This window comes from Schistocerca piceifrons, chromosome 5, assembly GCF_021461385.2.
Source record: "Schistocerca piceifrons isolate TAMUIC-IGC-003096 chromosome 5, iqSchPice1.1, whole genome shotgun sequence".
Classification (NCBI taxonomy): Eukaryota; Metazoa; Arthropoda; class Insecta; order Orthoptera; family Acrididae; genus Schistocerca; species Schistocerca piceifrons.
The window spans coordinates 538,070,983-538,143,071 of NC_060142.1; positions in this window are offsets into that span (position 1 = coordinate 538,070,983).

Here is a 72,089-nt window from a genome sequence, read left to right on the forward strand (position 1 = left end):
TACACCTATGACGTAATAAGATTGAAGCGCCCGTTGAAATAAGCACTAGATCGTTGATGATTAGCACCCTTGACGTGGCGTTATCACCCAAGCACAGTAATGCGTTATCTTGTTGGAAATATAGTTAGTAAGAGACTTCCACTCTAATGAAAAAAAAATTATTGTAGAATGTCGCAGTAGTTCGCGCCCACCTTTTTTCGTAGCTCACCCTGTTACTTCATGGATTTTGGGACTTTTGTAGTAGTTAGCCCCCATAAGACGAAATCGCCTCTATGGAGGCAGAGCACAGTTCCTCCCTCGCCCATGCATTGCACTGGGTTACTACCATTGCTCTGAGTTGCTCGTCTATTCGTTCCAACCTCAGCCATTACTTTGTACCTCCCTCCTCCAGGGCCATGTGCCTTCTATGGTGCTGTTAGTGCCCGCAGAGTGCCCAGCGATCGAGTTATTCTTTCAGTTTTTGCTTTCATAAATTGATCGCCTCTTTCAGCTATGCATCACTGACACAACTCGATGAGGCTCGCCTTCGTCTGCACCCTGATAGGTAGGCAATGCTACTCAGACATATTGCTGCCCGCAGAGGGAGGAGGAAGGAAAAGCCTCGCATATGGATACCTTTTATATATTTTTTTTCGTTTGTACTCTCTTGTAGTAGATTTATTTGGTGATGAGATAAATGCAGCCACTATCGTGTGTTACGAGTACCTTCGAGCAACCCAGCCCTACCGTGTGCTACTAAACGGTAGCGGTTTATTATTTAATAGCTCTCACTGCGATATCACTACCCCCAGCGAGAAAGTTCTTACGTGCCGGGCTGAATCCTTCTATTAGTGCGAATTAAAGTTCACGTCACAACCGGATGTAATGAAACATTTCCTCACCCAGTAGATAGTGCGCAGTGTTCCTGACCTACCTTGCTTTGCTTATTCAATATTGTCTTCTCGGTAGCTGCGTCCGTCTCATCTAAATCACACTGCAGTTAAGAAGCCAGGATCCTAGATTATGTTCTCCAAAATCGAAAGTCAAGACCGTATTCATTGTTGAACACTTATGACAACCATAGTGCGATTTGTTATCACTCACACACACAATATTCATGTGACCAGGCATCTTACACTTAATAATCGTCACATTAGGTAGGTCAAAAACTTCCAGTCTTTAACAATGTTCACAATACGCGTTAAATGTTCAAAGCCGAATACAATTACATTTTTTTGGTACCGACCGGAAAAGTTAAGCTTCTGTTTCAAGTATTATCACATCACATTCCGGCACCGACTTGCCGCACTTTTGCTCCATGAGAATCTGTCCGAGAACTAACTGAGAACTGCACCAGCTCGGACCTTATACAGACGAGTGCTTCAATATTTGACTATTTCTGTTAATAAATTATAGTTTATAATTTCCCAGGGTTAAAATGATCTTTCTGATCGGTTCTGAAGTTAACTATTGGGTTTTATTACTTAAATAACATGAGTGAGCTATATCAATTTAAATACGCAGAACTAACTTATGCATCTGCAGTGGGAATTCCGGACTTATAACCACGGCAGCCGTCTTGAACAATAATTTTTACTTATTCAAATTTCCTTAATTCTTAATTAATGCACTTACAAAGTTGAGACTGGAGTCATTTTACGTAGAAAAATATAGGTAGCAAAAGTATCAAAATAGATCTCGGAATTATTCAGAAGTTTGGTCACAATTGGCACTGAAAGTCATACAGGCTACCGACTTCCAGTCTTAATAACTATTTAACTAATAGACTTTAGATTAATTTAAACACTTTGCTGGAATCATTAAAATTTATACTTTCTTTTTGATGTAGTCTTATAACTGAGTTTGATCTATTAGTTCACTCAAATTTTACGTAATATGTATTGCACAATATATGTCATTGTTCATAACTTTTAATAGGATGCATTTCCAATAAAACTAATTAGCTCATTACTTTCAGAATAGAATTACAATGTACTGAAATAATAGATTTTACTAGAGGACTTTTATTTAAACTATTTCTGAATTCTGTGCTATGAGGCTGAAGGCCACAGAATCTGTAGTCAGAATCTGAGTATCGAAAATGGAAAAAAAAGTTCATTGCTTAACTAAGTTACTGAAGGAGTGTAAAACCAAAACAGGATAGCAGCTGGCAACAGTGCTTTGTTACATCACCCCCCCCCCCCATGGAATTATACTCATGAATATTTTTAAATATGAATCTGGATGACTCCATACAGGTGTTACATATATAACATCATTTCGCTTTAAATTCACACATGTAGTATTTCATACACTAAAACATGTCAATAGCAAACCCTGGAGGTACTGGTCATCAACTAACACATATTATTCAAAAAGACAGAGTAAGAATTAACACATTTAAATTTGAATTTTCAATGACATATTGAAATCTTCTTATCTCAATACAAGAATAGTTACAAAACAAAAGAAAATATGTACAAAAACTAACATAATAATATTTACATTACACGAAACCATTCTTATTTCACACATATGACAGTTATCTGAGAGCTTGTCAGTTATATCGACCATAAAACAATTCGTAGCTTACTGGTGAGTGATTCCTCACACTTGAGCATCTCATTTCAATTGAGAGCACTGCTGTAGTGTCCATTATTTAACTATTACCCAGAAGTCTTGTCCTTTCACCACTAGGGTGCTTTGTCACTTCTTTGAACCCCACATTACAGATTATATATATATATATATATATATATATATATATATATATATATATATATATATATATATATATACACTCCTGGAAATGGAAAAAAGAACACATTGACACCGGTGTGTCAGACCCACCATACTTGCTCCGGACACTGCGAGAGGGATGTACAAGCAATGATCACACGTACGGCACAGCGGACACACCAGGAACCGCGGTGTTGGCCGTCGAATGGCGCTAGCTGCGCAGCATTTGTGCACCGCCGCCGTCAGTGGCAGCCAGTTTGCCGTGGCATACGGAGCTCCATCGCAGTCTTTAACACTGGTAGCATGCCGTGACAGCATGGACGTGAACCGTATGTGCAGTTGACGGACTTTGAGCGAGGGCGTATAGTGGGCATGCGGGAGGCCGGGTGGACGTACCGCCGAATTGCTCAACACGTGGGGCGTGAGGTCTACGCAGTACATCGATGTTGTCGCCAGTGGTCGGCGGAAGGTGCACGTGCCCGTCGACCTGGGACCGGACCGCAGCGACGCACGGATGCACGCCAAGACCGTAGGACCCTACGCAGTGCCGTAGGGGACCGCACCGCCACTTCCCAGCAAGTTAGGGACACTGTTGCTCCTGGGGTATCGGCGAGGACCATTCGCAACCGTCTCCATGAAGCTGGGCTACGGTCCCGCACACCGTTAGGCCGTCTTCCGCTCACGCCCCAACATCGTACAGCCCGCCTCCAGTGGTGTCGCGACAGGCGTGAATGGAGGGACGAATGGAGACGTGTCGTCTTCAGCGATGAGAGTCGCTTCTGCCTTGGTGCCAATGATGGTCGTATGCGTGTTTGGCGCCGTGCAGGTGAGCGCCACAATCAGGACTGCATACGACCGAGGCACACAGGGCCAACACCCGGCATCATGGTGTGGGGAGCGATCTCCTACACTGGCCGTACACCACTGGTGATCGTCGAGGGGACACTGAATAGTGCACGGTACATCCAAACCGTCATCGAACCCATCGTTGTACCATTCCTAGACCGGCAAGGGAACTTGCTGTTCCAACAGGACAATGCACGTCCGCATGTATCCCGTGCCACCCAACGTGCTCTAGAAGGTGTAAGTCAACTACCCTGGCCAGCAAGATCTCCGGATCTGTCCCCCATTGAGCATGTTTGGGACTGGATGAAGCGTCGTCTCACGCGGTCTGCACGTCCAGCACGAACGCTGGTCCAACTGCGGCGCCAGGTGGAAATGGCATGGCAAGCCGTTCCACAGGACTACATCCAGCATCTCTACGATCGTCTCCATGGGAGAATAGCAGCCTGCATTGCTGCGAAAGGTGGATATACACTGTACTAGTGCCGACATTGTGCATGCTCTGTTGCCTGTGTCTATGTGCCTGTGGTTCTGTCAGTGTGATCATGTGATGTATCTGACCCCAGGAATGTGTCAATAAAGTTTCCCCTTCCTGGGACAATGAATTCACGGTGTTCTTATTTCAGTTTCCAGGAGTGTATATATACAGGGTGTCCCAGCTATCTTGTCCACCCAAAATATCTCTGGAACAATAACAGCTATTGGAAAACGACTTTCACCGGTATCAATGTAGGGCTGGGGCCCATGAATGTACATATTTGGAAACATTCTAAAACGAAAGCATATGTGTTTTTTTAACATAAACTTATGTTTTTTTAAATGGACCTCCTATATTTTTTCTGCAGCAATCCATATCATGACAAAGCACATACACAATGGCGTTGATTGCATCGCAATATTCCCATTACATCCCGAGATATTAAGACGCGAAGTTGACGCTTGAAACACCCGACATGCGCTGCTAGCGCACGTCCTGAGTCTCAGGCGTGAACCCCATGCTACCCGTAATCGCGATGTGATTGACGTGCGTAGTTACACTTCCATACTTATCAAGAGGTCCTAAACGAATAATACGGTCTGCTGACATCCTGCATTAACGTCGTACATTCCAGCAGGTATTTATCCCATAGGCTATGGGTGATGCGGTTCTGTAACATATCTGTGTACCGCAACGTTAGTCACAAAGTTTACTTCGCTTATCGTTAATCCGTTACTAAAAAGGTAATTCCGTTCAACGTCAAAACTTTACTTTGCTGTAGATCTAGCGCAAGTGACAGCTGATCATTCACTCGTGATAGTAAAATTCATGTTGATGGTTTTAGTGAAACGAGCAAGTGGACTAAAAGTGTTACCGTTGTTTAGGTAAAAATGTTTTAATTTGGGAAGTTCACGTAGGACGTAGAAGATGAATGTAAACATGTTTAACCAATTAGTTTTATTATCACATGATTATCAATGTTATGTTTATCTAATGCGTTAAATGACAAATTGTTGCAAACAAATGTTTCTTAACATCACTGGGTTAAATGGCCCTTTGTACTCGTAGAAACTTCCACTGTGATACCAGCACTACATACTAAACATAGCGTTCACATCTCATGCTCAAAGTGATGCCCATTGGCTTGCGTACATAGGGTCACTCTGCGGATGAAGGATGCCCTACTTCGTGCTACTGTTTCCTCTTTGATGGCTGTACAAGCATCAATAATGCGTTGCTTCGTGTCCTCTGGTGTTGTTGGTTCATGTTGGCAAACAGCATCCTTCACTGCTCCCCAAAGAAAATAATCCAGCGATGTAAGGTCCGCAGATCGGGCAAGCTACCTACCTGGGTCACCTCGTCCAATCCACCTACCAGGGAACTTACGGTTCAGAAGTCGTCGTGCTCGTAAGGAGTTATGTGCAGGGCATCCGTCATGCAGATACCACATGACCATTCTCCGGTTCAGAGGTACGGTGTCCAAGAGATTAGGAAGATTGTGTCGTATAAATCTGGAGTACTGTCTGCCATTTTGGATGCCATTTACAAAGAAATGTCCGACAATGGTATCTGAAATAATCCCACACCAAACATTAACTTTCCTCGGACGTTGATTCTCTACCTGACGGAGCCATTTTGGATTGTCTGCGGACCAATAATGCATATTCCTCATATTGACAATTCCTTTGTTGGAGAATGATGCCTCGTCGGTAAAGACAACATCTGCAAAAAAATTTGGATTAGTCAGAAGTTTTTGCTGAGCCCACCGACAAAATGTTACCCTATTGCGGAAGTCATTTCCATGAAGATCCTGGTGTAAATGAACATGGTAAGGATGAAATTTATGACGTTTAAGAATACGCTGTGCACTTGATTTCGACACACCAGCTTCACGTTCAATTTGACGTGCGCTGATTTGAGGATTCACAGCTATGGTAGCGAGCACAGCAACTTCAGCACGTTCATCTGTGCGTGTTCTAGGACGATGTCGAGGTCTTGGATTTAAGCTTCCCGTTTCACGTAGACGAGATGTGAGACGACCAAACATCCGACGCGAAGGCGCTGGCTTGTCAGGGAATCGTCTTCTGCACAGTCGTTCTGCCTGGACAGCATTTCGTCCACCTACAGGGTACAGTACAGGTATGTAGAGTAGGGTAGAAAACAGACATATTAACTTAATAATCATAATGTTCGCTAACAGTACTATCAACAAACAAGCAATCTCATAACGTATTTCCCGTCAACGTACATTCTCCATAGATCAGCAGCATTTCTACCATATCTTCATGTGTGTACATTGTACTGTACAGTATAAGTTCCACAACACAACGTTTATTCACAATGTGTACTACCTCCGTGCCGTCACTAGATTACTCTGATGCACGACTACACTGGCAAGCGGTGTACTGCACGCCAAAGCAACAACAAATGAGATGCTCGGAGGGTGGTTGATTACAGGAGTCTGCATAGGTCGCAAATCATAAACAAGGCGAAGTGGTAACTGTGGCAGTAGTGGGAACTACGTTGAACTCTTGACTAGGTAGAGCCAGGCCCTGCGCGACAGGCACAATGGGTCATATAAAGCATTAGATAAACCTTATTTTGGGCGTGCAGGATAAATAAGATAACCTGACGGGTGTACACCGATCGGTACTGGTTCATATTGTGTACGTAGATACGTAAAACGTGCAAGAGGGAAACCATTATGTGCTTATGAGACTTGATGGCAGCAGACCGTATTATTCGTTTCGGACCTCTTGATGAGTATGGAGGTGTGATTACAAATGTCAATCACATCGCGATTACGGGCAGCATGGGGTTCACGCCTGAGACTCAGGACGTGCGCTAGCAGCGCATGTCAGGTGTTTCAAGCGTCAACTTCGCGTCTCAGTATCTCGGGATGAAATGGGAATATTGCGATGCAATCAACGCCATTGTGTATGTGCTTTTTCATGCTATGGATTGCTGAAGAAAAAATATAGGAGGTCCATTTAAAAAAAGTTTGTGTTAAAAACACATATGCTTTCGTTTTAGAATGTTTCCAAATACGTACATTCATGGGCCCCAGCCCTACATTGATACCGGTGAAAGTCGTTTTCCAATAGCTGTTATTGTTCCAGAGATATTTTGGGTGGACAAGATAGTTGGGACACCCTATATATATATAAAATAACTTTCTGTCATTCATTTTAAAATTATAATATCATGTCTTATCTAAGGTAACATACAGATACATATTTAACACTATTTAGTACCACAGATCAACAAGGATTTTCTTAAAGCTTTCAATAGGGTTATAGTATTATATAAACATTGCTTATGAAAAAACATTTCTCTTTATGGAAACTATTTCTACGATAGGTTCTCACTCATTGTTTCCTAATTAATTTTTGCAAAGGAGGTAAGATATGATGGAGTCTAACCAGCAGTACACATACTTCGTCAAATGCTAAATATTTTTGTAACATTGAGTGAATGGGTGCCATTTTAATAATTAATTCCTTAGGAGTGCCATGTTGATTATAGCAGAGAACCAATTTGTTGCCTTTCTTTACCCAGGCGTCATAATACCTATTTGTATTCTAGTTCTTAACTCCTCATTATAATGATTATCTATATTTCAGTTGTGCCATACTCTCATTTTTCCTCTCTTAACTGTAAACATGTGAAGTGTATCCCTACTGAAACATTAATTACAGCAGACACAGGGTCCCTAACTATTCCCTAACCATTACTTCATTTTACTATTTCATACTTGTTGACTTCATATTCCTTATTCGTCATTATTCTCATTATCATCATTAAATAATTAATTAACTAACCCCCTGCTCTGCCTTCACTCAACCTATAATAACAAGAAAGACACGTCACAGTGACACTTGTTCATTCTTATCTTTGATTTACTTGATATACAGAACTTCATTATTGCACACTTGATATACTTCAATATTCATCATATTACTGATTATTCATGCCTGAAGGGTCAAACTATGATCACTTCTGTAGACGTTTACTTCATTCTATTTATACTCAAAATACGCAACTCTGTTTCATCACTTGACAGTACAACCAATGTTCCTTCTAATTATATTTCCAAAAAAGTGGCATTATATTTCTCATATTATTTTATAGCCTCACAATATTATTGCTGCTGTTCACTGATAAGCTATTACTCTACGATCAGGCAAGTGTTTTCTTACTTTAATTTGCATTTCCCCTTTTTACTTTTTATCTCCTAGGTTCCAAATTAAACGTAATTGCTGTCCAAGTAATCCATAACATTTCTATTCAAACTCCAGTACATGTTACATTTTTAAAACTTATTTCAAATCACTTTTCCACCCTTTGTAGCTTCCTATTCCACCAGTTACCAAATATGATTACTAATACATACATAAATAGTAAACTGAAAATTAAATTTGCATGGCCTAACTTATACAATAAGAATACCGACCATCTAACATATTCTCAATGGGCACTTGCCAAGTAGAACAATGGGTAATATCAATAAAGTTTATCATTAGTCATGTTTCCTCCTCTGCAGCTTTCTATCTAATTATATCTCCAAATACCATTACAAATACTATGACAGCACATTCAAATAATAATTATTCATATACCACAACAACATTGATCCATCTTAGAGACAAAGGGATAGTTAAAGATAATTGGTTTCACTAATACACTTAACACAGGATAGCAGAAAAAGAAAAAAACTTGCCTGGAAAAGAAGAATGGCAAACACAGCTGGGGAGGCACCAAACGCCAACTTGGTGTGTCCATTAAAATAAATATAGACCCCCTACCTTAGAAGGTGGCGTACTTTTGTGTCCTATTTACCATGCCCTCAAATCTATTTGCAAATTGTGCCTCTCCCAGTTTTTTAAACAGCTCCACTTGCTGTGGATCAATCTTTAAATGTCTGACTGGCAGAATATACGGTTTTATATGGATAATGTTTTTAAGGCCATAAATTTTACCTGATTTAACATAAGCCAATTCATATGTGTTATCATGTGCTATCCTTACTATTTTAAAAGGTCCATGGAAAATGTTTAAGAATTTCTTAGTTTCTTCATTTACTTTACTTGACTTTTCCTTGATTTTTACTAACACCAAATCATTTACTTTAAAAGTAACAGGGTTTAGGTTCTTGTCATGCCTTTTTTTCCTACCTATTGCTTTCTTTCTCATGATCTCTTTAGCAAGTCTAATTTTTCGTCAAGAGCTATATCACTAATCACTGGTAAATCTACCTCCTCACTTATATTATTTGATGGTCTCTCTCAAAACATTAACTCCACTGGAGCAAATCCTGTTGATTCATTCGACATATGATTAATGATATCTTCAAAGGATTTAATATGACTTTCCCATGCAGTGTGCTTTTTGCTACAGAAAGTTCGACACAGTCTATTTATTTCTTTCATTACTCTTTCACTCATATTTCTTTGGGGAAGGTAGTTTGATATCTTAATATGTTTTATTTTGTACATGCCCACGCATTGCATAAATCTTTCTGATAGAAATTGGGGCTCATTGTCAGACAGTAAAGAATTTGGTACTCCTACATTAGGAAAATAATCAGTCCATAGTTTTTCAACTATTGCTTTAGTATTGGCCCTCTTAATGGGATACAGCTTAACGAATGTGGTGAAGGTGTGCAAAACTACAAATATATATTTACAACCTCCTGTAGAAGCAGGAAGGGGTCCTAGTAAGTCAATCGCAAAAAGTTCTTTAGGACCCCTTGAAGTATTATTAGCTGTTTTTACTGTCTGACACAAGTCACACTTTCCTAATCTCTGTTTTACCTTTCTCCATAGATTATTGAAACTTACGGTTTCTTGAATCTTAGCAACAATTTTTCTATCCCCATAGTGCCCATAGCTTTCATGCAAACAATCTATAAGTTTGTCTATATGTTGTTCAGGAAAACACAGTTTTCAGTCCTGATCATTTAAGGATTTTCTTCTGAATAGAACCTCTTTATACATAGTATAATATTGTTTTACCTTGTGATAATCATTGGATTTATAGTACTGTATAACCAATTTTAAATTAGTGTCAGCATTCTGTCCTTTCTTAATTTGTTTACAAATTTTCCTGACAGCTTACTCATCCTTCACCCCCTGCGTATAGAACAGTTTAATATGGTCTTCCTGCCCATGTTCATTTTCCAGGTCATTTCTACCAGATGGCATTCTAGATCAAGCATCGACCACTACATTACATTTCCCAGTCACACATCTCACTTCCAAATCAAATTGCTGCAAATACATAGCCCATCTAGTTAAGCTGCTATGTTTCAATTTACATTTTTGTAGGTAGTTCAAAGTTTTATGATCTGTATATACTATTACTTTATGACCCAACAAATAGTACCCAAACTTTTGTGCACCCAAAAATGATAGCTAATACTTCTAATTCTGAAATATAATAATTTTTCTCATGATCATGTAATGTACAGCTGCCAAAGGCTTTAGTTCTGTGTTCAACACCAGTTGCAGTCATAATCAACTGAAAGATTTCAACTCCCAGCGCACAAATACTGGCATTAGTACTCATACAAAAAGGTTGTGAGAAGTCAGGTTGGTACAGTAGCTTACTGTTTACTTATTCCGTTTTTAATTTCTGAAAAGCTTCTTCGCATTCCTCTGTCCAAACCCAGGGTACATTTTTCTTCAGTAATTTACCCAAACGTGGATGATTGAATGCTTGATCAGACACATATTTTCTGTAGAACCCAATTCTTTCTTATTTCTGGGAGGCGGAAATTCAACAATTGCAGCCAATTTACTTTTGCTTGATAGTATACCTTGTTCATTAATCCTGTGTCCCAAAAATGACAGTTCTTTCTTAACAAATTCTGATTTATTTAATTTCAGTTTCATCCCTCGTTGGTATATAGCTCTCAACAGAGTTTCCTAAGCCTTGCAGTGCTGAAATCACTCGGAATTTGCCACCAATATATCATCTACATACACTGTTATTTCCTTGGATAATACGTCTCCTAATACTTTATCTATAGCTCTGATAAAAACACATACAGATATATTTAGACCAAAAGGAACCACACAGTATTGGTAGCACTTACCTTCATGTAAAAATGCTGTACAGGGCCTAGATCTCTTTGCCAGACTAATATTCCAATACCCACAAGTCACATCAAAAGAAGTCAGAAATTTACACCCATAAAACTTTTGCAAAATCTCTTCAATCTTAGCTGGTCTGTCACTCTCTTTTACTACTATTTCATTCAATTTCCTAGCATCAAGGACTAGCATAACACCTCCATCCATTTGAGTACCTGCTGTTTGATTTTTCAATCATATTCCAGGACAACATCCTTTGTATTTCTTTCCTTAGAGCTTCCTTTCTAGAAAATGTATAGCATATGGTTTTTTAAAGAATGGTTCATGCTCTTTTAACCTCAGTTCACATTCAAAGTTCCTTACTAAACCAAGTTTATCAGAAAAAAATTACTATTTTGTAACAAGATCCCCTTCAGTTCCTCCTTTTCTTTCACTGTGATACCCTCAATAGCTTCTACCTTTTTTACTATTTCATTCTTAAACTTTTCTTCCTCACCATACTCAAAGTTTGTTTCCACAGACATATATCTTAAAGGTAAATCTAAACCACTTTCATTAGCACTGTTGACCTTTTCTGAAAATTCCATTTCATACATATTCTCTTTGGTCTTAAATCTAATTTTACCATTTGCAAAATCAATATTTACATGCCACTTACTCAAAAATTCGGTACCAAAAATAACTCCAACACTGAGACAGGGAACCACTAGGAAGTTGCATTCTAATAGTTGGTCTGCCAATTCCACATTTAAGAGTACTTTATGTTTTATGCTTTTAGATAGTTTACCAGTAGCACCAAAAATTTTTATACCAGATACATGCACAACAACTATTCCTTCAGTATCTTTAATAGATTCAAAGAAATCTTGTGAAATACAGTTTAAATCACTACCACTGTCCAGTAAACATTTCACAGATACACCCTCTATCTTAGTAGTAATTACAGGATACCATATCTCACTAACTCTAGCCTCTGTGTTCTCCTCATATAAAAGATCTTCAATGATTTTCTCCCTGCTTAAATGGTCATCTGGTTCCCCAAAACGTTCATTAACCATAGATAAGTTACAGATAGCTTGGTCCTCTTCACTTACCATTTCTCTATCATGTTCTACCATTTTTTCATTATCTGATCAGACTTACATTTAATATTCCTTTTACTTATTAAATTATTCTCATCATCCAACACAAATTCAAGCACTTCTTCATCATCATCATCATCAGTACTAGAATCATCACTATCCTCACCACTACTTAAGCTATTCTCAGACTCTAAACTACTGTCTCACTTTGTATCAATAAATGATCTATTAATTGTTTCTTACCCTCTTTAGATGACCATAAAGCTAAACACCTGAATTCTCTCTGATAACTTGTACTCGGAACACTATTAGCATCAGTAAGGCACACTCCGCTATCTCTGCCTACTTTACTGAACAGAAGTACTTCTACTCAATTCATCAGCATTATCTGATGCAACAACCATTTCAGCAATTACTCTGTGGGTCCTGCCGGCAAGATTTCCATTTGAACTACTATGTATATTACACTTTTCACTTATTCTATCGTTTATGGAGGCCTCTGCTCCTCAATAGTTAGTGTATAATCATTTGTCTGTGGCTCTACATAGTACCTTGCCCAAGTGCGAGCCTTCACAGGAGACTGTCTTAGTTTAAATATCCTGACTGAAAATTTCCATTCCTCCCTCCGTTCCTATCTTTCTGTCTCCATTCTGGTTTTTTCCCTCCAATTACTCCTATTGGCATTATTATAATTTCTAGAGTTAGATCCACTCATATTATTAACATGGAAATCTCTCCCTTGATTAATACTGGCATCAAAATTTCTCCTACTCGTATCAAAGATAGGTTTTATTCTCTCCACTTTGTCCACATAACTTAAAAATTCATTAATGCTACTCCTTGGAACAGGTACCAGCAATTCTCTAACCTATTGTGGTAGCTTTGTTTGCAATTTACGTAGAAAAATATAGGTAGCAAAAGTAACAATTGGCACTGAATGTCATACAGGCTACAGATTTCAAGTCTTAATAGCTATTTAACTAATAGACTTTAGGTTAATTTAAACACTTTGCTGGAATCAGTAAAATTTAGGCTTTCTTTTGGATGCAGTCAGTCTTATAGCTGAATTCGATCTATTAGCTCACTCGAATTTTACTTAATGTGTATTGCCAATATCCGTCATTGTTCATAACTTTAAATAGGATGCATTTCCAATAAAACTAATTAGCTCATTACTTTCAGAATAGACATTAGAATGTACTGAAATAATAAATTTTACTAGAGGACTTTTATTTAAACTATTTCTGAATTCTGTGCTATGACGCCGAAGGCCACAGAATCTGTAGTCGGAATGTGAGTAGTGAAAATGAAAAAAACTAATAAAAGTTCATTGCTTAACTAAGTTACTGAAGGAGTGTAAAACCAAAACAGGATAGCAGTCGACATCCCCGCTTCGTTGCAGTGTTTGCACACTTATGTTATGCCTATAACGTGCGATTCTCCCCTCCCATGTGCTATTTACCAGAGCAACCGATGGTGTTACCGTCGCCTGACAACTGGCCATCTCTCCCCAATCACTCACATTCCCAGCTGATCCAATCGTTAACCGACCTGGTAAACAAAGAGTAAGGGCACATCACACTGGACTGTGCCACTGAGCGTATCATGGATTGGCACAACCACCAGATTCTCGGTCGTATAGACACTCTTAGTTCTGTATGTACACCTCTAATAATTATCATTATTGGTTTATTGCTATGGGTAGCTTTTAGAAAAGGACTTTATGCGCTACTTCGGTAGCCCCTTCCTGCTGTCCCAGAACAGCGCCTCCTAGGGAATATCACGCCTATGTTTTTGTGAAGGGAACAGAAATGTTTCTCGTTGCCCCATACCGTAGGAGTCTAGTAGAAAATTGTCATGGTCTCAGTACCATGTGAGTAGAAAAGGAATAATAAATAAATAAAATACCTCCAAAAGGAAAAGACGTGGCCCTCCTTTGGGTATAAGCAACAAAGTGAATCACTGTATCCATGTGAAGTAATGCAAAAGTGCTAATCACCTTCCCCCCCCCCCCCCCCCCCTTGAGATCGATGCTTCGCCCCTTCCTAAACCCCCCACTTATATGCTCTGGCGGAAGTAGCAGAGTGCCATAGCCCGCCGCTGTCAACTGCAGCCATCGACCTTTACAACTGCCAGCGCCAACAGCTGATCACCACACCTTGTGCTGCCACTCACAGCGCCTCGCAACACACCGCACCATCCGCTGTCGTCCAAATTTTGTCATGCAAGATATTAATACAAAAAATATTGTCATTATTTCAATAATTTTCCTAAGCAAAACTGCCAATTAAAAAATCAAAATTATATTGTCAAAAATTATGTAAGGCTGTCCTTGGCAGGAGCCCCGTAGTAACTGTCAATTTGCCTCCCCATGCTTCACTCCTGCGGAGGGGAGAAGGGTGTACAGTGGGGGCTATTAATGAATGGATGTAATATTATAAAAATTTAATATTTTATATTTGAATTGATGTTCGCCAGTGCCTTCTGTCAATCGGCTAGTTTCAGCTCGTAAGTCACGTTGCATGATAGCGGACAGAACCACTTCGAAACTCACGTGTTGAACATAAGCAGCTAAAGTCACATGTTGCTGACGAGGTAACGCTACCGAACCGCATGTATACAATTCGGCTGTCCAATAGGGAGTTTTGGATGCGGTAACGTCGGGGTGGAGCCGCGGCCAGCTGCCGGGAGCGGACACGCCGTCCGTTCTCTTCTGCTGACAGCTTCTGACCCGGTTAGACCCTCTCCTTTCCTGCTCTCTTGGGCAGCAGCCCATTCAGTTTCGGTGGGTTCTCTAGGTCTACCTTCAACCACATTTTACTGAAATAAACCATCATGTCTATCATAAAATGTTTAACTTCATCACCTCAAAGGGTGCCTACTGCTTTCCCTTCCTCGCCAATCCTGACACATTAACGCTGTGAAGGTCGCAGAGGTGTTGCATACTCGTGTAAGACAGCCTCTTCAGCTGCTGAAGAGTTGGAAAGCGCCCCATTGTGCACCTCCGTTTGGCCAGGTTTGTGGGGCACTCGGATGTGACAGTGGCCCAATGTTGGACTACATGGGAACGTAGACAGACAAAATTCTACCATTTGGTTAGAAAGATGTATCAGACAGGCGAAATACCCTCAGACGTCAAGAAGAATATAATAATTCTAATCCCAAAGGAAGCAGGTGTTAACAAGCGCGAAAATTACCAAACTATCAGTTTAATAAGTCACGGCTGCAAAATCCTTACACGAATTCTTTACAGACGAATGGAAAAGCGGGTAGAAGCCGACCTTGGAGAGGATCAGTTTGGATTTCGTAGAAATGTTGGAACTCGTGAGGCAATACTGACCCTAGAAAGGCAAACCTATGTTTCTAGCATTTGTAGACTTAGAGAAAGCTTTTGATAATGTTGACTGGTTTTATTCTCTTTCAGATTCTGAAGGTGGAGAGGTCAAATACAGAGAACAAAAGGCTATTTACAGTTTCTACAAAAACCAGAGGGCATTTTTAAGACTCGAGGGGCATGAAAGGGAATCAGCTAATTAAACTGTCAGGAAGTCTTTTCTGAAAGTATTTGTATGGAGTGTAGTCATGTATGGAAGTTAAACAGGGACGATAAATAGTTTACCGAAGAAGAGAATACAGGCTTTCGAAATGTGGTGCTACAGAAGGATGCTGAACATTAAATGGATAGCTCATGTAACTAATGAGGAGAAACTGAGCAGAATTGTGGGGGGAAGAGGAATTTGTGGCACAATTTGACTAGAAGAAGGGATAAGTTGGTAGGACATGTTCTGAGACATCAAGGGATCACCAATTTAGTATTGGAGGGCAGCGTGGAGGGAAAAAATCGTAGAGGGAAACCAGGAGCTGAATACACTAAGCAGATTCAGAAGGACGTAAGTTGCAGTCGGTACTTCGAGATGAAGAAGCTTGCGCAGGATAGGGTAGCGTGGAGAGCTGCATCAAACCAGTCTCTGGACTGAAGACCACACCAACAACAACCTTTTCGACGTGTAAGGTTTCATTTCATTAGCTCCTACGTATGTAGGGGCTTCACGTTTTTTGGCAGGCAGTGCCCTTCAGGCAGCAATGCTCACAGACCACAGACACTCGTGGAATGGAAGCCAGCTAGAGGAAATACTGCATACTCGGAACTCGCCTAATCCCTTGCAAGCATTCTTCTTACATGTGTGTACCACAGGCGTCTTTATGTTGGAATAATGTAAGGTAATATACATTTGCACGACTGTAATATTTCGGCCAAGTTGGTCATGCTCGATTTCTTTGAAGTTGGACCCGCGGCGAAAAATAAGGGCGGGTAATAAATGTTTCGGGACATAGGTGTGCCGGGCTTTTCTCTGGCTATTTTCTTTGAACCTTAATGCTGAGTCGTTACAGATCAAAAACGCTGGCAGTGTAAGTCTACTTCTAGATATACCACCAGTATCCTGCTCATTTGGGATTTTGGCTTCACACACAGCACGATGAGTGTTGGAATCCGTAAGCTGATGATATATCTTGTGGTGGTCATTAAAAGCGATGTGACAGTCTAAGTAATTGATAGTGTTTAACCCTCCACTGGGCACTTGGTACCTTTTGAGAACCCATACCACTTACACTACATGCACGTCATTATGTACTGGACCAGCAACGCTCATGGCCCCTGATATCTCTCTCGTAGTTATGATATAAATGACTACAAAGCATAAATACCATTAACTAACTATTCCTTTAATTTATGATGACTTAGTTTAGGAATCAACGAAAATCGGCGCTTATGGTCTTCAAACACTCCAGCTGGATTAACTGACTCAGTGTTTGTCAGGAAATGGCTTAAAGTGGCAGCACTTATTAAAAATGAAGGTTACTCAGTTGTTAAGTTTCAGACAGCATTGTTGGTGCGAGGGAAGTGGGTGATTGCCGGCTTTATTAGGTAAGCACAGTATTTGTTTTCAAATCTTAGAGTTTTGCATACATGTATGACATTATTCATATAAAAAAGGAATATCTCCTCATTATAACCTAATTCAAAATTATGAATACTGTGGGAACTGTGTGAACAAACTATTTTCTTGTAACTCAGGTTAGAATTGACATATAGATTAATTTTTTTGTTTGGGGTGGATTGAAAATTTGTTCAGGCTGAAGAAGCTGATAAGATTTTTCTTCAATGTGGGATGATGCTGATGTCACTAATGAAAGAATTTATGACCTGAACGATGATGAATACATGCCCTCAGATAGTGAAGAGTGGGAAGGCAGTGATGTAATGGAAGAGGAAGATACTGATGATGATGTCATTCACAGTGACGATGATGTAACTGTAAGTAATGAAAACACTATAAAATATTATTTTATTGGAAAAATTGGAATGATTTTATACAAAGAGGTTCCAACTAAGTGCCAAACTCCATCTCAAAATATAATTCATGATAAACTTGGTACTAAGGTATGTGACGTAACGTCACATAAATTGACATTTCGAGAAAAATTAAAAGGTTTTTTTTTATGTGTTAAAAAATAGCGACGTGTGAACTATAAATTACTGAAAGACTACGTCTGTGTGCGTGATGAATATCAAATATCAAAAAGTGTAGTTTATTATCTGTAGGGCTCGCGCTTAACAAATAGCCTTTTGTTTATAGGAACCGTGCAATGTAGATGAAGAAGTCCAGAGATAATGTTTTTCAGGGTTGTATTTTTTTTCCTAGCTTGTTTCGTCTAGCGGAAGGCCGCCATTGTATCACAGACTAATATTTAATGAAAGTCTGTCTTCAAGTTATCAGAATATATGTCCAATTGTTAGTAAAAGTGTCGTTTATTGAAGTAGTGAGCACCTTCCATTATAGCCACCATTAATTGTAATTAATAACTCTATTTCAGAACTTCGTATTGTGGGGACCTCTCTTTCCCTAGCAGCATTTGTTCGGCCATCACACTGACGAAATTTTTTCGTTAGAAATTCAGTCTGTAATATTAAATGTAAATGCGGGAGACTTCTCTATTCTGATCTTTCAATAGTTTCAAAGGTAGTAAAGTAAAGACAAATTCTATTCAATAATGTTTTCGTACTGAATGAGTTCAGTATATTTAAGACTAGCCGCTTAACAGCAGATGAGATGCTCCTCAGTTTTGCCTTGCAGATAACAAATAGTAAATACAGAAAAATATTGCGTTTAGTAAGCATTAAAAATATCTCAGTTTCTTTGTGAAAGTTGGTACATAAATGACCTGTAGCCCCTGATAACCAAACTAATCATTACAGTTTGCGCAAAACACCCGTATTTTTTCTCTCCATAATAGCAGCGCTCACGCGAACTATCTGTTAGAAGGCGGTGAGTCGCGCGCTGTGTATAAAATATTATTTCGTGCGAACTTCGGAATAGCAAATGTCCGTACGTATGGTATCGTGGTACTGGGTTATTTCAGAGTCTCATGCTAGCCCACAATATTTAACATATAGATAATATTGCAGTATTCAGAATTTATTTTTTTTCACTTTTTTTTATTAATCACAGTAAACATTGATTTTAAAAAAACTCACAACCCCTCATATCGCGAAAACTGGTACCCCCAATTTCAATGAAAGAAGCCCTAAAGCTCTTAATTGCCCCAGAAATAATGTCTGTCGTGGTAAGGGAAACTAGCAGAGAGGCTAGGCAAGAGTACTGAAAGTGGAATGAAGATTATCCTAGTAGTACAACTAAGGTACGGAAGGACTTAGATGCGGAAGGATTAAGGCGTACATTGGTTTACTTATATGTTCCGGAGTCTGTACATCAGGGAGGGAGAACTAGGGTGAAGAACGAAGAACATGGCACCCTATTTTCAGAGCAACAATGCTCCTAAAAACGTTTCAAGCATTCACACGTTTTCTCAGATTTGACAATAAAGAAACAAGGGAAGATCTTAGGATTCGTGATAAATTAGTTGCATTTAGAGACATCTGGGAAATGTTCATTTCACAGCTTTCTTCCATATACAGTCCAGGCTTTAACATAACTCTTGCGTTTAGAGGGGAATGTACGTTTCGACTTCGACAACACATGAAAGGCAAGCCTGCCAAATATGCTATAAAATACGATGCGCTTACGATTCTAGAAACGCATTTCCACTGAATGGACGGGTTTACTTGGGAAGATAACCCCGCCAACAGAGTCTTAAGATATCTAACTGCAAAATTGTTCAATAAGAGCCGCAGTAGTTTAGATGGCAGTTTTTTTTAGTAACATACATTTAGTGACAAAAATACCGCTGGTGAAAACCACCTATGCCGGAACTGTAAGGAAAAACAAGATTAAAATTCCTCAGGAGAAGCAGCCACATCGTTCGAGAGAAGTAAATTCCTCTGCGATTCGATTCTCTGATTCCATATCACTAGTGTCACATGTACCAAAGAAATCATCAGCAGTTGTACTCGTCTCCTCTTTTCACTCACCACGAACTGTAGTTGGTCACGAAAAGAAGCTAGAAGCATTACAGCAAACAAAAGGGGGGTGTTGGCACTAAGAATCAACTTGTGGCCACCTATAGCGTGTACCGCAATACCAAGCGCTGGTCTCTTGTTCTCTTCTGTAACGTAATCGACATTCCTGGAATCGCTGCAATGATTATATGGTTGCATCCTCACCCACAAAGCCTGACTTCAAATCAGAAGAGGTGGCAGCTCCTGCTGCAGTTAGGACGACAGCTTGTGCATCCTTACATCAACAGAAGACTACTTGGTAGGAAGTGCCTTCAAAAGGGAGCAAAAAGTGGTCTCCTTGGTCTTGGATATGATTATGAGTCTCAAGCACTCAGAACACCTGCGAATCGCCACCCCACCAACATACGACAAACGTGTTCTTTGTGTCCAAGAAACCTAGACTAAAAATGAAAAACAATTTGCAACTACTGTGGAAAAGTTGTATGCAGTTCTCATTCCAGCCAGACTGTGATATGTTTAGAATATAATAAAAATGAGTGAGTGTGTCCTGGTGACATGGCCATTTCTATCACAGTAAAATTAAAACAAGTATTTCATTGTACTTAAGTTTTCATTTTCTTTTCATTGTTCTTACGATCTCTGATAAATAAGGAAATATATCAGTTGTCTTCAAGAAGATAAAATAAAAGTTATGTCTTGATAATGTTTAATATGTCAGAATGCAAATTGTAGAAAAAAAGATGTTACTGTAACAAAAATCAATGTAAAACAAAATGTGAGCAAATTATATAATGATGTATTTTCTTCCATTCAATATAAAAAACAAATTTTCATTTGATATATATGATCCACTGATAATAAAAACAGTATACAATATAACAAATTGATTTTACAGCGAGGAAATAATGTTAAAACCCAACAATAAAAAAGTGTCCCAGTTAAATGAACTGGGGTCTTGAGAGAGCCCGAGTGCCAAGTCATGTAACTTTTCCAACATACCCAGCAGAGGGTTAATTATGTGTAAGATGGTTTATGATGGTATACAATAGATTTCGTTGTAGCCTCGTGTGTTTTTCATGCAGCTGTTACTGAGTCTCACAAGCGTGCCAGTCAGTTTACTACGACTTTAAGCCTGTTCACAGGCATACGGCATACCATTCAAATAAATTCTTGTCATTATTTAAGTTGCATCGTAAGTTTCGATGTGTCCCTAGGCACGAATCACTTCTACTTGCCTACTAGTTTAATGAGTGCTGACAAGTGATTTGTACGAGGAGTGTTCAGTAAGTAACGCATATTCTTTCTGTGAGCACATAGGTTTTATTTAGGATTCCAATACCCCATATTATCACTTCTCTTTTGGGTACAAAACCCTTTTTCTCAACGTAAGCTCCGTTCAATGCGTCGACCTTACGCCACCTTACAGCGATGGCTTGTTTGCCAGCAGGGCACCACTCGACTGAACAATTGGGAGTCATCATCCACGTACTTCTTTTCGTGGAGTGCATCCTTCATTGCGCGAAACAGGTGGAAGTCGGACAGGATCTGCTGAATGAAATAAACAGTTCAATTAGTACAGAATATGGATTGAAAGTAAATAGAAGGAAAGTGAAAGTAATGATAAGTATGAGAAATAAGAACAGCGGCAAACTTGACATCAGAGTTGGTGATCACGAAGAAGATGTAATTAAAGAATTGTGCTGTTTAGGGATGTGCGCTGCGCAAATACCCAGTGGGCAGGACATTTAAAAATAGGCATTTTGACAAAGCAGTTTTAAACGCCCAAAATGTAGGTATTTATAATTTTTTTTTTTTTTTTTAACTGTCATTTCAACTTGCTTTACCAAGGAAGAACGCGTGTTGCTCACAGCTGCTTATCGTTTATTATGTCCTTTTCCTTTTCACCAGTTCTACTCTACACTCTTGGTCTCTCTCTCACACTTGTAGAGTCATACACACACACACACACACACACACACACACACACACACACACACACACACTGTGTTGATTACTATGTAATGATAGCCGGTATATATATGACATTGTCGTTAGGTCATTGCTTTGTAATGTAACACATTTTATAATACATGTCAAATCTCTGAATCTTGTTAAGGATCATTATTGACAGCACAATTGTTATTGAATGTATTAAAAGCTGGCATATGTTTTTGGTGATAAATGTATGTTTAAATATTAAACGGTTTTCAGTGAAAAAAATGCCTTATTGTCAGTTTTACCGATATTTCAGACAGACTAGTTTTCTCTTCTGCTCTTTCTTTGTCTACTTCCGTATGACTGCACTGCTGAAAAGCTAGAAGTGACCTCATTAAAGATGTTTACAGTCCAATTTATTTACCCTAATAACTCTCCCCCCTAAATCTCAAGCAGATTTTCCAACCACTACACCTTTTCCAACACAAAATATCAGCTTAAAATTTTTTATAAGAGTCATTTATCAATTAATCTTTAAAATACGTAACTTTCCGGGCTTTATGAATTTTTTATGTTTACCGAAGCATTTATCCTGGCCATTTTCCCAACATATAAATTTCCAGGCACTTTACGTCATTAACTTTAAATATTTACCTGTAATCTATGCGAAAACTGTTAATTCAGGCTCCAACAAAGGTGTTGTAAGAATCGTAGATGAATGATTTACTGAAGCTGGAGAAACATATTTTTCTCAATCCACAACATTTGTAGTTATTCCTTCGGTTTTAAGCTCCTCAAACGTCTTTTCTTTTGCTAGAGGCACAATGACATTTACATACAATATAACCATCATTTTTAAGCAAATCCAAATGGGAATAGACGTTTATGGAAAGATTTCTCTTATATTCCTTAATATAGTCGACGTACTTGTATCCATTGCAGTCCGCAGCTCGTGGTCGTGCGGTAGCGTTCTCGCTTCCCGCGCCCGGGTTCCCGGGTTCGATTCTCGGCGGGGTCAGGGATTTTCTCTGCCTCGTGATGACTGGGTGTTGTGTGATGTCCTTAGGTTAGCTAGGTTTAAGTAGTTCTAAGTTCTAGGGGACTGATGACCATAGATGTTTAGTCCCATAGTGCTCAGAGCCATTTGAACCATTTTATCCATTGCAAGTTCCCCAACATACGGCCTATTTCCATTTGTATTTACAGTAAATGCTGTTATCTGGTATTCCCCAGACAGAGTCAAACTTTTTTCATGCACTATGTTTAAAGTAATACGTAAGCTGCGCTTGTGCATCTGCAATGAATTCATCTTCTTCCATATGTATTTTATATTATTCCATTATGACAATCATTTTCATTAAATACTCCAGTTTTCGTTGTTTGACTTCAACCGCTCCCATTTCCAGTTTTCTTTGGCGTATGCGTAATATATTAACTGTATTTAAGGAGTAATATCTTTAATAAGGAACGGTTTAAGTCTGTGTGATACATTTATTCCTTTTCTTAAGACTTATGGAATAACATCATTCATAGGAATCAATTCTAATTTGGAAATACATATAACTGACAGTACTGTGGAAACCAGTGTCCCAGACAGAGAAAAATATGTTTCTCCTGCTTCAATAAAACATTTCTTTATGATTCTTACATCACCTTTGTTGGAGCCTGGAGCCTGCATTAACAATTTTCACATAGGTAACAGGTAAACAACTAAAGTAGTAGACAGACAGAATATACTTTATAATTTTTTATCATCTTGATTGTCTGCAAAGTTAATCTGCACACCATTCAATTTTCATGTATTCTTATTGTCCCAAAAGACTTTTAAACAACACAATAGCTGTTCTGTGAGTTGTTTATTAGTTAATACCATGTAGAACTAACTGGCCCAGAGTACAGCGGAGCACGTTTTAAATACTGCTTGTTTATGTGTATCTGTTCTCCGCCAGTCCTCGACAATAATCGGAAGTTTTTGGAATATGATAAGAAAGAGTGGGTTCATTATGATATAATCGAAAAGTCAGTGCCCTAAGTAACAAATGTAAATGTAGTGTACAAGTATCTAGGTCAAGGTCACTGACGTAAGTCACAAGCATAAACGAAGGGCGCCAGGTGGTTGGTAGCGCAACTACTGGATTATAAATTGTGTGGAATTATTTTTCTGCTTTTTGTGAATGAGTGGTGTTGTACACTCGAACTTCCCATTGGAACACATTTGTATCTGCTGCTGATGAGTATTAATGGTTCTTTTTTTAATAAGATAGTGTTAAATCTATCACGAACTATTTTCGGCCTGCAGCTATTTTTAAGTAATATGAATTTTTATGCTCATTTCCTATTGCCACTTATGCTCACATATCCTTCATACTAGCAGCAGGAGTGGCATACTATATTCTTCTCTTATATGTAGTTTTCAGCGAAACAAGGTAAGAGTCAGTGATAGAGAACTTCAAGAAACCTGCTGCAGCAATTATTGCGCCGAGATTTTCCATTTCAGATAATCATTTTCTAGTCGTTTATGTATTAGGACACACAAAGTGCGGTTACTCTGCATGGAATGTGTGAGTGTGCGGAGAGATGCTTTTATAGTGATAGGTTGTATTAGGACGGTTGAAGATCATGGTTGCAATTTTTCTTCCTTTAATCTGGCCACTTTATATGCCTCGTTGCGTTAAGAAAGTTTGCTTAATACCTTATATTTCATTAACTATTGTCAGATCTCGTTATTCACTAATTAGTCAAGTTTCATACAAAGGGGAACAGCTATAGGCAATTGATGTAAGAGTAGTAACGAACCATCCTCCCAGGTTAAACTATGACAGGTACTAGTGGCTTTCAGTTATTAACAGTCCACTAAAAACAGCACACTCGTCGCTCTGGAACGCTATAGGTGGTACCAGGCCTACACCGTCGCCGTAAGTCACCGTATTGAGGTGTGTGTGGTAGTCTGCATGGAATCACTTCACAAGGTAAACTCCCCGTCGCACCACCTCAGATTTAATGTTGGGGTGGCCCAGTGGATAGTCAGTCAAAAACTGAACACAGTTAAGGCTGAAAACAGGAAGAAGGTGTACTGTACCGCGAAAAAAATCAAAATAGAAACAACGAACGGTCCAAGAACAAGAAGTAGAATAAAGAGTAGATTGTAACACCAAGAGCGTCGTGGGTCACTGGTCATGGTGAGTGACTGCCAAGCAGGTGAGCTGTTTTCAGAAGTCTCTCATGCCATTTATTTTTTTCACAACATTATGAACTGTCCGTCCGGTTATTGAAATGTCTGTCCTCTTCCAGTAGTTTTGGCAGTTGTCATACTATACATTGGTTATAGAATATGAGTCATGTGGTAAGAATATGTTGCACAGTGAGAGCAGACGAGATACCACATGGATGTCTCACAGCAATAAAAACAAGTATATGGGTGTGAACTATGTTACAAAATGGAATTAGAGAGTCAAGACTTCCAAAACGGAACGCAACCTCAAAAATGTTAAAAGCATATGTTATGGCAGAGTACAGAGAAGATGTGTGATTGTGAAAATTTTGCGCTCATTTGTTGCAGCTTATGTGACAAACTACTATGTTTCCATCATTTCCTCGGGAGTCGTCACATTCACATTCGTACGAACACCTATGCAGGACAAGGTGGCATACCTCACTCACTTACCACACTTACAAATTAGGTGTGTTGATAAGATATTCCTGATATATGACAGACGTACTGTCACTAATGCCGTATATGAGACACCAGACGTGTTTTCCGGTGGATGACTCTGTTGACTTGTCTTGAAACGTTTGCGGTTCCCATTCGAAACCGACTTCCTTTCGGCTGCTAAATGTAAATGTCATGTGACTTGGGCCTCCCGTCGGGTAACCCGTTCGCCGGGTGTAAGTCTTTCGAGTTGACGTCACTTCGGCGACTTGCGGGTCGATGGGGATAAAATGATGATGATCAGGACAACACAGCACCCGGCCGGAAATCTAACCCGGGCCCATAGGATTGACATTCTGTCGCGCTGACCGATCAGCTACCGGGCATTCTGTCGCGCTGACCGCTCAGCTACCCGGGACGGACCTTTCGGCTGCTAACAGAGTATTCGTGCGGAATCAGCTGTCATTATAGGTCCATAGACGTACACTACGACGCAGACATAAATTTGGAAAAAGCGTATAGCGGGAAAAAATATTGACACGATGTAGGTTTGAACACAGCTCGCCCACTTGGTAGTCCAACACCGTAACCAATTAACCACTGCACCCTTACTCTTCCTATTCACTCTACAATGCACTTCTTTCTCTCTGACCGTTCACTGTTCGTATTTTGCTTTCTTTTCACGGTCCAATACACCTTCTTCCTGTTTTCACTCTTTATCTGTGGTTTGTCTGGGTCCTCTCGTCACTAAATCTGAGGGGGGCACAATGGGGAGTTTCCCTAGTCAGTAATATGTTTTGACACATGTGGCCAGTTTAATGTATTATTATTATTTAGTTCACTAAAATTATTATTTATTTATTTATTATTAATAAATATTCTTTATGTGTACTTTTATTTTAGTTATTGGTGTAGTTATTGGTTTTGGTTGGTTTAGCTTAGTTCCTGATTTCCTTTTATCTTTACTCTCCTGAAGACCTGGAAAATATAAATACTACAGAAGAGCAAGAGATGTATTCCGTAGCGGCGATCATCATCAGTTTCTCCACGTGAAATCTCTAAAACTTTATTTGATGAGTCTTGATGATAGGTCCAACAATTTTGCAAGTTAAAGTTTATTAATTCGGAGACAATCTCTCGACAAATTATGGCCGTGGAAAATGCAGGTTCGCACTACCGTTCCAAACTTCACCGCTGAGCGATCTACGTCTCGTAAGATCTGTACCGTGATAATTAACTAATTTTGGTATGAAGATATACACACGTTGAATACTTGATGTTAGTTATTGCATTTTATTTTTTGCAAAAACCGGTTTGAACATTCACTATATACCATAACGGCGTCTCACAACAAAATCTCTGTCCTCCTCTCACGCATACGATCTCTCCATTGCCTTCACAAAGAGTCTCTAAAACAAAATCTTCGGTTCGGTAAGACGCAGAGATACGTTCAATAAAAATCCGTCACACCCAAATTAAAGTTTTTCATACATTGTTACATCGTACCACATAGGATCAATCTGATTCGACATGCAAAACACCGACAATGAACGTGCCCGAGCAAAGGTGTACCACTCGCAACTATGTGACTTGGTATGAGACCACTCATCGTGAGGATATCCTAAACGGAGAGACTGAGGCCGAGTGTCGCATCATTCAGTGTTGGTTCAAATGGCTCTGAGCACTATGGGACTTAACTTCTGAGGTCGTCAGTCCCCTAGAACTTAGAACTACTTAAACCTAACCTAACCTAAGGGCATCACACACATCCATGCCCGAGGCAGGATTCGAACCTGCGACGGTAGCAGTCGCGCGGCTCCGGACTGAAGCGCCTAGAACCTCTCGGTCACAACGGCTGCCGTTATCCAGAGTCATTTTGCAATAAAATCATACCGTACTGGACGGAGAAGTTATACCGACAGGCAAAATATGGTGCACGAAAAAAATCTGAATAATTTTCACTGAATGAAACCAAGCAGTACGGATACAGTGCAATAAAATCTTCAAGCCAGCGGCTACTTCATTGGCCTGCGCAATTTTCCTATAGTGCAGTGGAAAAGTCCGAATCCTGTGCGTCGATCTGACAAGTAGATGCAGTAATACCGAATTCAGAATCATGAGCAACAGGAAGATGAGAAAGGCTGTCAGCATTTGCATGCTTCGTCGTGGGCTGGTACAATATTTTTTACTGATACTGTCACGATAACTAAGCTCAAAGCCACAGCTTCTGAGACGTGTGTGGTAGAATAGATTTGGACGGATAAAACAAAGACTGAGGTGGCTTATAATCCGTTACTAGGGAATCTTCCGCCCAAGGAGGTAATGGTGAAATTTTGTTACGCCATAGATAAAAGCGAGCGCTTCCTTCTAGATTTGCGAATAGTTACATTGAGTCTTCATTAATTACTTGGAGGCGAAAACAGTCGTCCTATACTGTGAACCAAATCTGTGCGAGAGCACAGCGCCGGCCGCTGGTGGCCGAGCGGTTCTGGCACTACAGTCTGGAACCGCGCGACCGCTATGGTCGCAGGTTCGAATCCTGCCTCGGGCATGGATGTGTGTGATGTCCTTAGGTTAGTTAGGTTTAAGTAGTTCTAAGTTCTAGGGGACTTATGACCTCAGCAGTTGAGTCCCATAGTGCTCAGAGCCATTTGAACCATTTTCGAGAGCACAGCCCCGATTCCGCATGAGGAAGCGTCCACCGACAAAACCACAAGCTTAGCGCGATCGTAGTGAACAACGCATTGGTCACTCGAACAAGGCATTTTTAAGTTTCTGGAATGCATGCTGAAACTCTTTGCTCGAAATAAAGCCACATTCTTCAGGCGTAAACGATACGACGGAGCCGCGATCTGGGCTGCGTGGGGTATGCACCGGATATAACACATCGTCTTCGCGAAAACTGACTGCAACTCCGTCACGGGCGGGAAGGCTCCTGGTGGTCAGCAAACGTGACTGAAAGGGATGAACCCTCTGGCTTTTAAGAACATCACCGAAGTACTGAATTTCAGTTTGAAAAAGGTACATTTGTCAGGCGACACCTCAAACCTGCAGCTAAAAGTACTTGAAACAGCGTCAAAAGGTTAGTGATACGTTCATCAGGTGAACGTCCTAACGCTATAATATCGTCCATGTAATTTGAACAGAAGGAACTTTTGTAGTAAGCTGTTCTAAGTAGCGTAGGAATATGGCAGGTGCGTAAACGCTGCCAAAGGGTAAGCGCAAAAGTCTGAACAACCATAAATGTTTGTTGACCACAAACACTTTCTGAGACAGCTCATCTAACATAATTTCCAAATATGCCAAATATGCATCACGTAACTAATTTTTTGGAAAATAGCGGCCTCCACCAAGCCTGTCCTTTAATTCCTCTGGGCGAGGCAACTGATAATTATCGAATATTGTTGTGGATTCCCAGTGAATAAGTCAACAAAAAGACAAAGTCTTCCAGAAAGCTTTGGTAAGATTGCCACTGACTAGCCTGGATAGGAGCAAAACATCACTGTCTTGCACCCGAAAGAAGTTTGTTTGCATAATGTCCTGTATTGTAACGTGAGCCACACAAATTATTTGCTCTCCCACGTCTCTCAGAGAATAAATTGTGTGCAAGATTTTGTCAGTTGTGGCCAGCCTAACTGTTCATATGTTTTTCATTACAGTCATTGATCACAACATCAATTCTTTTGACGATGACCGGTTTCAGTCCGTAATTACCATCCTCAGATCTTTTTTACACCATGTCCAAAACATAAGGCCATAATGGCATCGTCAAAACATGTAAGTAAGTCAGCACAGCATCGTCACATAGATCTAAAATACGGTGTATACTTTAGATATATGTGACGATGTTGTGCTGACTATGTTTACAATGTTTTGACGAAGTCATTATGGCCTTATCACTTTAGGACATGGTGTAAAAAAGATCTGAGGATGGTCATTACGGACTGAAACCTGTCATCGTCAAAAGAATTGATATTGTGATCAAAGATTGGAATAAAAATCATTTGATAGTATTGGATCACTGTTCATATACGTGACTATGTCGCAGCTGATGTAACTGTTCATAAGTGGCACGATTAAGCACTGTAAAGGAAGCGCCAGTGTCTAACTGAAGTCGCACACAGCGTCCAGCAATGACTAAGTTTACGAACAGTTTGTTTCACTGTCGTTGCACAGCACTTGTATGGGGTGAAAGGACATCCTGAATTTGGTCATTACTAGTAACGGTAGCTGGTTTAGAAGAAAAGACATAGACTCAGTGTGAAGGTGCTCCGCGCTTACGAGAGCGAACGTAGGTAGAGTTCCTTTTTCTGTTGCAAGCACACGGATTGTATATGACCTGGCTTTCCAGAAGTAAAGCAAGTCGCGTTCCGCGAAGGGGAGTTTTGTCCTTTATGCAAGGAAAAGCAGTAGAGATATGATTTCACAGCAGCCACACGTCGTAACACTTGTTTACTCAGTCCACGGTGCGGCGGCCTGTTTGCGTACAGTGGTCGGTCGCAAGGGCGTACCTGTTTGCCACTTTGCATTACACCGCAAAAGGGAACTACCTCAAAGTTTTCCACAGCACTATCACACGAGTCCTGACGTTCAATAACTTGTAACACTTGTTTCAAAATAGGATCAGTATGTTTGAGAATTTCATGAATCCTACTGTCCAGCACAGTGCATGAAACTGCAGCACAACTCTTTGTGTCACTGTAGTACTGTCCGCAGCTAATTTGAAAACGACACTGTCGTGTCAAACTGCGAAGTTCAGTGACCCACTCACATTATGTCTGTTCCGGCATTTCCCACAATCAAAAATGGTTCAAATGGCTCTGAGCACTATGCGACTTAACATCTGGGGTCATCAGTCCCCTATAACTTAGAACTACTTAAACCTAACTAACCTAAGTATATCACACACATCCTTGCCCGAGGCAGGACTCTAACCTGTGACCATAGCAGTCGCGCGGTTCCAGACTGAAGCGCCAAAAACCGCTCGGCCACGACGACCGGCTTTCCCAAAATCGAAAGAACTTGTAACGAGCTGCAGCAACCTGTATCTTCGTAATACTTGGTGAAAGCGCAAAATGAAGCTTCAAAAACTAGAAACTCTGTCCTACTAGTCAGGAACAACTTTTGAAGAAGGCGATAAACTACTGTCTCCGCCGCTGACAAGAAATAAGGAACATTCACAGTACATGTGTAGCACAGCGGGCGTTGAACTGAGCATACCACTCGTTCCATTCCTCTTACTGTTCATTGAAAGCTTGGAACGGTGCAATGCACGGAGGCGGTGCCGTGGATGTGGCTGGCTATTGTTTCGGCGTTGTTGCAGCAGCCTCTTGTGCGTTAATGCTGGACTGCCGTCATCAACTGCGATATTTGATGGTTCTGAAACTGAAGCAGTGATCCCCTCGCTTTCCATTCGTTTCTCTCCCTCTCCGCCTTCAATTTACATATAATGTATCACAGCTGCGGATTCTACGTGGTGTCTGTCCTTCCGGACATATTCGAAGGTACAGACTTCAAGCATTCATATAAATGAATAAACTGCATTATATCAAAGCCAGTAACAACCGGAGGCGTGGGAGCGGGTGGTATAGGAGGCGTTTTAGAGGCATTTTAATGAGAGGAGCGCCGTAACAAAATATAAGCAATGTATATACACAAAGAGTGAAAGCTTTGCGCCTAGTCTGCGAAAAAGAACAACATTAGTAGCAATGCTCCTCTGAAACAAGAATGAGAAATATTAGTGACGCACTGTGACGAAATTAATATTAATTTCAGTGTGCAAGAGCAATCAGTGTCAAAGAAACTCTTAAAGCACCATATAAATATGAATGTGGATTACAGGGCCTTAAAAAAGCTATGGTAAGTGTGAAATTTACAATTCACACTTTGAAAGCTAAAAAACTTGAACAGGATAGGATCGCAGCAGCAGTAAACAAAATTATCATTGATAAATCTAATAAATCTGTCAAATATAGTATCAACGGAAAGATATTGTAGGCAGTAGAAACCGGAAACTGTGTGAGGGTGAAGCAGTTATTACGAAAGTGGACAAGAGCAACTTGATAGAGGTCGTGAGGATGGGTAAATATATAACGGAACCTAAGAACATTTTAATGAAAATAACATTGTGAAAACTGATAAAGGACATTGCTGCAGAAGCATATAACAAGGTAAGTGATAAACTTAAAATATGTAGGGAAATGTTTTCTCGTAGGAAAAAAAAACAACTAAGGGCTATGAATGCACATGCAACTACATTAAGAGCATAACTCAAGGCACACAAGGACAACATAACTTAGGGACTGATATTTAATGATATTGGGAGCACCGTCCGAATAGTTACTGAAAAATTTCGACATTTCTTGAAGATGTGAGATTTAAAACTTCCCCGGCGTACGTATTGCTCCACAAAATTTCGGGAGAACTGCCGGATGTTTGTAGCTTCCTACCACAGTATTACGGCACAGAGTCTTCTGACCATTTTCAGATGATGCATTAGATCTACAGCAATCACTACACAATATAAAAGTTACAAATTCGCCAAATACATCGTAGAACTTCCAGTAACTACCAACACGAAACTTGTGTCTCTGGATATCGAGATTCTATGTACTAATATTTCGATTGATAATACTATTGACATGATTGGGGATAACCTAGTAGCTCAGAGCAGGTTATCATAATATGAAATAAACAACTTTCTAGTTTTTCTTGCTTTGATCTTGAAATATAATTACTTTAAATTTAATAATGAAATTTATAATCAAAAGCATGGTAAAAAGCAGCGGAAGTGCTCTGTCAGATCTACTGGCCCATATTTTCATTAACCACCTTGAGAACAGATTATTTGTTTAGAGCTCCAACTTAGATAAGAAAACTCTGTATTATTTAAGGTATGGTGATAACACACGTCTGATAATAAATGGAAATGATGATGAAATTAAAGAGGTGATGATTAAATTTAATGAATTATATGAGAAAATAAATTTTCAAAGAGAGATGAAAATTGTGGTTCTATTAAATTCTTTACTTCAAATATCAGAAATGTAATTCGCAAACACAGTTTTGGGACTTTCTGTAAGAAAATCTACGCAGATTGTATCGCCAACCGAGGGCAGATTGTGATGGCCCGGAGACTCAGCACGATCATTTCGGAAACTGCACGACTTGTCAGATGTTTGGGGAATGCTGAGGTGTGTGTCTTCAACAAGTGGCGGAACCAATGTGAAACCACGTCCAGATGTCGTGGAATTGGGGGGCCAGCCCTCATTAAAGACGCTGCACGTCGTAAGCTGTGTAAAACATGACAGGCGGTGAACTGTGGCGGAACTAACATCAGACTTTAATGATGGGCAGAGTTCAAGTGTGTTTGAACACTGAGTGCCTCGAAAACTCCAAACGATGGGCCTCCACGGCCGACGACCCATGCATGTGCCAATTTTAACACAACGGCATCGGCAACTACGACTGAAATTAGCACGTGACCATCGACACTTGACTTTGGCGTAGTGCCAGAGCGTTGCATGGTCTGAAGAATCCAGATGCCTTATTCGTCATGCCGATAGGAGGGTGTGAATGGGTCGTCTTTCAGAGGAACCGCTCCTTGACTCCTGTACTGCGGGACGGAGACAAGCTGTCGGGGACTCTATTATGCACTGGACAACATTCACGTGGGCATCCATGGGTCCTGCGGAGCTCGTGCAGGCCGTCATGACGGCCAAGGAATATCGTGCACTGGTTTCAGACCACGTACACCCCTTTGTGACGACAATTTTTCCCGATGGCACTAGCATTTTTCATCAAGATAATGCACCATGTCACATAGATAGGATTGTGATGGAATGGTTCGAGGAAGACAGTGACGAGTTCCAGTTGATGTGCTGGCTCCCCAACTCGTCACATCTGAAGCCGATGAACACATCTGGGATGTAACTGAACTTGGAGTCAGAGATCATCTCCCCCTCCCCGGAATTTATGAGTTCAAAATGGTTCAAATGGCTCTGAGCACTATAAGACTTGACATGTGAGGTCATCAGTCCCATAGGACTACTTAAACCTAACTAACATAAGGACATCACACACATCCATGCCCGAGGCAGGATTCGAACCTGCGACCGTAGCGGTCGCGTGGTTCCACACTGTAGCGCCTAGAACCGCCCGGCCACTCCGGCCGGCGGAATGTATGGGAATCATATGACTTGCGAGTGCAGGTGTGGTGACAGCTCCCTCCAGCGACCTACCAGAACCTCACTGCTTCCTCGACACGACGCGTCGCCGCTGTTATTCGTGCCAAAAGTGGACATATCGACTATTAGGTAGCACACCAGTGCCAAGACGCAATCATTACCTTCACTGCTCGATATCAATGGTCGAGTCACTGATAACAGTGCCACAAAAGCAGAGTTATTAAACACCGATTTCCGAAATTCCTTCACCAAAGAAGACGAAGTAAATATTCCTGAATTACAATCAAGAACAACTGCCAAGATGACAAACAGAGAAGTAGATATCCTCGGTGTTGCAAAGTAGTTTAAATCTCTTAAAAAAGCAAGGCTTCTGGTCCAAATTGTATACTAGTCATGTTCCTCTCAGAGTATGCTGATACAATAGCTCCATATTTAGCAACTGTATACAACCGTTCACTCGCAGAAAGATCGGTACTTAAAGACTGGAAAATTGCTCAGTTCACACAAATACCCAAAACAGGAAGTAGGAATAATCCGTTGAATTACAGGCCCATATTACTGACGTCGATTTGCAGTAGGAATTTGGAACATATACTGTATTCGATCATTATGAAGTACCTCGAAGAAAACGATTTATTGACACATAGTCAACACGGATTCAGACAATATCGTTCTTGCGAAACACATCTAGCATTTACACTCATGAAGTAATGAGTGCTATCGACAGGGGATGTCAAATTGATTCCATAGTTTTACATTTCCAGAAGGCTTTCGACACCGTTCCTTAAAAGCGTCTTCCAACCATACTGCGTGCCTATGGAATATCGGCTCAGTTGTGCTGCTGGCTTCGTGATTTCCTGTCAGAAAGGTCACAGTTCGTAGAAGTAGACGGAAAGTCATTGAGTGAAACAGAAGTAACATTCTGTGTTCCTCAAAGAAGTGTTAAAGGCACTCTATTGTTCCTGACCTATATTAACGATATAGGGGACAATCTGAGTAGCCCTATTAGATTGTTTGCGGATTATGCTGTCATTTACCGTCTTGTAAAGCCATCAGATGACCAAAATGAATTGCAAAATGATTGAAGAATAGCCTTATTAGATTGTTTGCAGATGACGCTGTCATTTACCGTCACGTAAGGCAATCAGATGACCAAAACGAATTGCAAAATGATTTAGATAAGATATCTGTATGGTGCGAAAAGTGGAAATTGACCCTGAATAAAGAAAAGTGTGAATTTATTCACATGAGTACTAAAAGAATTCCTCTAAATTTCATTACTCGATAAGTCAAACAAATTTGAAGGCTGTAAATTCATCTAAATACTTAAGGATTAAAATTACAAATAACCTAAATAGGAACGATCTCATAGATAATGTCGTGGGTAGAGCAAACCAAAGACAGCGATTCATTGGCAGAACTCTTAAAAAATGCAACATGTGTACTAAAGAGATTGCTTACACCACGCTTGTCTGCCCTATTCTGGAGTATTGCTGTGTGTTGTGGGATCCGCATCAGGTGTAACTGACGGATGACATCGAGAAAGCACTAAAAGCACAAAGAAGGGCGGCTCGTTTTGTATTATCGCGAAATAAGGGAGATAGTCCCACAGACATGATACTAGAATTAGAGTGCCAATCATTAAAACAAAGCCGTTCTTCGATGCGACGGAATCTTCCACTGAAATTTCAATCACCAGTTCTCCTCCGATTGCGAAAATGCTCTGTTGGCACCTACATACATAGGGCGAAACGATCATCACGATAAAATAGAGATATCAGGGTTCACACAGAAAAATTTAAGTGATCGTATTTCCCGCGCGCCTTATGAGAGTGGAACGGTGGAGAGACAGCTTGCGTCTGCTAGGCACTTTATTGTGAACAGAAGGGTAATCGCGTAGATGTAGAAGTATATACAGGGTGTTACAAAAAGGTACGGCCAAACTTTCAGGAAACATTCCTCACACACAAAGAAAGAAAATGTGTTATGTGGACATGTGTCCGGAAACGCTTACTTTCCATGTTGGAGCTCATTTTATTACTTCTCTTCATATCACATTAATCATGGAATGGAAACACACAGCAACAGAACGTACCAGCGTGACTTCAAACACTTTGTTACAGGAAATGTTCAAAATGTCCTCCGTTAGCGAGGATACATTCATCCACCCTCCGTCGCATGGAATCCCTGATGCGCTGGTGCAGCCCTGGAGAATGGCGTATTGTATCACAGCCGTCCACAATACGAGCACGAAGAGTCTGTACATTTGGTACCGGGGTTGCGTAGACAAGAGCTTTCAAATGCCCCCATAAATGACAGTCAAGAGGGTTGAGGTCAGGAGAGCGTGGAGGTCATGGAATTGGTCCGCCTCTACCAGTCCATCGGTCACCGAATCTGTTGTTGAGAAGCGTACGAACACTTCGACTGAAATGTGCAGGAGCTCCATCGTGCATGTACCACATGTTGTGTCGTACTTGTAAAGGCACATGTTCTAGCAGCACAGGTAGAGTATCCCGTATGAAATCATGATAACGTGCTCCATTGATCGTAGGTGGAAGAACATGGGGCCCAATCAAGACATCACCAACAATACCTGCCCAAACGTTCACAGAAAATCTGTGTTGATGACGTGATTGCACAATTGCGTGCGGATTCTCGTTAGCCCACACATGTTGATTGTGAAAATTTACAATTTGATCACGTTGGAATGAAGCCTCATCCGTAAAGAGAACATCTGCACTGAAATGAGGATTGACACATTGCCAGCCGGAGTGGTCGAGCGGTTCTAAGCGCTCCTGTCTGGACCCGCGCGACCGCTGCGGTCGCAGGTTCGAATCCTGCCTCGGGCATGACGTCCCTAGGTTAGTTAGATTTAAGTAGTTCTAAGTTCTAGGGGACTGATGACCACAGAAGTTAAGTCCCATAGTGCCCAGAGCCATTTGAACCATTTGAACCATTGACACATTGTTGGATGAACCACTCGCAGGAGTGTACCCGTGGAGGTTAATCAGCTGCTGATAGTGCCCGCATACGCTGTACATGGTACGGAAACAACTGGTCCTCCCGTAGCACTCTCCATACAGTAACGTGGTCAACGTTACTTTGTACAGCAGCAACTTCTCTGACGCTGACATTAGGGTTATCGTCAACTGCACGAAGAATTGCCTCGTCCATTGCAGGTGTCCTCGTCGTTCTAGGTCTTCCCCAGTCGCGAGTCATAGGCTGGAATGTTCCGTGCTCCCTAAGACGCCGATCAATTGCTTCGAACGTCTTCCTGTCGGGACACCTTCGTTCTGGAAATCTGTCTCGATACAAACGTACCGCGCCACGGCTATTGCCCCGTGCTAATCCATGCATCAAATGGGCATCTGCTAACTCCGGATTTGTAAACATTGCACTGACTGCAAAACTACGTTCGTGATGAACACTAACCTGTTGATGCTACGTACTGATGTGCTTGATGCTAGTACTGTAGAGCAATGAGTCGCATGTCAACACAAGCACAGAAGTCAACATTACCTTCCTTCAATTGGGCCAACTGACGGTGAATCGAGGAAGTACAGTACATACTGACGAAACTAAAATGAGCTCTAACATGGAAATTAAGCGTTTCTGGACACATGTCCACATAACATATTTTCTTTATTTGTGTGTGAGGAATGTTTCCTTAAAGTTTGGCGTACCTTTTTGTAACACCCTGTATAGATGGTCACCATGATCTGGGTCATCAGTGAAAATGAGTCTTCTGGTAATGGTTTGTTATAGCTACGTTCCCACTTAGATGGATTCACGTAAGTGTGTGAAATACTTAAGTTAGTTTCTTTCAAACGATGTAGGACGCCGAGTGCGCCGTTGTCACAATGAAGCGTCTGACCCGTAGTCCGTGCAGAGCGTAGCTCAGGCCGTAAGTGATTCTCTAATTTCTGATGGTGTGGACTTGAGCCCAGTCATTCAGGTTACAATTAGTATGAACTAGGACGTATAATTCAACATTCTCTGGGATCAAGTGTTGCCCTACCTCCACAAGCACATGGTGCGTACTGTGTGAATGCTCTGGCCTTCGAAGTCGTGCTCGTAAGGATTCACCCTTACGTTCCTGGTTTCGCGAACAAACAGGCTGCGTGTAACACCTCGATTGGCCCGTTAAGTAACCCGATGTTGATTCCGTAGTCAATGTTCGGGTTTATTTGGAACAGCCGTGGCAAATGTATCAATAAACAAACCCACAATTTGGTACTTCTACAAGATATAATGGCTTTGACGGGATGTATCAATGTCGACTCTCTTCCTCGACGAAGTATAAAGCCTAGACGCGCAGTTAGACAGTATTAATTTTCAGTTCCATGGGGATGTTTACATTTATGAACAGTGTGCTTATTAAAACGAACTGTTATCAGTCTTAGGCAGTGTGCGGCAACGTGTTCATTTAATACCCAGCCACATGTGACCTATAATCAGTTAAGATCTGCCATCCTGACAGTCTGATGTCTGATGCCTTTTTCACTATAGTTTAATCCTCGCAATGCCGGAGGGCGGAGGATGGAGGGTTCGTTATAGTCACATCCTAAAACATTGTAATCTAGTCAGTTACTCGATATCTTAAAATTTTGAGTAAAAGACATTCATTATTTTCAATGACATCTTCTAAAAAAGTCCATAGATGTTTAAAATTTTTCATTTATTCTAAACACAAGAAGTTACATCTTCATACAGGGTGTCACTTACCACGACGAATGTCGCAATCAACATTTTAAGGTTCAGGACGTTACTTACACGTCAACATCTCTTTTAGAAATTCAACAGGAACTAACAAAATTTGCAATTTTTAAATTGTTTTGGGGTGGCCATAAATTACGCCCAGTTTGGTCGTATACGTTTTTGAAAATGAGTAGGTATTTCTGAAAGCGGGTGTAAAGATATTTTCAGGTTCTGGGGCCTACTTACCAATCAGTACCTCTTTTAACGGAATTTTTTTGACAGAAGTCAACAACAATTAACGAGTGCACGAGATACCGTGTTAGTGTGGTTGCTACTGCGTCGGGCAAACATTACGCACTGGGTAGCAACACCGGACGAAACGCGAGTGGTGCTTACAGCTCGGATAAGCTAAGCAATCAGCCGTGGTGGAATACGCTTTACAAAAGCGACGCCGGATTATATTCAGTGTAACATCTGCCATTGTGAGGACGAAGGGATTTTAGGATAGTGTTGTAAAAGGAGCAATAGAAATAAAAATATCTGAAAACACCATCAATAAGGACGCCGGTTCGCAGCTCAGCACAGCCTGGTATCCGGTCAGAGGGATTTTGACGTGGGGTGCGACGGACGCGGGACGATAACAACATAATCGGCGATGAAGAGAGCACCAGTGACGTCACAGCCAGTAGCGTGGTTGTACAACGGCGATGTCACGGCGACGCGGCAGTCATTTACCACTTGACGATGGCCGAGGAAAGTTCGGTCGAAAGCTCGTAAGATTTTAATTACCTGTCATGGCTATAGGCACGAGATGATTTTATTTGCAATTAAAGAATTTTTTTTCTTTTTTGAACTTTTTTAGGATGTGCATAAAGTACCCCCCGCTCCCCCCACGCACACACTCTCGGTAATGCACGTTACAGAAAATGTGTTGGTAGTGCTAGGAATGATCAGTAAATCAGATGGTAGGCATACAAGTGATGGAGCGCGGCTTTACCGAAGGAACAACCCTGAAATCTATAGCTTAAAGGCTGTTTGAGTTCTGTATTTCGCAAATATTTGTTCCAGGTCTTTGAATGGAAATACAGGGGCCTTAGTAGTTTTCATTTCTCCGTCACAGATCACAACCTGCACACATGGGGACGAAAGGGATTAGTTCCAAATAAAATGAAACGTAATGGAAACTTAGAAGGGAGATTAGGGTTTAACGTCTATTCGACGACGAGGTCATTGGATTTTAAGCATAATCTCGCGTTTGGGGGGCCATCCCGGCTTTAACCTTACGCGACTTGGAAAAATTGCGAGAAACCTAAAGCCGGATAGCCGAACAGGGATTTGAACCATCGTCCTCCCAAATGAGAGCCACGTATCGTATCAATGTGTCATCTCGATTAGAAAAGGCGTGGTAATATACACTCTAAGACAAAAGAACGGCGCACCACGAATGAGTTATGCAAACTGATCACAAATTGGTATCACCGAAGAATGCGAAATTGTAAACTTTGTGGTGGTCGAGCGGTTCTAGTCGCTACAGTGTGGAACCGCGCGACCGCTACGGTCGCAGGTTCGAATCCTGCCTCGGGCATGGATGTGTGTGATGTCCTTAGGTTAGTCAGGTTTAAGTAGTTCTAAGTTCTAGGGGACTGATGACCTCAGAAGTAAAGTCCCATAGTGCTCAGAGCCATTTGAATCATTTTTTTGTAAACTTTGGCTGCCGATGGATGAGAATGTGTGACGATGTAGCCCAATCTCGCCACACATCTTGAAAGGATAATTAACAGGGGACATGTCGATTCCAGGCATTAAGTCTTTTCGATTTTCATCCCGTGTACTCAGTTGGACAGTAACTGTGCCTCATAGACAGGAGCATGGACGATATGTGCAGATGTCGGCATTTGAGAAAGAGTGTGTAGTATGGGCCGAAGAAGTTGTTTGAAGTAAACGATGAGTCACTCGACATTTGAATAGGAGAGATGCCACTATTCGACAACGTCGACAGGAGTGGGCTAACCATGGTCGAACACAGCGTCAAGAAGGCAGCAGTCGGCCTAGATAGATGACAGAACGAGTTGACCGAGATATATTCAGAGAGGCACTCGGAGCCCCCGATTCATTATTACCATCGATTCGGTGACCACAAGGACCATTAACAGGTGGCTTACGGAAATGCGGCTGAAATCACGGCGCCCCTTGCGCCAACTACCATTGACCTCAGTATAGCTGAGTCGCTGTGGTGTCGGGCACAGTCGGCCTGGAATAGAATTGTCTTTAGTGACGAGGCCCGAAGAGCTCTGAAGAAGTGTACTGTGACGCCCTGGACAGCAGTGGACCTTAACCTGACTATCGCCCGTCGTTGTGACGAAACCGAACGACGGACCCATTGGAGGCTCTGAGCACTATGGGACGCAACTGCTGCGGTCATAAGTCCCCTAGAACTTAGAACTACTTAAACCTAACTAACCTAAGGACAGCACACAACACCCAGCCATCACGAGTCAGAGAAAATCCCTGACCCCGCCGGGAATCGAACCCGGGCGTGGGAAGCGAGAACGCTACCGCACGACCACGAGATGCCAGACCCATTGGACACCTTTTATTGTGCCACTTACATGCAGTTACCATTGTCAGCATAGTGGTTATCGTCAAGCGTTAATGTGCCACGTTTTCATTTCAATTATTGGTCTAAGCGGTATAAGCAGGCTTCTAGCTTGCTGATGTACAGAATATCTAATAATAAATCAATACTTAAATATGCAGCTCTAAAACCGGCAGTACATTTACAATGCGCAGCCAATATGTCTATAGGCTGGTATGACGATATATCATTGGCCGATAATGATACTTTTAAAATGTCGATGTATTAGATTCCCGATATTTTTAAAAATATCAACAGTTCTAATGGACACACATCCAAGTAAGACAGTGTACTGTCGATAGATCTGAGAATATGTCCATATGATTCTGCGGCTATAAAAAGTTTGGTACTGCATTGATACAGGAAAAATTCTTAAAGAGAACAGTATTGTAATAATTGGATTCCAACGACAAAAGAAAAAATAAATCATATAGAATAGCTACACAAAAATTAAGTTGAGACACAGGTCCCAGCCCTCGCTGAACACAAACAAAAAATTAAATGCCAGTTATGACTCAAGCTTCTTAATCCTGCTACCAGCTAACTCGATACGAAATTGATTGTTGCCAGCTGCGTACCTTCATAAAACCAGAATGCTTGATAATCATGATGCTTCCATAGGAATGGAAATTAGGGAAACGTCAACTGTGAAATATGTTGTTATGCAGACAGTAGGCTATTCGAGCACTGCTTACCTCCCACTCAGCTGTGTTTATTGTTTTAATTTATTTGCAATCTATTTCGAAGCACCTAGGTTTTCATCTTCCGTCACCTTAGTACTGTTGGCGGTGTGATAGCTCATTACCATACAACGAATGTGATAAAGCAGCTTATAAAAAAAACATTATAGCTTACTACAGACTATGTTTTCTTTTATTCAGCACCTAGAGGTTGTGGACCCGCACAGAAACAAAATTCTGAAAGCAGTTTATGACGAGCAAAGTAGGTCTGCCATAATAAAATGAGAAACTCCAAGCGTTTCAATTTAAAGATGTAATATTTGAATGACAAAAATCACCCACAAATTTTACAACAGTTTGCACAGATGTTTAAGATCTAGAAAAACACCTAACATCAGTCAGATCAGGCGAAATACAGGGTTATTACAAATGATTGAAGCGATTTCACAGCTCTACAATAACTTTATTATTTGAGATATTTTCACAATGCTTTGCACACATATACAAAAACTCAAAAAGTTTTTTTAGGCATTCACAAATGTTCGATATGTGCCCCTTTAGTGATTCGGCAGACATCAAGCCGATAATCAAGTTCTTCCCACACTCGGCGCAGCATGTCCCCATCAATGAGTTCGAAAGCATCGTTGATGCGAGCTCGCAGTTCTGGCACGTTTCTTGGTAGAGGAGGCTTAAACACTTCACCATTAAGAAAAAATGTTGCTTCATCACTGAAAACAAGTTTCGCACTGAACGCATCCTCTTCCATGAACTGTTGCAACCGCGCCGAAAATTCAAAGCGTTTGACTTTGTCATCGGGTGTCAGGGCTTGTAGCAATTGTAAACGGTAAGGCTTCTGCTTTAGCCTTTTCCGTAAGATTTTCCAAACCGTCGGCTGTGGTACGTTTAGCTCCCTGCTTGCTTTATTCGTCGACTTCCGCGGGCTACGCGTGAAACTTGCCCGCACGCGTTCAACCGTTTCTTCGCTCACTGCAGGCCGACCCGTTGATTTCCCCTTACAGAGGCATCCAGAAGCTTTAAACTGCGCATACCGTCGCCGAATGGAGTTAGCAGTTGGTGGATCTTTGTTGAACTTCGTCCTGAAGTGTCGTTGCACTGTTATTACTGACTGATGTGAGTGCATTTCAAGCACGACATACGCTTTCTCGGCTCCTGTCGCCATTTTGTCTCACTGCACTCTCGAGCGCTCTGGCAGCAGAAACTTGAAGTACGGCTTCAGCCGAACAAAACTTTATGAGTTTTTCTACGTATCTGTAGTGTGTCGTGACCATATGTCAATGAATTTATGAAATCGCTTCAATCATTTGTAATAGCCCTGTATATCAGATCCCCACCTGTCAGAAATGTCCCGTTGTGTGTATGCCATTCAGCAGTCAATCAGCAACAAGTGCGCGGGAGTTAACACCCGTGAATAGCTGCTCGCAAGAATTTTTGAGACCACAGGAATATATTGCAACAGTCCAGGAATTTTTCAATGGGTGAAATTATCATTTTTTCGGAGATATCCGCTTTCTAGCATTTTTTAAAGTAAACACTGCGAGAAATTGCTGTAAAAAGTACTGAAGGAAACAACCTTGTTTAAAACGTAAGTCATGAGTTATTATTTCTGATTACCTCATATAAGAGTTACTTAGTCAACGTCTTTAGGCAGAAGTTAATTCACCATCCCTATAAATCTGCTTTTCTTTTAAATGTGCCCTTTATATTTCGTTGTTAAAATCATCTCCCTTTACAGCAGGCTTGTAAAAATCCCTCTCAACTGTGCTATTTGTGTGATGCAGCTAATTATCTTGACTAGTTAAAAAAATTATAGTACTTTTGAATTATAGTACTTTAGAATTATAGTACTTTGGATTTGACATCACGTTTTGCCCAGTAAACACCACAGAAAAACCCTAACGTAGTCAGCTGTGAAGAGGAATATGAAGTTTTCCCAGCTGTGACTGTTCATCTTACACAATTTTCCGGAGCTTATGTAACTTGCTGGGCTCCTTTTGGCCGGAGCATGTTTGATTGGATGCTTACACATTCGTGAGTTCGTCACTTACTGGTTGCGTCACCTTGTCTACTTTACTCTTACTTTTTTTCCTGAATCCTACATGAAAAACAACAAACTTTTGGCAGCGCCACAGCAGTACTGTTTTATTTGTGATGGAATGCTTTGTTATAACTTTCTGTATCACGTGATGGAAATTAGAATATAAAGAGTAAACAAATCATCAACCTTGCCTTGAGAGTCCCCGCTGAGACTAATGGGCGCTGTTGACGTACGGCTACATTTCTTTCATTTCAGAATCTTTAACAAGGTATAATTTAGACAATACGTTAATAACACGCTTTGCTTTTCATCCAAATTGGCAAAGATGAAGCCAGCGTTGAAATATCAGGTGCATGATTGTTTATCAATTAGCTACAATATGACCGCCTAAGAGACTCCCATTATTAATAGACACTACGATCAATTTGTAGTTCATTTGTTTCTATGTATGTCTCTATATTGGTAAGTTGGTTTATCTCAGCTGACGGCGAGGAACAATGTACTGTGCCACAACCTGCATGCCTAAAATAAATAGGACAGGACGGTAAACGCGGGAGACAAATCTGGAAATTACACCTGACCGAGCGTACAACGAACGCTGCAGAAGCCAGTGTTGACGGGAGAAACAGCCACGTTCATTGTCCAAACGTTTACCATGAAAACAGTTCATATTATTGCAAAGCGAGGTGCATCTGCTATACATCAGAAGGTAAACACCACGGCATACAAACACTCTTCGTTCCTATTCACGAGAAAGAAAAATGTTTGCAACAGGCTCAGTTAAACAGTAACAAACTACTTTTACCCGGAAACCAAACGACAGCAAGTACAAATGATGCGCTTCGTTCGATATACAATACGAGCTGGCAGTTCTCGTACGACTAGTTTTGAAAAAAAAGCCATCGTTTCAGCTGCAAGTGAAGCGATATAACATCTCTGTACAGATAATATTCTTGTTTATAAGAAATTTAAATGTATAGGTATCACTTTTGATGGCTAATGAAAACATAAGCTGCTGTTGTGAGAGTGCGTGATGCGTACATTCGTAACTAAAACTTACACACACATGCATACTCGTTGTGTTAACTGTTCATTTTGTTCCTTTTTAAATAGTGGATATTATCGTCGTTTGTTCCATACTGCTGTGAAAGGAGTGTCCACATCACAATCTTCTCCTTCGAATCCCGCCTTTAAATAAATGAATATTTTTACATTCCCTTGAAGTTTGACACATAGCTCTTACAAGTGTTCCGTCGTATTGTGCTGAGGAAACTGAAATATGTGGATTTGGTGGTTTTTTTTTTGTGAGCAATCAATCAGTCTTCTGACTGGTTTGATGCGGCCCACCACGAATTCCTCTCCTGTGCCAGTCTCTTCATCTCAGAGTAGCACTTGCAACCTACGCCCCCAGTTAAGTGCTGTATGTATTCCTATGTGGATCTTCCTCTACAGTTTTTGCTCTCTACAGCTCTATTCAGTGCCACCTCATGTCCTAACAGATGTCCTATCATCCTGCCCCTTCTCCTTGTCAAGTGTTTTCCACATATTCCTTTCCTCTCCTATTCTGCACAGAACCTCCTCATTGCTTACCTTATCAGTTCACCTAATTGTCAACATTTTTCTGTAGCACCACATCTCAAATGCTTCGATACTCTACTGCTCCAGTTTTCCCACAGACTATGTTTCACAACCATACAATTCTGTGCTCCAAAGGTATAATCTCAGACATTTCTTCCTCAAACTAAGACCTATGTTTCATACTAGTAGACTCTCTTGGCCAGGAATACCCTTTTGCCATTCTTAGTCTGCTTTCGATGTCGTCCTCGCTCCATCCGTCATCGGTTATTTTGCTGCCTAGATAGTAGAATTCCTTCATCTACTTTTTGATAAGTTTATCGCACTTCTCATTTCTGCTGCTTCTCATTACTTTCATCTGTCTTTGATTTACTCTCACTCCATATTCTGTACTTTTTAGAATGTTCATTCTATTCAGCAGATCACGTAATTCTTCTCCACTTTCACTCATGATAGCAATGTCATCAGTGAATCGCATCACTGATATCCTTTCACCTTAAGTTTTAATCCCAATCTAAACCTTTCTTTTATTTCAATCATTGCTTCTTCGACGTGCAGATTGAAGAGTACACCCTTTTAAATCCGAGCACTTCGTTCCTGGTCGTCCACTCTTATTATTCCCTCTTGGCTCTTGTACATATTGTACACTACCCGTCTCTTCCTGAAGGATACCCCTACTTTCTCAGAACTTCGAAAATCGTACACCATTTTACGATGTCGAACGCTTTTTGCAGGTCGGCAAAACCTATGAACGTGTCTTGAATTATTCTCTAGCATTTCTTCCATTATCAACTACAACGCCAGAATTGCCTCTCTGGTGCCTTTACCTTTCCTTAAGCCAAAGCGATCGTCATCTAACACCCTCCTAAGTTTTCTTTTCCGTTCTCCTGTATATTATTCTTGTCAGCAACTTGGATGCATGAGCTGTTACGCTGATTGTGCGATAATTCTCGCACTTGTGAGCTCTTGCAGTCTCCAGTATTGTGTGGATGATATGTTTCCAGAAGTCAGATTCCAGTATGAAAAGGATATTTTAGCCGGGGCGAACTCTTGCTTTTTCTGTTTCAGAATGGTGCTGGTGGTGTTACCTCGATAAACAATATATATCTGCATGTGATGGTGGTCACTACAGTTTACCACTGTATACTATTTGTCGAAGATAAAACATACCTTGCTATGGGAACTTTAAGGCATGTTCTTAATGTATATTTCAGGAAAATTTACTGCTCGAAAAGCTAAAACAAGCACAGATAAGAGTTTCGTATCCAGCGTGATACTAACTGGAAGAAATGCATCGCAGTGGGTAGAAATTAATGGGAACCACAGACCTGAGAGAGCGGGCCAAGATTTTCGATGAATATCATCTCGCCCTGTAGAATTTGAGGAGTTGATGTTAAATCATATGGGAGAGAGGTCGCCAATAACCATATCGGTTTTCTTAGGGAATACGGTGAGATTATTGCCAGTGGAGCATCGATTAAATCATTATCATAAACAGTTTGTGCAGGCTATGAATCCAAATTATTTTGAACCCATGTAACTGGTAGTTCGTTGTTTGGTAGAGAGTCTGTTTAAGCAAGGGTAGGAGTTTGTCCTTGTTGTTGTTGTTGTTGTGGTCTTCAGTCCTGAGACTGGTTTGATGCAGCTCTCCATGCTACTCTATCCTGTGCAAGCTTTTTCATCTCCCAGTACCTACTGCAACCTACATCCTTCTGAATCTGCTTAGTGCATTCATCTCTTGGTCTCCCCCTACGATTTTTACCCTCCACGCTGCCCTCCAATACTAAATTGGTGATCCCTTGATGCCTCAGAACATGTCCTACCAACCGATCCCTTCTTCTGGTCAAGTTGTGCCACAAACTTCTCTTCTCCCCAATCCTATTCAATACTTCCTCATTAGTTATGTGATCTACCCATCTAATCTTCAGCATTCTTCTGTAGCACCACATTTCGAAAGCTTCTATTCTCTTCTTGTCCAAACTATTTATCGTCCATGTTTCACTTCCATACATGGCTACACTCCATATGAATACTTTCAGAAATGACTTCCTGACACTTAAATCAATACTGGATGTTAGCAAATTTCTCTTCTTCAGAAACGCTTTCCTTGCCATTGCCAGCCTACATTTTATATCCTCTCTACTTCGACCATCATCAGTTATTTTGCTCCCCAAATAGCAAAACTCCTTTACTACTTTAAGTGCCTCATTTCCTAATCTAATTCCCTCAGCATCACCTGACTTAATTAGACTACATTCCATTATCCTTGTTTTGCTTTTGTTGATGTTCATCTTATATCCTCCTTTCAAGACACTGTCCATTCCATTCAACTGCTCTTCCAAGTCCTTTGCTGTCTCTGACAGAATTAAATGTCATCGGCGAACCTCAAAGTTTTTATTTCTTCTCCATGAATTTTAATACCTACTCCGAATTTTTCTTTTGTTTCCTTTACTGCTTGCTCAATATACAGATTGAACAACATCGGGGAGAGGCTACAACCCTGTCTTACTCCCTTCCCAACCACTGCTTCCCTTTCATGTCCCTCGACTCTTATAACTGCCATCTGGTTTCTGTACAAATTGTAAATAGCCTTTCGCTCCCTGTATTTTACCCCTGCCACCTTTAGAATTTGAAAGAGAGTATTCCAGTCAACATTGTCAAAAGCTTTCTCTAAGTCTACAAATGCTAGAAACGTAGGTTTGCCTTTCCTTAATCTTTCTTCTAAGATAAGTCGTAAGGTCAGTATTGCCTCACGTGTTCCAGTGTCCTTGTTGTAGATAAATTAATTAGGTTACCGATCTCAGTCTACACCACGAAGACAATCGAGTTCATCCCTTCTTGCAGGGGATCCTGATTAATTAATAAACTGAGGAGGTAATCAGGGGTGACACGCGACACAGAAAAGGGTTTATCATTTACATATTCATATATTGGAACCAGGAACTTCCACATTGTCGAGCGCAGCTTTCACAAATGGTTCAAATGGCTCTGAGCACTATGGAACTTAACATCTGAGGTCATCAGTCCCCTAGAACTTAGAACTACTTAAGCCTAATTAACCTAAGAACATCACACACATCCATGCCCGAGCTTTCACAAAGGTATGGTTGTAGCCAAGGACTCACTGTTGACAATCATAATCAAAACACTGACACTTAAGGAGAAACAGTAATTGTTATTTAATTTAAAAAAATATAATGATTACTAAGGAAGACGTGTCTTTACGCTAGAAACTGAATTTAACCTCTACACTGCAGGTACTGTTGGGGGAAAGATTTCGAGATAACTCGGAGAGATCAGAGCAATATCATCGTGATCTTTGAACTCATCAGTGTTCGGTTGATGTGATAGATGTGGTGGTTTGGATGTCTTCTGAACCAAATGCCATGTAAAAAGTTTTCGATGGTGTCGAGCCACAGTCAAGCGATATTTGTTTCAGAGAATAAATCGCCATTTGTCTCTGTATTACTGTATTTATCTTCTGTACTTGATAACAGCATAAAAGCCGAAAACTAGATAGTACGGAACGGAAGAAAAATACAATAGCACTCTATCACGTGTCGGTTTACTCTAAAAAGAAAGGAAATGCCGATGTCTGAGGTGGCTTGCCTCATCTACCCGCGCGCTATAGAGGGCCTGTCCAAAAAATCCTCCCACCGCGTTAAAACGGTGGAGTTCTATCGTGAACCTCATACTGCTTCTCTGTCAGAGGTAATGAACAGCAAAAAGGTAAGGGGACTCTAAGTAGGGACCACCTGGAGCCTCATGTGATAACCGTTGGCGCCTTCCGAACGAGCCGTCTGACTACAGCCGCTAGTATCGAACAAGGAGAATAGATGAGAGGGTCACATTTCAGAGATTTATGACCTTGGAGTGACCGTTCCTAAGTTGGTATCTGAAACCCAAAAAATAGATCTGCCACATGCTGGGAAAGCGAGCAGCCAGACTTTACCAGCTGATACGTAGAAAGCAGATAATGCCTTCAGTCCTCAGAAGTTTCACAACGGAGGCAAAGGATCACGGATTCTACGTTAAGGAGACCCTTTTACGAAGAAGGGGTCGTTCCAAGTTTCAGAAAGCGCTAAGGTTGTCCTATTTTGGATAAATTACGAGGGCGTGCTGAAACGTTGTTACCATTTTGCACCTTTATTCTTCACTTTCAGATAGTTATGTTTTGACATAGTCATCACGGCGACGAAGACATCTCTCCCAACGAGAGACCAGTTTGTTAATTTCGACCAGAAGAACGTTTGATTTTGTTGACGGAGCCACAACCAAACTCCTGATTGCACCGCTTCATCACTATCACAGTGAAGTCCTCGGGTGTGTTCGTTAAGTTCTAGAAACAGATGAAAATTTAAAGGGTAACAAGTCGGGACAGTGTGGAGAATGTTCAATAACAGTGAACCCAAAGCGTCCAATTGTTGCAGATGTCGCAGCGCTCGTTTGTGGTATTTCGTTGTCATGTTTAAGGAGAGGGTACTCCAAGTGTGGTCAACTCTTCGAATTCGAAACTCGACTACAACACGCTACATCTCACACACCGACGAGGTTACCTTAGACACAGCCATGTTATTCGGTGTTATTCGTAGCCCTCCAGCGGCAGGGGGCTGCATATATGTTTATTTAATAAGCTTTAAGAGTTTTCACATAAAAATTCGGAGACATTACATTTCAGCGCGTCCTTGTACATTATGTAAACGGTTCCAGATCAAGTAGACATAAAACACAACCCATACGGTATCCGAGAGACGTATGCAACGTAAGTCGGATATGGCAGCAGTTACGTAAATTCAGTTGTTAGAAGAGCTTCCACGAAATCACAGGATAAACTAAATTGATGGAGACAGTGATTCAGTTGACTCCGAAATGTTTCAGATCAAACAACAAGAACACAATACTATAACTGAAGTCACAAAGGTGCGAAATTTACGTAACACCACGCACATGGATACCGGCTTACTTTCATAATTCGTACCAAGTTTAGCACACGAAATCTGAGGAAAGTTGAGTCGTGGAATGCGAGCAACACACCAATTATTTAATAGGAAATCTTGGATATCAGCAACCACTTCGACTAACACAATAAATGGAAGATTCTCATGAATATTGCAGATTATAGACCGTGTGTTTGTATGAAGTTTTGTTAGGAATAACCTAACTGAGTTGATTTCTGGTTATTTCGCCCCAGACTAACTCGTTTTACTTCCGAATTGTGTGAATGTGGAGAATACGACACAATCTAGTCGCTAAATTCTGTAATCACACTCAGTTACTGATGCCGTAATTACTGTAGAATTTGACTGTACATGTGCTCACTTATCACTGTAATCATCAACGATCAAGTTATTATTCGTGACAGTGTGGTAACGTGGCCGTCCGGAGTGGCCGTGCGGTTCTAGGCACTTCAGTCTGGAACCGCGAGACCGCTACGGTCGCAGGTTCGAATCCTGCCTCAGGCATGGATGTGTGTGATGTCCTTAGGTTAGTTAGGTTTAAGTAGTTCTAAGTTGTAGGAGACTGATGACCTCAGATATTAAGTCTCATAGTGCTCAGAGCCATTTGAACCATTCGTTGTAACGTGACTAAAAGTACGATGTGAACAAAATCTGCGTTGTTTGATAGCTGTCAAATTCAATTTACCTTCGCCGCGAAGCTTGGATCAGTAGCGAATAAGCAGCTTTAATTCTACTAGACGGTCCCCAGAATCTAATAGTGGACGTCGCGATAAACCCGTGCGACCGTATCAAACATTGAAGTATGAGAAGTCCCTCTGAAAATAACATTACACACGCATTTATAATGCATCCCTTCAAAAAGGCATACAAAATACAAGTAATTACAGCGGCATTAATATAAAAAAGATAAAGTAAAAAAAATACTTATCACTAATTTCGGGTCAACAATAGCACATTGAAAGTTAATGATTCACTTCAAGCAATTTCATTTACGTAGCGAAAGTTAACCCTTAACTCACGAGGTGACTTTTCTGTAGCGTATACCACGAGGAGCCGCGCGGGCCTATATCACTGACAGCTTCCTCCGTAAACCGACTAACAATTTCATCAAACTCGGGGAAGTAAAAAATGACACATTCGTGCCAACACATTTTGAGCTATACGGTACCGTACTGAAGAAACAGGTGCGTAGATCACGAGGCGCAGTCTAGGAGACTCCAATACCTATCAATAACACGTGTCAACAATAAACACAGAAGGCGATAACGCAACTGACAGCACAACATCGTAGGCATGGCAATTTATGGAGGGTAGGGGGAGTATATTCCACCACAACTGACCTTGGCGAGCGAGTTCGAAAATTTTCGCGCGGTCTGAGAGACCACACCTAGTGAGTTAACGGTTACGAAAAGAAAAAGAAAAAAAAAACATTTCTATAATGAAACAAACCATTCACAGTCTGAACCGCTAAATTCTTTTAGTCTTCAACTGGGGAGAACGCACAACACTGCACTGCAACTTATCTGTTGGCGAGGCGTGGTGGCGAGGTCGTGATGTTGCAAATGAGATTATTACAGCAACTCCATTTGTCGTACTTCTATGGCGAAGTGCACTGGTGAAGTCCCTCCTTGCTTTGGTTGAGAAGTCATCCGCGGTGGCATTTAATAGACGTTTGCCTATGACGACCGCGATCGCGAATTCACGGTCAGTAAAAGCGTTCGTATAGCTGATCCGCAACTGTAATTATGTCCAGCGCGACAGTTACGGCTTCAGGCACTCGGCTGTTCTTAAAGAAGACAAATACAAGAAGAAAAACACACAGTTTTATACACAGTTTTATGGATCCTTGGCTCTCGCGATACGGTTAATTGTATAAATAGTCGCAGTCACACGGTAGCAATAATTATAAATTCTGCTCGCGAAAGAACTGTCGGTATCGGTCGACACACAGTCCATATTCAAACAGTACGATCTTTTCCTTCATAATGATCACTTCAACTTTCGGCGACGTTAATCCGGATCGTCAGTCGTTAAGGTCCACGACTCACCGTCTCGGCAAGTTTTTGCATCTCAAATCAACAACGTGCATCTCGCCATATTACCTGACTAACTGTCCCTCACTGTCTAACAGTGCTCCAATCTTCTTTCGATATCGCTCTGAGTGCTTTCGTGTCTTGCGATTTACGTAGCAGCTCTTCACATCTCAGAAAATATTACAAATGAGGACACAATAAACAAAACAATTTAAAGTCTTTCCATATTCAAGTAATATTACGAAAATATATTTGTCCATTAGAGAAAACGAAATAAATTGCAGTTAATTTTAACACTATTACCAAGCACAGCTATGTTACACCATCGTAGATATGAATAGTTAGTCTAAGAAAGCAGAGATATCTCGTTCGAGACCCGATGGCGGCAGAGCTACATCCAGGCCCGGATAATGTGGAGGGGGCGTGGAGGGGGGGGGGGCAAACTGGGGTATCTGGCCCGGGCAGCAATTTCAGGGGCCGCTAAATTCTTTCATACCCTTGAAGAAAAACAATCTTGTTTCATAAAGCGCCTAGTATCTAGCGAATGTTGCTCTATCGATTATTCACTTGATTTTGGCATGCATCCTAATTTGTTTTTGAATACTTTTTAACATATTCCAAGTTGATTTCTCAACGAATCTTAAGTTGATTTTTTAATGCATGCATAGTGTACGAGATGTCTCTGGCAAGGGAATCCCCATCGCATCTACAGAGAAGAAACTTTCCCTCAGACCAAAATGGACGGGGCTACACAAGCTGAGCCGCATGAAGCTGAACAAATGAATGCCAGTTGCTGTTTGTTGTTTTTTGATGTGGGTGATCGGGTGAGCAACTGATTAGCGTTGTTAAAATTACTATCGGAATCCATAGATTCAGATTACGCAGGTGGAAGTAAACGACTAACAGTAATAACAGGCAAGAAAGATTACATCTCATATTTTCGATGTATCCAAGAAAATGAAATTTTGACAGAAAATATTTTGCCAGATCGCTACACTACCAATTGTGCAGTGCTCGGATAGCAGCACTTTAAGTTAACTAAACCGGTGATTCTGGCAGGGTTAGTGAAGCTAACCGTAGGATAAGTTTTGACTATGACAGGAACAGTTACAGAAGTAGTGATGACAAGATTTTTTATGGAACGAAGAAGCAAAAGAAACGGGAACAACACAACTTACATGGAAGAATATGAGGACTCAAAATTTATATAAGAATTTCGTACTACTTCTTTTCGATCCCACGTCTGAGAAACTGGAGCCTATGAATGAAATGCGAAACTGCTTCCCAACATAAAATTTTTTTCATGTAGTAGGCCTCATAGGCGTTTGATATTGTTATTCCATGAAATATGTTGTCTCGTTTTATTTATGAAAATAAGTTTCATAAAAATGACCATTTGTGCCAAAACAGTCTAGATTATTTGGCTTGTGTTAGAATTGCTGCAATATTAGAAAGGCCTATTTCGTTTTATCTAGCAGACAGTTACAGGACAGATATAATCACATCGAGAAACCACTCCAGTATTTGGTGCTATTCGCGTTAACAGCCTTTTCAATATTAGACAACGACATTATGATTTTTCGTGTAGCAAAACGTTTGACGAACTTTGAGATTATAGTTTCTTTCGCAGAAATGAAGGCATGCCGTCTAAAATTGTAGCAAGATTGGAGAGAAAGAAATGCGGGGAAGGATTGAAGAAATGTGTACCCTCTTGCTTGTCTCTTGTATTTATCGGTTTTATGTTTCTTACATGTAATTTTATGTCACACAAAAGAGAAAGTTGTTAGGTAATAGGCAATAATCTCATCCAGTATTAATTGAGGCTTTTTTAAAGGCGGTAGGATGTCAGACTGGCCAACAGGAAGCAGGAGAGGCAGCAGAGGCACCACAGGACATTTTGGTTTCCACTGTCCTAAATATAGGTTTGATGGCTTCCATTATAAAATATACACGTTTGAATTCCACAGGGACACATATAGTGACGTGCGATAGAATAACGCTGTGTGAGGAGGCGTGGCACTACACTTTAACGCACTTAAGACCGAATAACATGTCTTACTTTGCTTCGAACATACATGTTTTATATATCAAAGTCTTCAGAAATATATACACTACAAAATGAGCTGCTTTGAACTGTGAATTCTTCTCTCTGCTGTCGAACACGAAATGACGAGCAGATGGCTAATGAGATTGCCCCAAATAAGGAGCCAACAATTGCTTGTTCTCAATAGTGAAATGAAATCAAACACAAATGGTTCGTAATTAAGGGGTTCGTGTATGAATGTAGAAGATTGCTCATATGATAAAAACATGAAAGAAATGTATTTATTTTCGTGCTGTTTACACAAACTAAAACAAAATTATAGATCTCTGGGCCGATTTGACTGAGCATGGGTACGACTCGGTTATTAAGGGCAAGGAGGAGGGGTCAAATCGTCTCACCATTATTCGTTATCGTTCGTCCATTACTGCTGTCGGCGGCAGGCGCTCCGTCGGTGCGGCGCGTCACCTCGGAGCTGTGGGTCGGCTGCCCTCATCAGCAATCGCGGCCCAGCGGCGGGACTCAGGTACGATCTCCGCGTTGCCTGACAGTTGTCGGTCGCGTGGCCGAAGTTATGTTATCACGGTGTCGGAAGGCGGATGGTGGCGATGGGTGAAAGAGCACCGCCGGCCGCGGAGGCCACGCGGTTCTAGGCGCTCAGTCCGGAACCGCGCGACTGCTACGGTCGCAGGTTCGAATCCTGCCTCGGGCATGGATGTGTGTGATGTCCTTAGGTTAGTTAGGTTTAAGTAGTTCTAAGTCTAGGGGACTGATGACCACAGATGTTAAGTCCCATAGTGCTCAGAGCCATTTGAACCAATTGAAAGAGCACCCGTGTCCTCTCGCTTCCGCGGTGTCTCCACAACTCTTTTTTCGCTTCTCCTCCATCTCTCAGCTCACCTCCTCTTCGAAATATTCTTCCTTTCGGCATTGTCATTGCATTGTCATTGGTGGACAAAATTTTCAATTCAACCCAATGACAGATCGCCTTTTCAAAGCCACGCCTCTTGATGAGTGGTGGAAATCTATCTGGCGTGGGCTGACGTGCGCCTCGTGAATTGGCATGTTTCTCACGATTTCACATTCTTACGATGATTTCCTGCATTCCAAGGCTGTTGTGGGAGCAGCTACACAACACATCTTTGTCCGCAGCTCGTGGTCGTGCGGTAGCGTTCTCGCTTCCCGCGCCCGGGTTCCCGGGCTCGATTCCCGGCGGGGTCAGGGATTTTCTCTGCCTCGTGATGACTGGGTGTTGTGTGATGTCCTTAGGTTAGTTAGGTTTAATTTGTTATAAGTTCTAGGGGACTGATTACCATAGATGTTAAGTCCCATAGTGCTCAGAGCCATTTGGCCCATTTGAACAATACATCTTTATAACTGCTCTCTCTGCGTGAGACCTGGAGGGACTCATGTATTCCGTTTTGTCTCAGAGTCTGCCGGCGTTCTTTTTAAGAACGCTGGTTTCTTTCACACACCTGCCTGCACCGATTCCCCGCGCTTTGTGCGCGCTCCTCCTTGTGCCCGTGGCGTGCTGAAACTGTCGGCACATTCCTGCTTTCTAAGGCAGTTAAAATGACTGCCACCAGGCCAGAAGAACTCACATCCTTTCACGCGTACATTCTTGGCGTTCCATCCTAAGGGCTGAAGGTGACTATCAGTTCTAGCATGCTTCTCATTGTCACACAGGCCCTTCGCAACGTGTGCCTCCTTGAGCGAGGCAAGGGCGTCCACCTGGCTTCCTGCTGTTTGCTTGTAGAATGATTGCAGTGTTTTCTCCTCAGGGGCTCGCCCCAGGGTATTCGGCTCCCTCCTCCTCCTCCTCCTTGGCCACTCTCGGCGGGTTGGCGAAAGTGGCCGCAGTCAGACACATTACAGAACATATGTTTGAAAATCGATTTTCTTTTAATTTTTGACTTCCTATCTCAAAAGCTTTAGGGGTGAGTGGAGGGACGCTACTACCAAGTTTTTGCCCTGATTCGGAAATATCGTAGATCCAGGGCTGGTTACAGCGACGCACAGAAGTGCAGCATGTGGCTTTGTCATGCCCTCACACATGTCTGGACCAGGGTTTAAACGCTAATTCTCGGTCCTGAATTCGCGGAAGGGATTTGTTTGTGGACTATTGCGAACCAACTGGAACAGGACAACGACCGGGGTCTGGGGTATTTGACATTGCGCGTCAACATCGAGGAAGTCAGTCAAGCTGGAGTGGTTTCTGAAAGGCCGGCACCAGGGCACTGACACACGGAAGTGTCACGAAAGTCTTGATGCTGCTGACGGATGCTGATCAAGCTGCTTCCATTGCCCATAGCTTGTGATACGACCTCCGCTCTCTTGGTCTGTCTACACAAGAGCCGGTCAGGCAGTTCTTTGACCAACACCCACTGTCCTGCCTGTGGGGCTGTTTCAGTTCTGGGTTCTGACTTCTGCTTCAAGTTCTCCTATAATTTCGTCCTGTTAGAGCACCTACCTACATGTACATACACAAACAGACACCAAGACACACGCAGAATGGTTCTGTCAAGTGTCACAATGTTAAATAGTTAGTTAGCTAGTTTCATGTTCCATGGATCATTTTGCGTGATGGCTGGTTCAAATGGCTCTGAGCACTATGCGACTTAACTTCTGAGGTCATCAGTCGCCTAGAACTTAGAACTAATTAAACCTAACTAACCTAAGGACATCACACACATCCATGCGGGAGGCAGGATTCGAACCTGCGACCGTAGCGGTCGCTCGGTTCCAGACTGTAGCGCCTAGAACCGCACGACCATTCCGGCCGGCTTTTGCGTGATAAAGCATAATGATGTGGAACGAGTGGTTTTACGTTCACATAGCCAGTTAACTTCTAAATAGCGGTACGTGCTGAAAATCTATGATTTATTATTTCATTTTACTACAATTTTAATATACAGGTGTGAGATAGTAATTTCTATCAACCACCTTTTACACATTACAATGATAGTGTAGTAGCACCACTGTTTGAGATGGGAAAAGGTTAGCTTCGGTGCAATATTTCTGAGTGCACAAGTCACAGCGAGGGCCTGTTGACAGTAGGTTACACTGACCAGCGGCTGCGAAGTAAAATAGAGGCCACAGGGCCGTCAAACCACTGAAAAGAGTAAATGTAGCGATTTTCATGGTGCAAGTTACAGGCAGAAGGGGGCCACTGGCCCAACCCAGGTGTTATGAGTACATGACTTGAAGCAGCGCATTAGCAAAACAGAGGTGCACAGCCACGTATAAACAGGCGCCAGTTCACTAACAAGGCATTCAAATGTGACCCCTCTCCTAGATGGCAGGGTGTGTTACACCACCGGCTACATGCAGCGGCAGATGGGGTGCCAGCATTCCAGTCCACAGCAGGTCGCTGGTTCGACCCTCTGAGGCCAACACGGGGTCCGCAGCCAGCCATCAGCGGGCCACGCCATGTCTTGCTACAGTGGGCAGTCTTTTTGGCTCCCTACACACACCAGAGGCATCCCAAGGTGACGTCTGCAGATTCGGATGCCAGATCGTGGGTGCTTGTTGTTGCCGCAGTCTTAGCCCTGCTGGCGAGGAAGCATGCCACGGCCAAATTGCAGCTTCCTGTGAACGTAGCTCAGGCAACAGGGGTGAAAACTGCTGAGTCGACTGTAGACGCATCCAGACATCATCACAACTCCGTGGCTGTACAAGGCCGACATACTGCAGGTCATTGCATGCATCACTGAGGCAGCTGTTCTGCACCAAACTGTTTTACAGACAGTGAAGTGGTGTCCTCAGCATTGCAGGACCCGGTGACGCAGATCGAGAGGAACGGGGGCACTGTAACTGGAAATAATAAATCACTTTGGAAACTTGGACGAGTTTTAATACAGCGCATCCTGACAGCCCATCCTCGTCCAACATACGCTCTACAATAGAATTTCTTCTACAGAATTGAGGGAGTTGTCTACGAGGAATTTTTTTCAGTTGCTGTCAAATTTTACGTTGTCTCTGTCAGGTATTTTATATCACTAGTAAGTGATCACAAACTTGTGTGACAGCATTGTGCAGCCCCTTTTCTTGTTAAAAACAACTGTAATGGATGTAATTTTTCCTGGTGGTGTTGTAATTATGTATATCATTGTTCTTTTTGAACTGTAATGGATTATTTACAACAAACTTCATGAGGGAATAAACTTACTGTCAAGCAATAGTCAGTATGCCCAATTCCGCAAACAGATATCTACATGTGATCATGGGTGAGCACCACATGTTATTCTTACAGTACCGTTTTGAGCAATGAAGACTTGCTATCAAAAAGATGAGTTACCTCAGAACATTTTTCCATATGACTTACTGAACGAAAATATGCAAACTATATCATCTTACTGATCTGTCTGTTTGCAGGATTCTAAATGCAAATGTGGCTGAACTGAGTTGTTTTAGGGACTCCAAACATGTGCTTTTTAAAGTTTACTTTCTCATCAGCATGGAAACCTAAGAATTTTGAATTTTCCTCCCTATTTATTGTTTCTTCACAATGTGTTACTCTTATCTTTGATTTAGTATGCCTAGATGTGCAGAACTGAATATGTTCCGTTTGTTTAAAATTGAGAGTGAGGCCATTCACAGAAAACCAGTCGACGATGATTTTAAGAACACTATCTGTGATTTCAACTGTTTCTGTATCTATGTTTGGATCGATTATAATGCTTGTGTCATCTGCAAAAAGGATCTCATTCTGCTTATTGTTTATTAGACTGAAGATCGATTACATATGTGAACAAACGATAGAGTTTTGGGTAAACCCTTACGTGATTTCTTCCCAGTGAGTATTGCGTTCTTGGAATATGGTGCTTGAGTTATTAAGTATGACTTTATATATTCTTTTCGTTGGATATGGCATAATCCATTGGATGGCTATACCATCAATCTCATAAAACTTCAAATTTATGTAGGAGAATACTGTGATTTACACATTCAAATGACTTAGATGTGTCACAGAAAATACTAACTGGTGTTATTTTATTATTTAGCACTTGTAATGTTTGGTAAGTGAACATGTAAATGGCGTTCTCCGTAGACCAACTGTTCTGAAACCGAAACTGTGATCTGCTGACGACTTTACTTTCGCTGAGATGAGTTAATATTCTAGAATACATCACCTTCTAAAGATTTTGGAAAATGAGGTCAGCACTGAAACAGGTCGATAGGTCGGTAGTTATTGACATCTTTCTTACCAACTTTCTAAGAATGTGTTTTAACAATGTCATATTTCAGTGTCACTGTTAAAATGGCTTGAGTCAGTAATGTGTTACAAATTTCAGAAAAGACCATCCTCATTATATGAGAACAAATCTTTAGTACTCTGTTGGAAGCATCACGAGAACCATATGAGCTTTTATTTATGAGAGAATGCATAATTTTCTTTATTTCAGAAGGAATGTTATAAGAGTTCCTTTTTCCACATATCTGTGTGATTTTTCCTCTTGAATTGTTTGTACCTATGCTTTCTGCGATATTTAAGAAGTGATTATCGGATGTATTTGCTGTCTGGGACTCACCATTTACAGCCATGCTATTCAGTTCAAAAGTGATGGTATCCTGTTCTGCACCTGGTTGTCCTGCCTATCGTTTCACTGTGTTTCATATAGCTTGTCTGTTGTCAGAATTACTGGTTTTTGACATAGTGTACACGTTCCTTGACTTTTTAATTACATTTGTTAGTAATTTTGAATAGTTTGTGTTGTGTGCATCTACTACAGGATCTCTATTTGTTCTTACCAACAGACGCATTAACCTCTCCTTCCACAAGATACTTTAACCCCTGTAATGATCCCCTTTTTTTACATGGCTGTTTAGTATCCTTTGTGATTAGCGTATGCGGAAAGATATTTTCAAATATGAATCTATATGGAATACATTAAATTTTATGTTAGCCTATGGTTCATTATAAATTTTGTCCCAGATCATCTCTTGTAAACTAATCTTAAAAGTATTTCTCCCAAAGTCATCAGTTATTCTGATTTCCACTGAGGAGTATCAATATTGTAAGGTACTTTGTTATTTATCATAACTAACTGTGAATCACATTCGGAGAGAGAATTTGTTAGTGGGTGAACAGGCATGAGAGCTAAGTTAGTACCACGAAAAGTACCCTCCGCCACACACAATTAGATGGCTCGCTGAGTGCGACATAGATGAAGAGGTTTCTTGCTTTGAGCTTCATCAAGGAAAATGTTATACACACACGTTGGAAAGTTAATTACTGAGATCTAATTTTAAGATCGAAGTAAGGTTTACATATCATTTTTCTTACCTTAGTTCCATAGAAAATCAACATTGAAGTTACGACAGAGTATTAACTACCATTTCCATGGCTTGCCGTTAATTCCGAATCTAAAATATCCACCCAAACTGAAACTGAAAGTATGACTGTGGCCTCTCAAATTAAGCACCCAATGCTGTATCGTGGGAAAATTGTTAAAAGTATACCTGACTAAAAATAACATACCAACCAGTTAGGTGACACTCCATTTTCAGAATTAAATGAGACTACATACCACAATAAACCTGTCCAAGCTTATAACTGTACAAAACACATGTTGGGTAAAATACTAGGCCCAGTCTGAAATGAAGTGCCCCAACGCTATTTCCATGGATAAATCGTTACAAAACACGTGTGGCTAAAATCTTCATGCTAAGAAGGTAGTTCACACTTTCTATTTAGGCCTAATTGAGGCTCGTTAAACCGGACGTGACCACATTATCTGATCTCTAAGGTAATCAGAATTCTGAAGGTGTTTTATATATGAAAGTCCGAATCTTTAAAGAAATAGGGTTGATTGCTGGCTATTACGATGCATGATATTTCAACATCCCGTAATATTTTTAAAAATGGCGGGTGGACTTTTTATAATTACATAATACAGTTATATCGAGATCACAGAAAATTTAATGGACCTTAAAATGTACTGTCCATTGAATTTATTTTTGTGTGTGTGTGTGTGTGTGTGTGTGTGTGTGTGTGTGTGGGTGGGTGTGGGTGGGTGGGTGGGTGGGTGGGTGGTTGAGAGAGAGAGAGACAGAGAGAGAGAGACAGAGAGAGAGAGGGTGAGTATGAATTTGAGTCTTCGGATTGATGACTTTTTAGGGTTCCTTATGTCAGTCGATAAAAATGGAACCCATTTAGGATCGCTTTGCTGTCCGTCTGTTAAAAATCCTTTTTGTCAGCAACGGGTGGACGTATCAAGTTGAAATTTATATCTGATACTTAGGTATGTAGTCCCTTGGCGGTGTAAGAAATATAAGCTTCTAAGTCTATGCAACCGAAAGACACGGTCAGTAAGGTCACGATTTTGATACTCGAAAACTGACTCATAAAAACCCGTCGGGTTCCTCCCGTTAGCCTATAATGAGAAATTTGGTAAGAAGCAAGCATTCACACTACACACACACACAAAACCACGAAAAAAATTTGATCATTTGTTGTCGGTCTGTCTGCCCGTCCATCCCAGTGTTAAGATGCCTTTCTCTCAGGGACAGCAATACCTATCACACCGAATTTTTACGTCACGTACTGAAATCTATGTTTCCCTGACGGTATAATAAAAGTTAGCTATAAAAGTCATAGCTCTCAAAACGTACGACGAGTGATGTCATATATTTTGATACTGTGAATCACACATCAACACCTATACGGTACTTCCCGGTGACCTAAATCATGAAATTTGGCAAGAAGCAAAGTTTCACTGTACAAGTAAAGGGAAAACAATTCGAAATTTATCAATTTGTAACTATACCACACGAAATAAAACATTTCTTTTGTCATTTGTTCTCCGATGTCAAACCTAAAATTAAAACAGCCAGTAGCTCTGCATTCTGCCTGAGTCGCAGTCGTAAAAGTCAAACATCAGGCAAGAAATGACTTTATTAGAGGTATGACGCGTTTCAGAATTTAACCCTCATCAGATGTATAGGAGTGATTATTGCACGTAGATACGGCGTTTCCAGTTTTATGTGAAAAGCCATACCAACGTAGAGTAATAGTCCTGGATATCTGATAAGGGTTAAATCTCTAAATGCGCCGTATGAGCAAAGTAGCCATTCCTTGCCTGATGTTCGACTTTTACCATTGCGACCCAGTCTGCCTAAATGGAGAACTACTGATTATTGTAATAATGGTCGCCTGCCACCTGCGTTAATTTATGTTACATTTGTATTATTGAAATTAAAGCATTCCCCAAAATATTGGATCCCTGGTCGATAACAGGCAAAAACGCTCGAGATTCTCGATTCCCTAAATGGATTGACTGTTGATTTCTATGGTGACAATTATTTAACAAGACGAAAAAAAGCGTAAATCAGTTACACACTACGGCGTGCACACATTTTATTCAACATGTAAACGTCACTGCAGATACTCGGATCCAGGTTACGACATATTTGCTATGCCTGCCGTGCCTGGCACCATTGGCGATTATGTGGCGAAATTCTGCATGACTCACTGAAGTGTCGGAAAATAGATGTGCCGATGACCTCCTGAATGGCTTTTTTCAGCTCAGCATTGATTTTTGGTACATCTTGTCCTTCATACAGCCCCACAAAAAGAAGTCGCGTGTGCTCAGTTTCGGAGAATATGGCGGCCAATCGAGGCCCATACCAGTGGCCTCTGTGTACCCCAGAGGCAGAATGCTGTTCCCAAATTGCTCCTCCACGACATGAAACACTCTCCTACTTCGATGGCGGCGAGCTCCGTCTTCCATGAACCTCATCTTGCCGAAATCAGGGTCACTTTGGATAATGGGGATGAAATAATCTTCCAAAACCATCACGTACATTTTGGTAGTCTCCATGCCATCAAGGAATATCGCACCGATTATTCAGTGACTGGGTGTTACACACCACACAGGCCCCCTTTGAGTGTGAAGCGACCTCTCGGATACGAAAGGTCGATTCTCAGTCCTCCAAATGCGCCAATTTTGCTTATTGCAGAACTCATAGAAATGGAATTGGGCTTCGTCGCTAGATGCCCGTACTAATTCTCATCATGCCCCGGGGCCAACTGTGCAGTTTGAACGTCCTAACTGAAACCGTCCAGAATTTATGACGATTTTATTTCATATTATTCAGTAATTGTCGCCCTGTATGTAGAAACGTAACGTATCCGTCATAAAGCCATATGAAATGGAAAATGGATGCAAAAGCAACTTGATATGTAATCCATCCGTCATAAAAAGCGGATTCCGTAACACCCTGCCACAATGGAACGTAATTTGTTTTTAATTTTTATGTCGTATAGTGTTTACAGTTTCTGAAGTGTGAGGTTATCTTAGAGCAACCTGAGGTATCATATTTATCGATTATCCTTATTCCTACGCAGTATTCGCTAACGTAACGGCTCCATGGAGAGAGGTTAGTGGAAACTGTAGTGGTAAAGATATACTCTTCCTCCCCCCCATCCACCCATCCCCACCCCAAAATACAGTGAGGTGGGTTGCAGGGTATTAACACAGAGGTGTAGACAGGATCACAGTTGCTGTCGATGGAAGTGTGCAGAGGTGTCCTCAGAGGGCGCGGTGACAGGGAGCCGGTGTTTCCGGGCGGTCGCGGCTGCGGGTGATGGATAATGACGCCCAACAGGCGTGTGTGTCTCTGCCCGGCCTGCATGTGGCGTGTGGGCCTCTGCTGCTGTCGGTGACGGCTGGTGGTGCAGGGGGGGGGGGGGGGGGAGGGGAGAGGGAGTAACGAAGCGGCTGGCCCTTATCTGGAGCCCGCAGTCGCACGCCCGCCAATACACGCCCAATCGACTGGAAACACATTTTATACCCGAGCGCGCGGCTGAGCACAAGTGTTGGAGCCGCACCCGCGCAGGCGGAAGGTGGGTGTCAGGGGCTGACTACCAGCTGACTGCTGCGCGGCGCGCTAAACCTGCCGCTGACGACTGCATAATCCAGCCTTCACCCACGTCTGCCTCCGAGCTTACCAATATAGTACTCTGAGGCAGCTGCAGGGCTCTGAGCCAGTCGATTATGCATGTCGTCTGTGGTGACACCAATACCACAACTTATTCATCATGCACAATATCGTCTCAGTAACTGTCGATCACAAAATTAACGTCAACACTAATGGGCAACGACACTACAGAATTTTGAAAAAATCATTTTTATTGGCTTAAAAGGTGCTTTCAGCCGTCTAAGAGAGGAGTGGCCAACGCTCAGATTGGAGCGTCAAAGCGCTCAGCGTCGCTGCACATTTTCCCCACCGCCAGGCCACACTGCCTGAGCACGAGGAGGGGAAGAGGGGAAAGCTGCGAACGTGCGTCATTTAAATGGCACTGTAGTCGTACGGCATAGTACTTGGTTTTATACACACATCAAAAAAGTTTTGCATCACTGCAGTTCCCAGAACTTCTGAAGACAAACCTTGACTGTGGATCTTGTACCACAGACAGCCCCTTTGACTGTTCAGAGACGTCACTAAACTTGCCCAATGATGTAAACACCCTAGCATGAGCAGTATCTATTAGACGGAGGGGTTCCGACAGCCGATCAGTTCCAGTCATTCCACCAGGAAGGACGTACATGGCTGGTATTGTCTGTAGTTCAACAATGCCTAGAAGGCCAATACCGCGGTTCAGTCGCGTCCGCATGGATACTTTGTGCCAGGAAGGGCTCTCAACAAGGGATGTGTCCAGGCGTCTCGGAATGAACCGAAATGATGTTGTTCGGACATGGAGGAGTTACAGAGAGATAGGAACTATGACATGCCTCGCTCAGGCCGCCCAAGGGCTATACTGCAGTGGATGACCACTACCTAAGGATTACGGCTCGGAGCAACCCTGACAGCAACGCCACCATGTTGAATAATGCTTTTCGTGCAGCCACAGGAGATCGTGTTACGACTCAAACGTGCGCAATAGGCTGCATGATGTGCAAATTCACTCCCAACGTCCATGGCGAGGTCCATCTTTGCAACCACAACTCCATGTAGCGCGATACAGATGCGCCCAACAACATTCCGAATCGACAGCTCACGACTGGCATCACATTCTCATCACCGATGTGTGTCGCATATGTCTTCAACCAGACAATCGTCAGAGACATGTTTGGAGGCAGTCCGCTGAACGCATTAGACAGACCGTCCAGCGACTGCAGCAAGGTGGAGGTTCTCTGCTGTTTTGGGGTGGCATTATGTGGGGCCGACGTACGCCGCTCGTGGTCATGGAAGGTGCCGTAACGGCTGTACGATACGTGAATGCCATCCTCCGACCGATATTGCAACCATATCGGCAGCATATTGGCGAGGCATTCGTCTTCATGGACGACAATTCGCACCCCCGTCGCACACGTCTTGTGAATGACTTCTTTCAGGATAACGACATCGCTCGATTAGACTGGCCAGCATGTTCTCCTGACCTGAACCCTACCGAACATGTCTGGGATAGATTGAAAAGGGCTGTTTATGGACGACGTGACCCACCAACCCTTCTGAGGGATCTACGCCGAATCGCTGTTGAGGAGTGGGCAATGTGGACTAACGGTGCCTTGATGAACTTGTGGATAGTATGCCACGACGAATACACGCATGCATCAATGCAAGAGGACATGCTACTGAGTATTAAATGTACCGGTGTGTACAGCAACCTCGACCACCACCTCTGAAGGTCTCGCTGTATGGTGGTACAACATGAAATATGTGGTTCCCATGAGCAATAAAAAGGGCGGAAATGATGTTTATGTTGATATCTATTCCAATTATCTGTACAGGCTCCGGAACTCTTGGAACCAAGGTGACGCAAAACTTCTTTTGATATGTATTTCACAGTTCTCTATAACATAGGTCACACACAAAATAATTTTTCATTATTATTTATTTATTTATTTTTGGCGCGCTGAAGACATAATACAATTTTTATCTGGCACAAACTGTCGATATACGGACAGACGCAGTCAATTTCACAGAGGTTCGCACTCAGGTAATCGTCATATAATTAGGTTCATAAATGGAAAAAGACCTTTGATACAATAATGTCGATCGAAATATTGTAGCACTTTTGCAACCTTCGAAACTCTACCTGATGAAAGCAATGTAGATTGCATGGACAGTTTTAACGTAAAAAAGATTCGTCGCTAAAACTGGAGTTACCTTGCAGGTTAGTCAGTTACACCTGCACGTGCACAGGAGCAATTTTCAACTGAAACGACAAACGATCACGAAAACAGCTTGGAAATAAGTGTAAGATTGACAGTGTCCTCAAAATCTGCATAAAACGATCCTTGTGATTCATTTAAGATCACAATGAATTCGTCAAAGCTCGCGTCTTCTGCAACGCCACTGAGCTTAGTGAACTGGACTGTCTTCGTCATAATGTGCCCTTTACGACGTCGTTTTCTTTTTAAATGCTTGCCTTTGAAATCAGAAAGAAGTTACCTTGCAGTGTCTTACAATGGGCAGCGTGTAGTCAAGTCCGCTCAAAATGCGAAGCCTATCCGTTCCGGATGTCCTCATTTTCGTTACTGCATTCCTTTTTCCTTCATAAATAGCGAGTTTTAAACAGTAATATCGTTCCAGGCATACCCCTTGACATAACCAACGTACTTTGCAGTAATGTATGAAGTGTCCAAACTCTACGTTCAGTTCCATTCAAAACTGATGCAACATCAATGAAATAATGCATGCGATTTCAGAAATGTTACTATTCGTACCACCAATTTTTTCACGTGCTCCAGGTCTACAAATTTAGCACAAAATGCATTTTGATGTACAAACCAATGAATCCTGTCTGTCGCTAGTTCTAATTTTTTTCCTCTTTAACTGTCATCTAAATCTCTAAATTCCTTCTGCGTGGTGCTGTAACGCCGTTTCATGGCAAATATGCAGCACCTGTAGCTTACGTGAATCAAGAATTCTCATTCCTTTCTTCTGTCGTTCCCACTCATTTTAAAAGACTGCGACGAATAGATCACTAGACTGTCTCTTTTTTGTACAAACAGCCAGTGGTCCTGTGAATGTCCTTCATACCACGAATAAATAGCGAAGGTTGGACAGCAGCCTATATGTATCAACAAGCGTCTGGGGCAGTTGTTACATCCATTACTGCTGTTATAATCGCACGTTATCACGATTTAAGTGAGTTTGAACGTGGTGCTATAGTCGGCCCACGAGTGATGGGACACAAAGTCACCGAGGTAGCAATGAAGTGTCGATTTTTTTCCGTATGAGCGTTTCACGAGTGTACCGTGAATATCAGGAATCCGGTAAAACGTAAAATCTCCGACATCACTGCAGCCGGAAAAAGATCCTGCAAGATCGGGGTCAACGACGACTGAATATAATCGTTCAACGTGACAGAGGTGCAACCCTTCCTCAGGCTGGTGCTGATTTCAATCCTGGGCCATCAACAAGTGTCATCGTGCGAGCCATTTAGCGGAGCATCGTCGATAGGACATTTGGAGCCGAAGGCCCACTCATGTATCCTTGATCAATTCGCGGCACAAAGCTTTACACCTCGCCTGGGCCCGTCAATGCCGACATTGTCTGATCGGACGAGTCTCGTTTCAGATAATGGAGCATTTGGACATGTACGGGTATGGAGACAATCTCATGAATCCATGGAACCTGCGTGGCAGAAGGGGACTGTTCAAGCCGGAGGAGGCTCTGTAATGGTGTGGGGTGTGTGCAGTTGGAGTGATATGGGACCCATGATTCATCTGGATACGACTCTGACAGGTAACACGTATGTAAGCCTCCTGTTTGAACAATTGCATCCATTCATGTCCATTTTGCATTCCGACGGACTTGGGTAATTCGAGCAGGACAATGCGACACCCAACGCGTTCAGAATTGCTACAGAGTGGCTCCAGGAACACTCTTCTGAGTCTAGACACTTCCGCTGGGCGCCAAACTCCCCAGACGTGAAAATTGTGGAGCACGTCTGGTACGCCATGCAACGTGGTGTTCAGTAGAGATCTCCACCCCCTCGTAATCTTACGGATTTATAGACAAGCCTGCAAGATTCATGGTGTCAGTTCCCCCCAGCACCACTTCAGAGATTAGTTGAGATCATGCCACGTCGTATTGCGGCACTTCTGCGTGCTCGCCGGGGCCCTACAAGATATTAGGCAGATGTACCAGTTTCTTTGGCTCTTCAGTGTATATACACTGCCTCGACTACTAAAAAAACTACATTAAATTCTTAAACAAGTACCCAGCTATTAATCCACTACAAACACTGCAGAATTTGTTCCCTGTTTCTTCATTTATTTTGGTGTATTTAAGTTGTAGACGGTTGTCTCCGCTAGTGCATCCGCCCTCATGGTACCTCTAGTCTGCTGTACTCCATGGGTGTTGGCCAGCACGTCAGCAGCGTTTCCACTATAGCAAGTAATTCCACCGATCACTGTTACTTCCTAAAGTCGACACTTCCATGATAACTTGCACCAACGCAATGTAGATTCGTGGGACAGTATATCACCCCGTGGTCGCCGACGTCAATCACCTTCTTTCCATGTGCAAGTTACGTTGTCTAGCCTGGACGGCAGCATGATTACTTATGGTTGAATGCCTCGTGAAGTTTTCCTTGGCTTTCCTGGATATTGCGGCTGCAGTATAAGATACAGGTACGCCGATTCGCTCCTTAGTGCTGCTATGGGATCCAATATTCTTAATACGTGACGTTCGTTACCCGCTGCACCGTCATAGAGCGCGCAGTCCCACAACGTGTGCTTTGGTGTGCCCACACTGCCACAGGCAAAGCTATCTTTCATCTGTCTTATGGCTCTTGATAGATTCCTGGTATAAGGGCCTTGGCCAGTCAGGTAATGTATTAATGCAATCGATGGGTTAATAAATCTCATTTCTAATCTCTCCCTGATGTTATGAAGAAATTCGAATGTTCTCCCGCCTATACCTGAAGCGTCCCATTCATTTCGCCATTGCTTTTATCGACTTGGTCTCAGTTCCAAGCACCCTTCGTGCTTCGATATGATTGGCTTTCTTTAACCAGTAGAAGGCTCCCCTTTCAGTAATTTCCAAGTCCATTGGGCATATTAGTAGAATTACTAACAAAGCATCATTCGGGGTAGTGCAATAGGCGCCCGTTAATTGTAGTATCACGCCTCGTTGAACTCTTCTCACCACTGAGGGTGGCTTCACTGGCTGCAGTCTACGACGCTCGCTCCATATGATGCGGCTGATGTTAATATAGATAGGTGGTGTACTCTGATTGTCTTCAGGGGAAGCTGAAATAGCCTATTTTCAATAGTTATAATTTGATACATCACGTTTGTACCTTTTCTGCCTGCTTCCTCTACGTGATATGCAAAGTTAAGACGTTCGTCCAGAAATATCCATAGATATTTAGTTTCTGTGCTTCTGATAATCGTTACATCATTTAATTTTATTTTAGGGTTTCTTGTTAGGTTCCCTTTCAGCAGGAGGTACGGTATTTTGTGAGATGCTGGTGACAATTGAACATTTCGACACCAGCCCTCAAGTTCGTGGAGCGCCGCGTTATATCTTCTTCTATAATTCTTACAACGAGCTGCACGCCATCTGCAAATGCCACCGGTCCGCTTATGTTACCGCTGTCGTGTAACTTCTGTAGTATGGGCTCCAGTGTTATATCCCAAAACTCTAGACCACACACTGACCCCTGCAGACAGCCCTTTTGTTATTATCTTCGTTATTCCCTTTCCTGGCCATGTTGAAAAACCATGTCACCCTTATCAATAATGTCTCTTGGACACTCCAAATCCCCAAAACGACCAAAGAAAGACGGCCATCATAGTTAATCGAAAGCGCCAGCAACATCAATCATCATGGCTAGAGCGTACGCAGAATGAGTATTTGTCGCTAGCAAGAGCGCGTTATTAATTGCGTCTTCAGTTGACTTGCCCCTTCGAAGCCCTTACTGCTGCGGGCTCATTCCGTGTAGCAGTCTGTAATCTGGTAATCTTTGGTTTAATAGCTTTTCAAATATCTTACCGAGAACGTTCAAAAGACAAACTGGTCTGTAGGATCTGGGTGTCATTGGATCCTTATCTTGCCCTTCCTTGCAAGGGACTCATTGTACAGATCGCACAAGTAACTATCTAATTGGTAACATAAGGCTTGTACGACTTCGGTAGGTATCCAGTACGGTCATGGAGATTCTCTTCTTTTTCAGACTTAAAACTTATGTACCTAATTTCTTCTTGTGCGTAGGGGTACACAGTTTTATTGTTTCTTTCCATAACACTACCCGTAACTTGCGGTGATCATTTGTCTTGTTTTCTGCTCCATTGTCAGGTAGTAGTGTTTCCATAAGCAGGGCAGCTGACTGTTCCCAACTTTATGTTACCGTCCCATCATTCTTTTTGAGCGTGGATAAAACTGTTGGTGGTTGTATTTTTCGCACACTATTTTATTTACCAGACTATTTTATATAAATCAAGGATCCGTTTCTAAGTCGGCCTCCACGAATTGCTTCTATCATTCCATTTTGTTTTCCACAAATCTTCCTTAAAATGTTCCATCACTCCATTCTGATTTTCGCAACTCTTCCTTAAAACGCTGTTTAAAATATCTGTATCCCTGTAACCGTCGGACTCCTTCTTGAGCCATACTGCTTTGGTATAGGTTCCTGCCTCCTCTTGCTTCGCATCTTAACATCTGCTGCGTCTAGGTCGAGATGCAAGGTGTTTCTGTAGAATGACCTCTGCTGACAGGTATCAATGCCTCCATTGCTCTATATATAGCGTCTGTCAGTTCTTGCGCTTTAACATCTACACTATCACCCAACAATGGACTACCTGGAAACTGAAATACTCTTCTTAGTTCTTTCCAGTTAGTGTACGTGATCTTATATTAGGGCTTATGCGCAAGTTTTCTGTGGCGTCTAGAATTTCCCTTCTAGTGACGGTATAGTGTATGATATTGTGATCACTGGATGTTATTCCACTCGCAACATTCCACACGTCGCTGCCCTGAAGTATTTGCTAAAGTGACGTCAATATTTGACGTTGCTCCGACCCTCCCTTCGTAGGTCGGAGGATTGTGAGGTGCAATCAATAGCTCTAAGTTGAGTTCCATGATGGTTTCTTCTAGTTTTCATCCACAGTCATCAGGCAGACGGTTACGCCACTATACTGATTACGCATTTGCATCAATGAAGTAGACAAGAGAATCTTCCTGGCAGATTAAAACTGTGTGCCGACCGAGACTCGAACTCGGGACCTCTACCTTTCGCTGGCAAGTCCTCTACCATCCGAGCTACCCAAGCACGACTCACGCCCCGTCCTCACAGCCTTACCTCTGCCAGTACCTCGTCTCCTACCTTCCAAGTCTCCTACCTTCCTTCGTCTCCTAGTTTTAAGTAGACAAGAGGCTTAGCTCGTCCTAGGTGGCTAATATCCCTCGGTCTTAGCAGATACTCGTTGATGTCGTCATTAAAGTGAAAATACATGGAAACCAGGACGCAACTCTCCATTCCGGTGATCTTTTCCTCACACATCACGTGTTCCGAACAATGTTGTCGTATATTTGTCACTGTTATGGCCTTGTTAAGTACTACTATTGCTGTCATGCTGGGCTGTTATTGGTGTACTGGCGATTTTTCCTGCTTTCATATGCGGCACTTTAATGCAAAATACAACTAACTGAAACTATTCTGGCACTTTGTGCTTTCATGGAATTGCAACGATCGATATTTTAATCTTTCTATGATAAATTATTGGATATGATTTCGCTAGCAACGGTAATAGAATGACAGACCAGTTCTGCGGTAGCAGACTACGGGTAAGAGGTTTTTTTTTTCATTTGTTCCAGTCTAAGACACATTTCAAAACTTCAAACGTGTTTCTCTTGGAATATGATTTTTCAAAACGGCACGCAACGTAACACCAACAGTTTTCAGTCCTTTTATTTTAAAGTTCAAAAAAACACTCCCCAATTACACAAAAAATCAATATTTCTAAAATCCCCCAGGTGATTCACGAGCTGCACTATAGATTACGTACCTTTTTTTCTTTTTTCCAGATTAAAACTGGCACCAGTTATAG